Here is a 72,089-nt window from a genome sequence, read left to right on the forward strand (position 1 = left end):
CTGATAGTGAGCCTGATGGAAAAATCCTCTGGACCATGAGGTAGACCATCACTAGGGCTACCAGACCCCCTAAACATGTAGAGGATCAGGTGTAAGCCCAACCATGCAAGCCCAGCCTTGGAAACTCAGCCTGTATCGATTCTACAAGCACTGGGCGATGCACTGGGCTATGCAGACATCGCCCAGAGCCGATGCCCAGTGAAGGGAATTTGGCTGGAAGGATGGATAGACCTGGGGGATTTCACCCATAGACCCCCTGGACACTGTGGGAAGGTTGGAAATTACCAAAAAGCCCTTCCTCACATCTGTCCTTATATGGAAATGATTTGTAACCCTAGTGGGCTCCGCTGGTGATTGAATCACTGCTGTGCTTGGTCCTACAGCATAGACATGCTGTGGATAGCACTATAATTATGTTCTGACCTAGAAATAGGTACTGGCATTATAAATGACCAATTTGTCCCTGTGCCACAAACACTGGCCCATGCACTGGACCATGTACCTAAGGCCCGGTGTAAGGCTCAGTAACTCCAAAAGTGAACCAAATGAACCCTGAGTCAACCCAGCAAGATTAGGGTAACCCTAGGACTTCTAATGACAGGCTGATAACTTAACATGGCAACTTTTGATTTACATCTAGGACTTGATCCTGTGCTCGAGGACAACAACCAGACAACTGCTGGAACTGAATTTGTGACTGAGTACTTAGAGCCAAGTACTGGTGAGTGAATGATACTATCGTATGTGCAAATGTAATTATGATCTGATGCCAGCTATTAATAATTGAATCATGGATGCTGTGTTATCTACTTATAATTCAAGTTACTCAAATCACTACATAATAACTGTTGTTGATCAACACTGTGAATTCTATATGATGATTGTGATTGTTTGACTAGATGCCATACTCGGCTTCGAAATGAGGCCCGCGGTAGCCCGTAATATGGATACGATTGACACTGCTTGACTCATACGATGCCATATAGATATGGGGCTAGAGTTTCATCACTCGTGCCACGAACCCTTACCAGTAGGGGTTAAGGTGCTGGATACCTGTGGCAGCAATTATCAAGGAGTGAGAAAAAGAATAAAAGAACACCAGAATGGTGCATGAATGAAAGAACACTGGAATGGTACATATGGGCTATAATCTAGAAAAGGAAATGAGGGAAGAAATGGTTGTTTCCCCAGGTTAATCATAGAGGGCTGGTCGGGCCGACCTTGGTGAATGAATATGGGGGCTAACCAGTCTTCTCTGATAACTCAATGGGTGTATCGTGGGAAGGGGTTAGAAGCCCGCACCAGGGATACATGTATTGGGGATTGTAGTGGCACAAACCCGACTTAGTTGTAATGATAGGTGGCTAATAATAAAATCTGGACTTGCATATCATGTAGGATCATATAAATTGTGAATTGTGATTGCATGTGCATGCATGATTGATGTTATTTGCTCATGAGCTCAACGGGGCTCACACTCTGTTATGCAATGTTTTTTTCTTAGATGATCCTACAGGTGGATGCTGCTATGGCATGGCAGGCTATCTCGAGGAGGAGAGTTTTTATTGTTATGATGATGTTGGTGTTGACCTCGATGGAGGTCATACCAATCCTGCGTACGTTCTCGGTGGTCATTACGGATAAGGACCATTGAAGCTTGAATGTGATGTTTTGACTGGGGACTCTTTTTGGGTTTTCTGAAGTTATTCCCATCTGACTTGGTCGTTATAGTTTTTACTTTTCTTTCTTTTTGGGGTTGAGTATGCTCACCCTGTATATGTCTTTGTATGTAGTACTATACTTATCAGCTTTGCTTCTTTGTTTTCTTTGTGTGTGGGTTGATGGGAAATGTAAAACTTTTATATGTATATATTATCACTGTTTCCCCGTATCGCTATGTTTCCTTTTTGTTTATCACATTATAGTTATCTGTGACACTCTGATCTTGCTTTTGGTAAAGAGGTGATTGTGGTTCCATAATCGTAAGCACTGCTTCTAGATCCGTGGGATTTTGCGGATTGCTGTTGCGCAATTTGGGTCACCTACCCAATCCTCCTAGGGGTGGTTTGGGGTGTGATAGTAGGCATCCATGAAACTTAGCATCTCATGGCCGGCGGTTGCATCGATTAACAAGTCGATCCTGGGGAGTGGGTATTCATCCTTTGGGCATGCCTTATTCAAGTCGGTGTAGTCGACGCACATTCTCCACTTCCAATTAGGCTTGGGTACCATAACCACGTTTACGAGCTAGGTAGGGAACTTCTCTTCTCGAATGAACCCTACTCGACTCAACTTGTCAACCTTTTCCTTGATAGTTGCCTGACTGTCGAGGGTAAAATTCTGCCACTTCTGTTGGATGGGCTTCCTGGTTGGGTCTACATGTAGCCTGTGCTCTGCTATGGATCTGGGTATGCCTGGCATGTTGGCAGTCGACCATACAAAGACATCCATATTGGTTTGGAGGAGGTATCCCAGCCCTTCTTTCTGTTCATTGCTCAATAATGAGCCAACCTGTACAACCTTGGAGGGGTTATCTTTGCTGAGTGGCCATGGGACAAGGTCCTCCACCGGCCTTCCTCTCTTCTCAATCAGTTCATCTCTTTGATCACTGACTAGGTTCTCTATGCATAATGTCATTCCCCGGGTGTTGCCATTATTCTTCTTGATAAAGGTGGCATAACATTCTCTGGCCTTCTTTTGATCGCCTTGGACTTCACCCACTCCGTTGTCAGTGGGGAACTTTATCTTCAGGTGGAGTAGAGACATGACTCCTCTAAGGGCTATCAGAGATGGTCGTCCTAAGGCTGCTGAATGACACCACAGATCTGACGACCATGAAGTTCACCATGATGGTTACTTACTGAGGATGTTCTCCAAAGGTGACAGGTAGCTCTATAGTACCTCTGATGGAGGCCGTGACACTCGAGAACCTATGGAGGTAGGTGGGTTCTTGCTTGAGTTGGTCATCCCCGAACCCAAATTGACGGTAGGCTTCCAATGAGAGCACGTCCATGGACCCCTCTGTATCTATCAGCACCTTGTGCACTGGTCGGTTGGCAATCTCCACCTGCACTACTAAGGCGTCCTCATGTGGAAAGCTCACACCTTCCAAGTCTGCATCCGAGAAGGAGATTACCATCTCAGTCTTGCTATCTTTCTTGGCTTCTCTACTACTCCCACGAACCTGGCATGGGCTTTGGCCTTCCTGGTTGATTCTTGCCCTAGTCCTCCAAGTATGGTGAGGATGGGGGCTCCCTTGGTACCATTGGGTTCTGGTACGTCTCTCCTTTCTTCTGTGTGGTCTCTCTCCCTATCTTGATCTGTCCTCCTTTCTTCCCTTCTTGGTTCTTCTCTTTCTTGCTCACGACCTCGGTCTCCTTAGCCCGAACGGCTGTCATGCCTTCCTTTTATGTACTTGTTCAAACTCCTTGCCCTTATAAGCTGTTCTATCTCCCTCTTTAGTTGGTAGTAGTCTTCTGTATCATGCCCGTTCTCCTTGTGGAAGAGGTAGTACTTGTTAGGGTTTTGCTTCTCAGGTCCTGCTAGCATGGGTCGTGGCCAACAGAGTAGGTCACGGTCCTAGATCTGCATAAGGATCTGAGACCTAGTGGTGTTCAGTGGTGTGAACTCAGGGCTGCTTACTCTCTCACTTCTTTCTGGACGGCGGTCAGTTCTTCCTGATGGACGGTCGCCCTTATCCTATCGACGTTCAATCCTCGATCTCTTACTTACGGTCATCTGGCGTTGACCTCTTGTTGTCTTGTGGCTTGGCCTCGATCACCTTCTTCCTAGTCTGTAGTACCTCAACCATGTTGGTGAATTCGTTACACCGCTCTAGGAGCTCCTTCATGGTCTTGGCCTCATGACGTGCTAGGTCCTTGATCAAGTCAAGGTCCCTGATACCCCCAGCTAAGGTTGCATGCTGGGCCTGATCATCTAAGTCTCGGACCTCCAGGGATTCTTTAGTGACCCTGTTGACATACTCCCTGAGGGACTCCCTAGGGTTCTGTATCACATTCAGTAGATTGACCGTTGTCTTCTTCTATGTGAAACTGCTCCAGAAATGGGTCACAAACTGTTCACATAACTCTGTAAACAAACATATTGACCTTGGTAGTAGTCTGGAGAACCATAAAGTGGCTGCACCTTTGAGGGATGCAGGGAATGCTCTGCAGGAGACCACGTCCTATCCCCCATTTAGGGTCATCATCCCATTGAAGTAGTTGATATGGTCGTTGGGGTCTGTGGTACCATTGTAGAGTTCGAAGGTGGGTAACCTGAACCTGGATTGGAGTGAGGCTGACATGATCTCTTCCAAAAATGGATGCTGGCCGGGGATCGAGTGTGTCTCACCCTTGGTCTGCTTCTTTAGTCCTTCCAACTTCTTGTCCAAATCTCAGAGTCTCTTGTCTAGCTCTTCATCCCATGACTGTCCCTCACGTCTAGCTAGTCATTCACTGTAACCCCATTCTCGTCCTCTCCTTGAAGTCCCCTCCCATCTTGAATGTTGGCGGGATGGTGAAGGGTCACATCGCGATGAACCTTGATGTAAATGCAAGGGGCTTTCTTCGCGGTGGGTCCAGCTTTGCTCTGGTGTATGACTCCCTCCTGGTCGTCCTTGGAACACCGACCTCCTGATGGACCCTTCTGAGTTGGGTACCACAGACCGGTGTGATGGTGTTCTCCCCCAATTTGATCGTACTGGGAGGTCCGCTGTTCTTCTGGGAGGTTGGGATGGCTCCCCCCGCTGCTTGGTGTGCCTCTCTGACCTATCACCCCAGGAGGTGACCTCCTAGGGATCCGCTCCTATCAAGGATCCATCCTACGATGGTGGGACATTGCATTCTGCCTCAGGTAGTCGTGGAAGAGTTGTTGGTCATGGAGGATCTGTCACTGTAGGTCATTGATCTGACCCATAGTCGCTGGTGCGTTGCGATCAGGTACTGGCTCTACGGTGGCAGCTTCAATGGCTACTTCAGGGTTGAGGTTGACTACCCCAACTTGTTGCTTCTCAGGGACCTCCCTCTCCTGAGAGACATGATTAGTGGCTCTGTGACATGAGCTCTCTGGAGGAGGTGATCTGTTCCCCTCCCTCGGGGCTTTGTTGGTGGAGGGAATGGTCTTCTTGCCTCGTGGTGCCATGGAATGATTATGAGAACAAGCTAGTAGGTACGATGGCTAGCGTCGTTCCCACAGACGGTGCCAATCTATTGCGTCAGGAAATTATCAGCGGTCTATTCGAGTATCGTAACCTGTAAAAGGACCAGGGTGACAAAGGAGAACCGGTGTGGTTCCGGCCTAGGACTCTCCGATGCCTAAGTTAGATCTCCCTGAGCAAACAGATGAATGGTAGAATTCAAGATGGGTTTTTGGGGGTAGAGTACCTTCCCTTTTATAGTAGAGCATGGCAGTGTGGAGAGTCCCAGTTGATGTAGAGTGGTCTGCGTAGTTGACAGTCCCTGGGTAGCAGGGTTCCTCCTTGATTGGCTATCTTCCCATGAGATGTAGTGTCCCAGTTAGGTTGTCATTCTTAGCAGATAGATGTTGATACGTTGTCAGATATGGTGCTTAGTGTTTATGTCCATCTGGGACTGTATAGTTGATAGGCGGTGTTCTAGAGTCCTTGAGGCGGCATACATCCAGTTGACGACGATAGTGACAATGGTGTTGGTCTCCTATCAAGATCCACGTCCGCGCTTATATCCCCGTGTGTCTGAGGTCCACGGTCTGTGTGTGCATGGAAATCTGTGCCCAAGAGGTTGGCGCCCAAGGGAAGCATACCCCAAGGGGTTGGCACTCAAGGGAAGCATACCCCAAGGGGCTGGCGCCCAAGGGAAGCCATACCCCAAGGGGCTGATGCCCAAGGTAGGCCATACCCCAAGGGAAGCGTACCCCAAGGGGTTGGCACCCCAGGGAAGCTGTACCCCAAGGGGTTGGAGCCCAAGGGAAGCGTACCCCAAGGGGTGTGGGTGGTCCATGCCTGTGCTAGTTCCTCCTTTGGTTTTGTTATGGTCCACCTCCTAGGACCAGACATGTGGCAGCCTCCAATTGGTCTTCATGAATCTGGGTTTATTAGTATTAATATTATAAAATTTAAATTCAGCATAGCATTTATGTTACATCTACATACACGAAGACATTCCGCTCACCTTGGTCTGGTTCTACAAGTTCAGTTACTGTTTTAGTTCCGGCTAGAGTCTAGCAGTGCACCTCGAGCGCGGGATCAAATCCTAATGTATTAAATCAGAAATGTGTTATTTAATATTCAAAATTGTTTGTGGGTGTCCTAGTGTTGATCTAGGCTCACTGGTCTGACTCAGTGCTCAGTATGGTATCACAAGGAATTCTCTGGGTCTTACACTGGGCTTTAGGTCCATGTCCCGGTGCATCATCTAGAGAATGTGGTCTAGGGTCAGGTATGATATTTTACTAGTGTAATACATAGTACATGGTCCTAGCAGTCTCACAATTCAGTCCTTAGGTCAACAGTGTAGTTGTACCATCTATGGCAGGGTTGCTAGGCCCTATGGGGTCCACTTGGGTACCCAAGGTGTAAATATTTGTGGAAAAATGTGAGGAGGGGTATTTTGGTCATTTACCACCTCCTTACACTGTTCATGGTCTACTGGTGGAAGCCTCCGAGGTCTGGACAGCAATCGGCCCCTTTTCTATTCTCTGGGTGATTCACTGGGTGATGTGTGCATCGCCCAGTGCATCACCTAGAGCCTGTTTGGAATGTGAACAGGCTCCCAATCTTGAAATTTTCACCATAGGCAGTGCCCAATGGGTTGTTGTGGACCCCATGAGGAGTGATTTTTAGTGGTCCACATGGATCATGACCTAGGCCCACTGATTTATGTGTGAAATCTTAGGGCATAAAGCATACATTTTACAACATTGGACAGAGTTACTTTGGTGCTTTCTTGTGTTTTTCAGGTTTTGGGCTATTCTGGACTATCGGGAGCTGCATGTCCCAAGTTTCATGTAAAGTTGTCATTTCTCCTTCCATGGCTGTAAAGAGGACTAAATTTGGAGCAAGTTGGACGTGACGGAATGCAAGTACGCATTCGTCTAGCCCACCGTACAATTGATTATTCTTTTCAGCCCAAGAAAGGATAATGGGTCAGAAAGGAGCTGTAGTGCAAGCCCATAGTTAGTCTACCACTACCCAAGGACGTTTTTGACATTATAGAAGATATTTCTAAACAATGATGGCGATCTATTGCAAGTACAGGGCCGTTTCGGCAATTTTGCATTCTTGAAGAGAGAGAACGATTGCTACCCACATGGAGGGACCCACACTGTCATTAGATTCCATTAATCTTGAAGGCTCACAAGGTGTCCACGATTTTTATGGGCTGCATTTAATGCCCCATGATTTTTAGAGGACACATTGGGGATTTTGTTATTTGATTGAGTGGAATCCTAGTCATCACTATCCTAGTCATCGCTCTCTCTCTCTCCTCCAACTTTTCAAGGGCATTCCTAAAATTTCACTTGGGATAGATTTATTTTGAAAGATATTTTCTCATCTATGGAAGGTTGAAAAATCAAAGATGCTTTGATTTTATTGCTTGGAGAAGATATCTACAAAGAAAAGGAAGCACAAGTTAGAATTAGAAATTTACTTTTCTAGAAATAGAAGGTTTATGTAAACAATATTCTTTTCTCTCCTTCTTTCTATTTTTTTTCTTTTTTCTTGGGATTCAAGGCAATGTAAAGGAGGAAGGAGAAGAGAATATTCTCTTTTCTTAGGGAATATTTCTCCTACACACCCCTCTTCTCTCTTCTCCCCTTTCCCCTATAAATACCCCCTACCTCTCTTGTAAATTTTTCTCATTCACTTAGTGAAATTTCTTCTCTTCTTCTCCTTCTGATTTGTGATTTTTGGCTTTTCTAAGTTCTATTTTGCTTTTATGATTTTTAGTTAATGGTTATAATAGGTTTAGTTTATGCTTTAATTTCAATTTAAGTCTTCAATTGGGTTGTAATTTCTTAATTTTAGTTTAGGTTTTAAGCCTTCTAGTCTAAGTTCTTAAGTTGATGACAAGACTTGAAGATTTAGAAGAGGAGGCCATGGTAAGTTTATGCAAGTATTCAAGCTTTTCAATTACATTCATGCAAGCACATCTAGGTTTTACTATCTAAACTCTCAATCTCATTCTCCATCTCCTCTATCTCTCTCTATCTTCTTCTTCTTCTCCCTCTATTTCTTTTATTTTAATTTTATATGATTGTGGTTTGTGAATGCATTTTTATTCTCTTATTTCTTTTTATGTGGTTAGTATGTGTGGCTGCATTTTTATTCCTTTCAATTCGCTTTAGTTTGATAGGTTAGATGCTCATGTGTTAGGATGCCGACATAATCCCTTAATTTTATTAGATGCTTATGAGTTAGGATGCATTGATTTTCGTTAGTGTAATTAGTTTAATTTAACGCTTTAATTTGGTTCACTTTGCATTACTTTTAAGTTAGTTAAATAGAGTGGCGTATATCTCCTCGTGTTCGACCGGTAGCTACGATTGACCCGTACGCTTGCGGTTTTATTTTAACTCAAACAAGTTTTTGGCACTGTTGCCGGGGAGATTATTGTCCATTTTATTTATCTAATTTTTAAGTAGTTCAAAGTGTTTTAGTTTATTATTTTCTCTTCTTTTTCTGAAAAAAAAAATCAGTTTTTGAAAACCTCTTCTTGTTTCTCTTCTGTTTCAAATAGTGTGCGCCCAATCTAAAGTCCTTCATATGCTTCAACCCTCCATCTTTTGGTGTCCCTCATAGGATTAAGTTACCTATGACGCTACATCTTGACTTGGTTGGGTGGATTGGCATGTGACTTATCTTTGGAGGTGACCACTCTTGATAACAGGAAAAAGATATAGTGAGAGCATTGGAAACATAAACGTATAGTAGTCCTCCACTCTACATCAGAATACATTTGGAGTCGCCTGTAGGTGGCTACAGAAGACTATATGGGTTCCCTTGCTATCAACCTATATGGCATCCTTACAGCTTTGGAACCATTGCTTCGATTTTTTAGGGATAGATGCACTATCTACCTTGGGCTCCCTCTTATTTTTAGTATTTTTTTTTCCTTAAGTCTTTTATTTATTTTTTCTTTATTTTTTCAAAGGAGACCTCATATCTGTTTAGGTGGCTACGGTGTGGACTTGTGATTCATCTAATCGTCTTATTAGAATACCACCTCCTCCACTACCCTTAACCCCACCTTTGACCATGGTTGACCAACAACCCAAGACTCTTAAGGATAGATTCTACCCCACCAGGGCTGCACAGCCCTCATGCATTAGTTTGCCTATTGTTACAGGGAATAACTATGAATTCAAGACCAACTTCATCAGCATGCTACCCCATTTCCATGGGATGGCTAATGAGGATGCATATCTTTTCCTTAGGAAATTTAAGGAGGTCTGTGTTCTAATTAAGGTCCAGAATTTGACTGATGATGCAGTTAGGCTTAGGTTTACACCCTTTGCCCTGAAAGACCAGGCCAAGAAGTGGCTTTATGGACTGCCTACAAACTCCATTAATACATGAGATGAGTTCACCATTGTCTTTTTGAGAAAATTCTTCCCTCTTCACAAGACTAATAAGCTTAAGAGTGACATCCTCCAGTTCAGGCAAAAACCACATGAGTCCTTTTCTAAATTCATGGAAAGATTCAAGGACCTCCTCTTAGAATGCCCTCACCATGGTTTCAACTTGTGGCAACTATGCCAAATTATTTATGAGGGTATTGATTATCAGACCAAGCAACTTGTAGAGTCCATGTGTCCAATAGGCTTTACTTTTTTTCCCGAGGAGAATGATGCATGGACATTCTTAACCAACTTGGCTGATAAGACTAGGGAATGGGAATCTTCCCAAGAGGCTGAAAGGACCTCAAGGGGTATCTCATTGAGGGTATGCCAGCCAAGGAGGCCAAACTTGACAGTCTTATAAAATAGTTGGAGTCCATAGTTCTTAAAGAGTCTATACCAGTTAATCAGGTCAACCATGTGTCGGTATACAGTTGGTGCCAAACCCCTGGACACCTTTCTGAGGAATGCCCCAACACCTTGGTGGTCAATTCTAGTATTGAGAATGTAAGTGCTCTCTACCAAAATAACCCATATAGCAATACTTACAATCCAGGATGGAGAAATCATCCCAATTTCTCCTGGAATCAAGGGAACCAAGCAGGCCCATCCAACTTTAACCATCAAGGCCAGCCTGGTGTCCAAAGGCCCAACTTTGCATCACAAAACCAAGGGCTGTCTCCTAACCCTTTCCCCCCTCGTCTTCATCTAGGACCTTCTATTAATTCTGCTAGGCCTTCTCTCATTGCACCTTATCAGCAACCCCTAGGGTTTACCAATACAGGAGAGGCAACAAGATTGAATGAGATGGACAACAAGATAGCTCTTTTCATGACAAGCCATAATAACATGAAGAAACAACTCACCCAGCTTATCACAATCCTACATGAGAGGGAAACAGAGAAGTTACCTAGCCAACCTGAGCCAAATCCTAGGCATCAGGTTCATATTCAGAAAGGTACCCAAGCTCCTCTAACCAATGTTGCACAAGGCCAACAGCACCAAGGGCCCCCCGGACAGGTAAATGCTGTTTATGCTTTAAGGAGTGGTCGTGAGTATCAACAGGCTAGTACACCTCAGTCTTTACCATCTCATACTCCTGTTGACTCTCCCCCTTCTGAAGAGGCCATTGAAGTGCCTACTATTCCAGATTCGTCTGATGAACCTGAAGATATTCCAAATGATTTGGTTGAGGAAACCAAAGAGGATTTTGTTGAGAAAGTTAAAAAGCCCAACCCTGAAAGAATTTATACCCCACCTGCCCCTTTCCCAAATAGGTTGGTTAGCAAGAAATCTCCTTCTGTGGAAAAGATATTGGATGTGTTCAAACAGGTTCAGGTGAATATCCCCTTGTTGGATACCATTGCCCAGATCCCCGCTTATTCTAAAGTCCTCAAAGACTTATGCACCCAAAAGCGGACCACCAATGTGCCCAAAAAGGTATTCTTGGCTGCTAACATTAGTTCTCTCATCTCGCAGCCAGTAGTAGCCAAGCATAAGGATCCTGGCAACCCCACCATCTCTTGCACTATAGGCAATACTACTATTGATCATGCCTTGTTGGACCTTGGTGCAAGTGTGAATCTCTTACCCTTTCATGTCTACCAACAACTGGGATTGGGAGAACTGAAATCCACCAAAATCACTCTTCAGCTTACAGATCGATCGGTTAAAGTTCTTAAGGGGATGATTGAGGATGTCCTATTGAAGGTTGGGGAATTTATTTTTTCTATGGACTTTATTGTTATAGATACCCAACCTACTGCCAACTTCAAAGACCAAATCCATATCATCTTGGGTAGGCCATTCCTAGCCACCAGTAATGCTTTAATCAATTGCAAGAATGGTCTCATGAAATTATCTTTTGGAAATACTTCTGTTGACTTCAATGTGTTTAGGTTGGGCAAGCAGCCTGATATGGATGACGAGGTGCATATACTTAAGGATTTTCTGATGATATTGATACGTTCTTTGAGATTGATTTTGACTCAGGATTTCAAGAATATATGTAGGAATTGGAGGGTGTTGATGATACCCCCTTATCTGAGGTCTGGAGCATCCAACAACCTTTGGAGCCGCTTGGACCCCTATCCACTTCCATTCCCAAACCCTCTATTATTGAGCTCCCCACATTAGAGTTGAAGGCATTGCCCTCCAACCTCAAGTATGCCTTCTTAGGACATGATCATACTCTTCCTGTTATTATTGTTTCTGATTTGACTTTTATTCAGGAAGAAGAGTTGATTAAGCTTCTAAAGGACCATAAGGAAGCCATAGGTTAGACCATATCTGACATCAAAGGTATTAGCCCCTCCACTGTTCAACATCATATACAACTGATGGAGAGTTTCAAACCTTCTAGGGAACCCCAAAGGAGGGCTAATCCTGTGATGAAAGAGGCAATCAAGAAAGAGATCCTAAAATGCTTGGATCATGGCATCATTTATCCTATTTCTGATAGCCAATGGGTGAGTCCTGTGTAGGTTATGCCTAAGAAAGGAGGAGTCACTGTAGTTGAGAATGTCAATAATGAGTTGATTCCAACCCGTATCCAAACGGGATGGAGAGTGTGCATTGACTATAGGAAATTGAATGCAACAACTTGGAAGGACCACTTCCCCTTGTCTTTTATTGATCAGATGTTAGAGAGACTAGTTGACCATGAATATTATTGTTTTCTTGATGGTTATGCAGGCCATAACCAAATTTCTATTGCTCTAGAGGACCAACACAAGACCACTTTCACATGACCTTATGGAACCTTTATTTATCGGTGTATGCCTTTTGGGCTTTACAATGGCCCTGCTACATTCCAAAGGTGCATGATGAGTATCTTTTCTGATATGGTAGAGCACTTCCTAGAGGTGTTTATGGATGATTTTTCTATTCACGGCTCTACTTTTTCTAATTGCTTGCATCATCTCTCTTTGGTTCTTAAAAGATGCATAGAAAAGAACTTGGTCCTAAATTGGTAGAAGTGCCACTTCATGGTGAAGCAAGGCATAGTTCTTGGTCACATTGTGTCCAAAGAAGGGATCAAGGTTGATAGATCTGAGGTGGACCTTATTGCCAATTTACAATCACCCAAGAGTGTGAAGGACATTAGATCTTTTCTTGGCCATACAGGGATTTACAGGAGATTCATCAAGGACTTTAGCCAGATAGCTAGACCTCTCACTTCTCTTTTGGCAAAGGACTGCCCATTTGATTTCTCTTCTAAGTGTCATGATAGTTTTGAGCAATTGAAAATAGCATTGACCTCAGCCCCCATTATTCAAGCTCCAAATTGGACAGATTCATTTGAGCTTATGTGTGATGCCTCTGATTTTGCTATAGGGGCTGTTCTTGGGCGAAGAATCAACAAATTGCCCCATATGATTTATTATGCAAGTAGGACTCTTAATGATGCACAGCTTAATTATACCACCACTGAGAAAGAATTTTTAGCTGTTGTGTTTGCTTTAGAGAAGTTTAGGCCGTACTTGATTGGATCACACGTGATTGTTTATACTGACCATGCAACTATCAAATATCTTGTGCAGAAGAAAGATGCCAAGGCTCATCTCATTAGGTGGGTCCTTTTATTACAAGAATTTGATCTTGAAATTAAGGATAAGAAAGGGTGTGAAAATTTGATTATAGACCATCTATCCCGGCTGCCTAATTCCTTGACTGTTGATTCTCTAGTCAACGAGAATTTTTCTGATGAGTATCTAATGGCAGTGTCTAGTGAACCTTGGTTTGCTGACATTGTTAATTATCTGGTTACGGGTGTGACACCTGCACATTGGTCCACCCAAGATAAGAATTGTTTCTTTCCACAAGTTAAGTATTTCTTTTGGGATGATCCTTATCTTTTTAAGACCTGTCCGGATCAAGTAATCCAGAGATGTGTCCCTGATCATGAGCAACAATCTGTCTTATCTTTTTTCCATGATCAGGCTTGTGGAGGCCATTTTGGAACTAATAAGACTGCGGCCAAGGTTTTACAATGTGGATTATATTGGCCTGGTCTGTTTAAAGACGCTTTTACTTATTACAAGGCATGTTCTTCATGCCAATCCTTAGGGCGTCTTACTAAGAGAAATATGATGCCTCTCAACCCAATTCTGGTGGTTGAGGTGTTTGATGTATGGGGTATTGATTTCATGGGGCCTTTCCCTAACTCTTTTGATAACCTGTACATATTACTTGCTGTGGACTATGTGTCCAAATGGATTGAGGTAGTTGCTTGGAAGACCAATGACCACAAGGTGATTGTGAAATTTTTAAAGGAGAACATCTTCTCCCATTTTGGTACTCCTTGGGCTATCATTAGTGATTGGGGCAAGCATTTTTGTAATCGGCCTTTTGAGGCCCTCATGAGAAAGTATGGTGTCGTCCATAAGTTGGCCACACCCTACCATCCCCAGACCAGTGGCCAGGTTGAGGTTTCAAATAGGCAGATCAAGCAAATTCTTAAGAAAACCATCAACCTGAACCACAAAGATTGGTCTAACCGGTTGGTAGATGCGTTGTGGGCCCATAGGATAGCCTTCAAGACCGATCTTGGTCAATCTCCGTACCGTCTAGTGTATGGAAAGGCATGTCACTTACCTGTAGGGATTGAGCACAAGGCCTTTTAGGCTATCAAGAAGCTTAACTTTGACCTACCCACTGCAGGTGCCCATAGGAAACTCCAACTATCTGAGTTGGAAGAGCTTAGGAATGGGGCATATGAGAATGCCCGGATTTATAAGGAAAAAACCAAGGCTTTCCATGATAGGCACATTTTGAGAAAATCTTTTGAGTTAGGCCAGAAAGTTTTGTTGTACAATTCTCATTTGCACATCTTTCCAGGTAAGCTACGTTCTAGATGGGATGGCCCCTTATATTATTCAAAAAGTTTATCCTCATGGGGCTGTTGAAGTCCTCAATCCAAGTATAGGAGCTACTTTCAAGGTCAATGGCCAAAGATTGAAGCCGTACATAGAGATGCCTACTCCAGTTGAAGAAGAGGTCATGAATCTCCATCAGTCTCTTTACTTTGACCCCTGATACCCTGGTATGGATCCCCTCCCTTGTCCTTATTCTTTCTTTTCTGCATGCATTGAGGACACTGCATGAATTAAATGTGGGGCGGGGGTGTGTTGGACTTTAATTGTGAATTTTGTGAATTTTGATTGTGGCGATAGTTTTTGGTTATATGCATAAGTCTCTTCGATTTGCCAAGCGAGAGTGAGAGGGAATTAGGTGCCCTAGCATGCAAAATAATAAAAAAATCCCTTTTCAAGGATGGTAGTTGGTTTGTATCCAATGATGAGGATTGAGTTTGAAAATATGAGTGCTACTTCATGTGATGGTTAGATTCCTCTATGTGTTTATGGACCCCTTTGATCTTTTGGCTAGTAGTTGAGACCAATTTATTTATGGCAAGGCATGAAAGTGAAAGTAAATGAAAAAAAAAAAAAAAAAGACAGAAGCAGAAAGAAAAGTGGAATTCCTTGGGACTAGACAAGGCACTGTGCCTCATAAAGCAGGGTGACTTGATCGAAATTCCTTGGAAGGAAACTCAAAAAAAAAAAAAAAAAAAAAAAACTCTTTCATCAATGTCTCAATGTCTTATGGATACATGCAAAAAGCAAAGCTACCAAGTATTTGGGTGTCTGGTGTATGCTCCACCATATCATTCAGAGAACAGTAGTGGAGTAGAAAAAGAGTTTGTTGATGAGAAAGAAAAAAAAAAAAAAAAGGCTTTTGCCTTAATGCCTGGAAAAGAAAGTATGATAAAAAATACTCAATGCCTAAGTCTTTGGTTCCGTTGGTGCTATGAGTGGTTTTACTTGAAGGTGAGTAGTGCTCAGAAAATATGAGGAGATCCCTTGATCTTGATGCATGCTTGTTACTTGAATTGATGTGGGGTGATAAAATTCAAGTGTGGGGGAACCTTTGGCTCCTTTATCTTTAGTTGAGCATTCTTAGAGCTTATGTGCACTATCCTACTTATGCCATGAGTAAAATTTGCAGCATTTATTTACAATTGAATTTTGGGTGTATATTCACTGCAAACACCCACGAGACACAACTCGTCCACTAGGGGTAACCTAGGGGTTTAAAGGCTTGTTGCACATGCTAAGTGCAACCGTGATTCCTACGAAAGTAAGTTAGGATTTTCTACATTCTAGGTTAGTTTTTCTTTTGTTTACTTGAGGACAAGTAACGTTCAAGTGTGGGGGAATCTGATGATCACATTTATGTGTGAAATCTTAGGGCATAAAGCATACATTTGACCACATTGGACAGAGATACTTTGGTGCTTTCTTGTGTTTTTCAGGTTTTAGGCTATTCTGGACTATCGGGAGCTGCATGTCCCAAGTTTTATGTAAAGTTATCATTTTTCCTTCCATGGCTGTAAAGAGGACTAAATTTGGAGCAAGGTGGACGTGACAAAACACAAGTACGCATTCGTCTAGCCCACCGTACAATTGATTATTTTTTTCAGCCCAAGAAAGGATAATGGGTCAGAAAGGAGCTGTAGTGCAAGCCCATAGTCAGTCTACTACTGCCTAAAGACGTTTTTGACATTATAGAAGATATTTCTAAGCAATGGTGGAGATCTATTGCAAACAGGGCCGTTTTGGCTATTTTGCATTCTTAAAGAGAGAGAACGACTGCTACCCACATCGAGGGACCCATACTGCCACTAGATTCCATTAATCTTGAAGGCCATAAGGTGTCCACGATTTTTATGGGCTGCATTTAATGCCCCATGATTTTTAGAGGACACATTGGGGATTTTGTTATTTGGATTAGTGGAATCCTAGTCATCGCTCTCTCTCTCTCCTCCAACTTTTCAAGGGCATTCCTGGAATTTCACTTGGGATAGATTTATTTTGAAAGATATTTTCTCTTCTATGGAAGGTTGAAAAATCAAAGATGCTTTGATTTTATGGCTTGGAGAAGATATCTACAAAGAAAAGGAAGCACAAGTTAGAATTAGAAATTTACTTTTCCAGAAATAGAAGGTTTATGTAAACAATATTCTTTTCTCTCCTTCTTTCTATTTTTTTCCTTTTTGCTTGGGATTCAAGACAATGCGAAGGAGGAAGGAGAAGAGAATATTCTCTTTTCTTAGGGAATATTTCTCCTACACTTCCCTCTTCTCTCTTCTCCCCTTTCCCCTATAAATACCCCCTACATCTCTTGTAAATTTTGCTCATTCATTTAGTGAAATTTCTTCTCTTCTTCTCTTTCTAATTTGTGATTTTTGGCTTTTCTAAGTTCTATTTTGCTTTTATGATTTTTAGTTAATGGTTATAATAGGTTTAGTTTATGCTTTAATTTCAATTTAAGTCTTCAATTGGGTTATAATTTCTTAATTCTAGTTTAGGTTTTAAGCCTTCTAGTCTAAGTTCTTAAGTTGATGACAAGACTTGAAGATTTAAAAGAGGAGGCCATGGTAAGTTTATGCAAGTATTCAAGCTTTTCAATTATATTCATGCAAGCACATCCAGGTTTTATTATCTAAACTCTCAATCTCATTCTCCATCTCCTCTGTCTCTCTCTATCTTCTTCTTCTTCTCCCTCTATTTCTTTTATTTTAATTTTATATGGCTGTGATTTGTGGATGCATTTTTATTCCCTTATTTTCTTTTATGTGGTTAGTATGTGTGGCTGCATTTTTATTCCTTTCAATTCTCTTTAGTTTGATAGGTTAGATGCTCATGTGTTAGGACGCCGATTTAATCCCTTAATTTTGTTAGATGCTTATGAGTTAGGATGCATTGATTTTTGTTAGTTTAATTAGTTTAATTTAACACTTTAATTTGGTTCACTTTGCAGTACTTTTAAGTTAGTTAAATAGAGTGGCGTATATCTCCTCGTGTTTGACCCGTAGCTACGATTGACCCGTACGCTTGCGGTTTTATTTTAACTCAAACACCCACCATTTGGCAGCCAAGAGTTGTCCAGTCAACACAGAGATCAGTAGCCCAGCATAAAGCTACAGTTTGGGCTACATGCAAGGACATATTTACGTGCCAAATCATGGCAGTAGGCTGTCCCTACCAAGATCTAGGCAAGAACTAGCTTGCATGCACAGATCCAAGCCCAGACTGCCTGTTCTGGGTGCAACAGGGAGTACAATCTGACACAGAGACTGGTTTCAGTCTCAGGTAGGTAACAACAGTAAAAATCACTTCAATATGCTCAGATCTTTCATGCAATTGGTTTGTATGTCAGATCTGGAGCAGTACATGGCAGCCCCCAGGTATTCTGGGCTGTTCTTGACTAGAAATACATCCAAAACACAAAGATCTAAGGGAAAAGACAGAGAACTAGCAGTGGTAGCATGAAGGTCATGGTTTCTATACCTGAACCTGGTCTGTATAAACAGCTGGAGCTAAATCTGGAGGCAAGGTATGCTCTCCCCTTCTTCTCCTTCCATTCTTCTTCTTTTCCTTCTCTTTTTCTCTCTTTTCTCTCTTCTTTCCCTCCCCACGATTTGAATAGTGATAAGAGTTCTAATTTTGGCTGAGGTCTCTCTATTTATAGGCCTGCCCATAACTAGGGTCTGTTTGGCAGCCTGGCCCCACCCCAAGAATGCCTTTTTGCAACTGATTTTGGTCCATTCTGGCCACTCTAGTGGGCTGCACAGGGGTCCAAGGGTAATTTATGGTGCCCAAGACTCCCATCTGCCTCTAGAGGGTGTCCATGGTTTGTATGGGTGGTCCCCACACTTCTACTATTTAAAATATTCAATTGTACCACTCTGGGCGATTCACTGGGTGATGTGTGCATCGCCCAGTGCATCACCCAGAGAATACAGCATGGCTATAACTCACTGTACTTGCACAGGGGCTTGGCCTAGGATTTAGGCATTATGCCTACACCTCACCCAGGGTCAAATGCACCTCTTTCCAGGTGTGGGCCCCACATTTAGGAGGAGAGATTACCTGGAGTTTATGCAGTACATGATGCTATGGGCAGTGCTACTGCATGGGTCTACAATCCATCTTCTAATAACTAGAGTGATGCTCCACAATTTAGATGTCTTGCCAGGGGTTCCTATCCTTCATTCACAATTTCAGCCTGTTAGGGGCAGGTTTGACATTTCTCCCCACCTTACAAAAAGTTCATCCTCAAAATTTGCTTACCTTGTAGCTCAAAGAGTTGGGGATACTTTTCATGCATTTCCTCTTCGCGTTCCCACGATGCTTCCTCAATGGGACTATTTCCCCATCAAACCTTAACGAATGCGACCGTGCAGTTATGGAGGTTATGTTCTTTTCTGTCCAATATCTCCGTAGGTTGTTCTTTATAGGTCATATCCGCATCTAATTGTTCAAGTTCAGCTGAGAGTACATGTACCGGGTTATTGATGCACTTCCTTAGCATCGACACATGGAAAACATCATGGACGCCTTGCAAGGATAGCGGTAATGCCAGCCGGTATGCTACGGGTCCCACTTTGTTGAGGATTTCATAGGGACCAATGAATCTTGGGCTTAGCTTGCCCTTCTTGTTGAAACTTAACAATCCCTTCATTGGAAACACTCGGAGGAATACTTTTTCTCCGACTCTAAACTCAATATACTTCCTCTGATGATTAGCATAACTCTTCTATCTTGATTGGGCCGCTTTAATTTTCTCCCTAATGATAACCACCTTTTCACAGGTTGCTTGTATCATCTCAGGCCCAACAAGATACGTTCTCTAACTTTGTCCCAATACAACGTGGTCCGGCACTTTCGACCATAAAGAGCTTCATACAGTGCCATGCCAATGGTGGAGTGGTAGCTATTGTTGTATGCAAATTCCACCAAAGGTATGTGGGCATCCCAACTATCTTTCATTTCCAATATACAGGATCTGAGCATGTCCTCCAGAGTCTGGATTATTCTTTCGGACGTCCGTTAGTCTGAGGATGGAAAGCCGTACTAAGATTTAGTTGAGATCCCAGTGCCTTTTGTAGACTTCTCCAAAACCTTGAGGTAAATTGGGGATCCCTATCAGATACAATGCTGACAGGCATGCCATGCAAGTGGACTATATTCTTAATGTATAATTGGGCGAGCTTTTCCATCGAATAGTTTATAATAATGGGAATGAAGTGAGCCGCCTTCGTCAGTCCATCTACAATCACCCAGATTGCTTTCATCCCTTTCCTGGTGGTGGGTAAATTTGTCACAAAATCCATGGTAATTCTTTCCCACTTCCATTCGGTACAAGGAGTGGCTGCAATAATCCATATGGTTGGTGTCTCTCCGCCTTTATTTGTTGGCAAGTGAGACATTCGGATACATAAATAGCTATGGTTTGCTTCATCCCAATCTAGCAATAGTACCTCTTCAGATCCTTGTACATCTTTGTGGTTCTAGGGTGGATTGAATAGGGTGAGTTATGTGCCTCTTTAAGGATTCGGTCTTGTACCTCGTAATCATCAAGCACGCACAATCTATCTCTGAACTTCAATGCCCCGTCATTGGCTAGCAAAAAGTCTGGGTCCTTGTGGACACCATGCTGCACTTCCCAGATTATCTTGGCCAATTTGGGGTCGAGAGGCTGCTTTTCAATTATCTCCTCCCGGATCAATGGTTGTATATCCATAGCTACTAGCTGCATAGCCATTTCTTCGATCAAGAGCTCTAAGTCAAACCTCTAAGCTTCTTCTAAAAGTTGCTCGCTTACAACCAAGGAAGCGAGAGATGCGGTCTGTGATTTCCTACTTAACGCATCTGCCACTACACTAGCCTTGCCAGGGTAGTACTGGATCTCACAGTCATAGTCTTTCACCAATTCTAACCACTGCCCCTATCTCATGTTCAGTTCCTTTTAGGTGAAGAAATACTTCAGAATCTTATGATCGTTGAAGATCTCACTCTTTTCACCATAGAGGTAATGTTGCCATATCTTCAATGCGATGACTACCGCAGCCAACTCTAGGTCGTGAGTGGGGTAGTTCTTTTTGTGTTCCTTCAGTTGCCTTGAGGCATAAGTGCCCACTTTACCTTTCTACATTAAGATGCCACCCAATCCCATTTTGGATGAGTTAGTGTATACCACCATTCCTCCGGTGCCATCTGGAATAGTCAAAACTGGTGCCGTCACCAATCTGTTTCTCAATTACTGGAAACTTTTCTCGCAAGCATCGTTCCATTCAAACTTTGTGCCCTTCTTCGTCAACTTCTTCAAGGCTGCTGAGATGCGTGATAAATTCTTAATAAACCAGTGGTAATATCCAACCAAACCCAAGAAACTTCGGATCTCAGTGGCATTCTTCAGGGTCTCCCGCTCATGAACCACCTTCACTTTGTCTGGGTGTACCTTGATGCCGTCTTTGGTGACAATGTGCCCCAAGAATCCAATTTGGTGAAGCCAAAATTCACACTTGCTGAACTTGGCATAAAGCTGGTGTTCCTGCAACCGCTACAACACGAAGGTAAGGTTTCGAGCATGCTCCTCTTCACTCTTGGAGTACACAAGACTGTCATCGATAAACACGATGACAAACTTGTCCAGTACGTCATGGAACACTCTATTCACCATATCCATGAACGCTGCTGGGGAGTTGGTTAACCCAAACGATAAGACCAAAAATTCATAGTGTCTGTATCGAGTTCTAAATGCCGTTTTATGAATATCGCCACTCTTGATCTTCAACTATTGGTATCCGGACCTAAGATCGATCTTGGAGAAAACTCTTGCTCCCTGTAGTTGATCAAATAGGTTATCAATGCGTGGCAATGGGTATCGAGTCTTAATTGTCAGTTTATTTAGTTCACGATAGTCAATACATAAACGTCATCCTTCTTCTTCACGAATAGCACGGGTGCTCCCTAGGGAGATACGCTTGGTCATATAAAACCCTTCTTCAGTAAGTCTTATAGTTGGACCTACAATTCTTTCAACTCAATAGGTGCCATTCGATATGGTGCCTTGGATACCGGTGCTGCACCAGGGATTAGATCAATCGCGAACTCCATCTCGTGATCAGGCGGTAGCTGGGTCAGATCTTCTGGAAAAACATCAGGAAATTCTCTAACAATGTCAAGCTCCTCCAAAGGCTTTATCTTTGCTTCAGTGTCCATTACAGTGGCCAAAAAGCCTTGACATCCTTCATCCAGCAACTTTCGCGCCTGGAGGGCGGATAAGGTTATTCTTTTGGGCTTCCTCATTGGTTCACTTTGGTAGGTGAAAACTAACCCATTATTTAATTTGAATATTATCTTCTTCTCCGCACACATGACGTTTGCTCCATAGGTGGATAGCCAATCTATGCCTAGTATTGCGTCAAAGTCCTTCATATCGAACTTTACCAGACGTGCGGTCAGGTTCTTCCCACAAATTCTACCTGACAGAGGTCGTAGACTTCCTTCAGGCTCACGACACTACCAGTTGGTGTGCTAACTACTAAATTGTGCTCAATGTCCCTCGGTTGATCAGTCATCCTACTCGCAAAGGTAGTAGAAACGAAAGAGTGGGATGCGCCCGAGTCGAATATTACTCGTGCGGGAATGGTTGAGACATTCAGGGTACCTAGGGTTTGTATAAAATTTTGGTTTCACGTATCCATAGGTTATTCCCTACAATTTATTAGTGTTCAGTGGACTTACCTATCATTACATCAGGGTTTGCCTCCGCTTCTTCATTAATCAGTGTGAATACCTTCCCTCGCGTTCGATTGTCTTGTGGCTGAAAAGGTCTAGCATAGGACTAGTTTGGTGAGTAAGTGTTGTATCCGCGGTGCATGCATTCTCTAGCCATATGTCCCACTTTATTGCACGCGTAGCATTTGTTGGAGGGAACGGCCAGTAAAGCGGCTTGGCTTACCTGGCTTGTAGCTGGTCGGGCTAGCAAAGCAGCCATTGTCGCTTAACTCGCAGTTGGTTGAGTAGGCCGGTTATAAGTGGGGAAAAAAGGGTTCTGACCCACATCTGGCCTACGGTACGGAGTCGGATTGGGGCTCAAACTAGCTCCTCAGAAAACCTTATTCAGCCAACCAAAGTTCTGGTAGTTGTTTGACCACTTGCCTAATCCGAGTGATGTTGTAGCTTTCTCTTTTTCTTTCTCCTTCAATCTATCGTCCATAGTCTTTGCCTTATCAACCATCTGAGCGTAATCCTGAATATTCATAATTGACAGGATAGACCTGATCTCAAGTTTAAGTCCCTTCTCAGATTTCTTCGTCTTACTTACTTCCCCCTTCAAGTGTTCCGGAGCGAAATGGAATTGATCTTCGAACTATTGCTAGTAATCCAACACCAACTTGGTTCCTTGCACAAGTGTAGAGAACTTTTTTGTCCCTTAAGATCTCTGGGAAGTAGTTCTTGAAGAAAACCTCTTTGAATTGCTCCCAAGTAAGATTTGGAAGAGCGGCTTCAAGATTTGGCTTGGTGGCCTTCCACCAGGCTTCAGCCTCATTCTATAGCTAATATCCCGTGCATATTAGCTTTTACGCATCTGTATATTCAAGCACATCAAATGCCTTCTCTAAGGTACTAATCCACCGTTCCGGCTGCATTGCCTCCGAGTTTAACTTGGAAAACATAGGTGGCTGGAGTTTCTTGAACCTCTCCATCACCTTGGCTATAGAGTTTTCTGCTAGGTGTTGAGGCACAGGTGGTTGGAAAAGTATTGGCTAGTTGGGTGGTGGAGATGGTGCTGCACGCTCTTGCATCATAGCCACAAATTGTGTAGACATTTGGCCCAGCAGTTCCTATTGTTGCTACATGGTTCGCATCATAGTGGTCATGGAGGCATTCACCTCACCAGCTACTATACCTGGCTGAGGTGCCACAACAGTGGCTTGAGCAGCCATTGGTGTCCTCGGCGAAGCAGCCGACACTTTAAAATTTTGAGCTTCGGTTCCATCTGGTAGCTCAACTTCTGGGACAGTTCGAGGGCGTCTTCCTTGACGACCACCTCGGTTGGTTCTAGTGTTGAACATGGTTGCTTTTCTGGAAAAAAGCGACTCGTTCAATAATCCATCACTTCTTATCGAGGTTAACAAATAACTCCTATCTAACACATGTAGATTACCTATTCCACAGTTCCAGTGAAAATTATGTTGTCATCCCAGCAAGGTGTATTATTTGTTTAATATTCTGTTCTTATTATTTTTTCCATGATCGAGGAGTGTTTTATTGTGTGATATGTTATGCACGATGTTATCTCGAATTTAATTTAAATAACAATTTCTTAATTATATACCTGTATCTAGCAGGTAAATCTCTGCAACTTCCAACTGGTGATAATAGTCTGCACGTAAAGGTATGCTATGTCACTCCTAACTTCGTCAGCTAGGGTCAGGTAAATGGCTCAACCCATGGGTCTACTAGTATCTGCAAGAGCTAGGAAAACAACCAACTGGTTCTTAGCACAGGTCTGTATCTCTCGTATCCGAATCAGTCTCTTCCTCAGTTGCCTAATATACAGCATGTTGCTGGGGTCTTCAAGCCCGAACAATGCAATAAGGTCCTGCCATGAAGAAGTTCTAAGTATCAGGCCACTATGGTCACTTAATCACAAGAATTAAGTACAACACTATAGGGAAATTAAGTAGCATGAGCAGGAAAAATAGATAGGTCAGCTCGAGGTTGCACAAGGTGTCTCGGTACCTACAGGGTTCAAATTCCACTCGGCAGCCTATTAGATCCTATTCCTGGTTGAACTAGGTTATGGATGGGGTAGGATCTACGCTCCCTAAGACTACTCAATACAACATACCTATATACCTACGTTCAAGTTTGCACAGCATCAATCAACCATGGTTCATACACACATGAATATAGACACATAATATTTAATTTTAAAAGTACACACTATTATTATTTATATATATTTATATTCATTTAAATAAAAGAGAAAATCTTATTCCCCATGCATCTTACTTCTTACTTTAATAGTTTACCCTTACGTGATAACCTATTATTGCCTTATTTAGCCAATAATATGTATTATTATTTAATTATTTATATTATTATTATTTTTTTATTCAGTTAACTATTTAATTAATGTTTTTTTAAGGTTTGTTATGCTATTTTTTGGTGAATATTACAGATCCATAATCAGTTATGTTAAAACACCAGAAAAATCATTCTCTAGGCGATTCTCTGGGCGTTAGGCCACATCGCCCAGTGCATCGCCCAGAGAATTGAGCCCTAGCCTATTTCAGTCCAAGATAGGTCATTTTCATTTCATTTTCTCTCTACAGTCTTCCAAACACCCAGGGCAGAGCTCCAAGGGCTATTTCGGCATCTTCCTTGCCAAAACCACGTGTTTGCACGAGTCTCCCACACACCTACGCCAATCTAGGGTAAGTTTTACTCATTTCTTCTCTATTTTGGACTGCTACTCAAAGATTTCACTTCTTTGCTTTGAAATTTCAGAATCTTAGTGCCCTAATTTGTTTTTATTCTACCTTCTTGCAGCAGCATGTCTACAAGACATTTATTTTTTTTGGTAAAGCATGTCTACAAGACCTAGTACGACAAGGAAGACAGTGGCACGCAAGAGGCTATGGTCAAATCCTGATCCTTCCTCGTCCTCTACAATGCCATCAGCCTCACCAAGAGAGGAGTCTTCCTCAGAGGAGCCAAACTTTGACCGATTCTGGTTTTCTAGGTTTGAGCACTCTAGAGATTGGACCAAATTCAAGTCCAAGAGCATAGTAAATGGAAGGATGGTACAGGTGGATGACTTCCATCAATATGGCTTGTACACTAGGTTCAATGCCCTGGGCTGGGCATCTATGTTATCGCCCATAAAGCCATGCCACTCGAACCTGGTTCGGTATTTCTATTGCAACCTTGTGCCATCTAGGGCATGAGAATTTGGTTTGGAGAGTAATGTAAAGGGTATGGATACCAGGCTTACCACTGCCATCCTGGCAGAGATCCTAGGGCTACCTAACACAAGCGAGAGATGCTACTACAAGCCTAGGATAAACATTTCAAATATGTTTTCCTTGGAGACTAGGAGGATGGTCTTCAAGGCATTGACTAGTTCAGAGGGGGTCCCAAAGTCTGAGGCTGAATATAAGCCTAGTGCTAGGATTATCAGTAGATGCATTTCCTATAACATCTACCCAAAGGGCGGTAACTGGGGTAGTATCTCGATGCTTAGGGCTTACATCACCTACTGTCTATTGGGAGCTGGTAAGGGAGGTCCAATGATCAACCTTCCATATCTACTGATGCAAGCTATGCTTTACCATGCTCAGAACCCTTCTGATGGGAACCTACTTTAGGGGAAGTTCCTAATTTTAGTGTTTCGGTATTGTGATGTTCCCCTAGCCAGAGAGTGTATGAATAAGGATAGGTCTAGACCTATTAGTAAGACCTCGATCCTGAAGATGAAGGTGCAGGGGGAACCTGAGAGTTATCTAGAGGATGGAGATGAGATGGAGCAGGGACAGGGGCAGGAGCATGAGGTTGGCCTAGAGGAACAGGGTGATATAGAGGGGACTGGAGCATAGTTTACTGATTTGCCCTCTGATGAGCACATTTATGTGTGAAATTTTAGGGCATAAATTATACATTTTACCACATTGGACAGAGTTACTCAGTGCTTTCTTGTGCTTTTCAGGGTTTAGGTGAATTCTTGTGAAAATGAAGGAGATGATGCTAAGGAGATGTTTTTAAGCTTTTAGAAGTGTAAATGGATGCATAGCCCATCGAGTCAGCCTCGCAATGGTTCAAACGGTGCTTAATTCCGAGTTGAAACGAAGAAGTTATGGCCGTTTCGGTAACGAAACACGAAAATGGTCTGTAGGGGTTTATTTGCAATTATTGACAGTCGGCCGGAGACAAAGTGAAGCGAAAGTTCAGATTCTAGGAGCCTTAACACAATAATCAGAAGTTATATTTCCTGTACCCGAAAGATTTCATTTGGAGGGCTCTGGACAGTCCAACTTCAACTTGAGATATCTTGGGCTCCCGAACTCCAAATTGGACGAAATTTGGGTCTATTTTGGGTGATTTTTCGTAAGGAACACAATGGTGAGGCCTATATAAGTACCCCATGCTCCACGTTTTCTGAAGGACAGAATGGGTATTTTATTTATTCTTGAAGGAATCCTAGTCATCACCCTTACTCTCTCTCTCCTCCAACTTCTCAAGGGCACTTCTGGAATTCTATTTGGGATAGATTTATTTTGAAAGATATTCTCTCACCTATGGAAAGTTGAAAAATCAAAGATGCTTTGATTTTATTGCTTGGAGAAGATATCTACAAAGAAAATGAAGCACTTGTTAGAATTGGAAGTTTACTTTTTTAGAAATAGAAGGTCAATGTAAACAATCTTCTCTTCTTCTTCTTTCTATTTTTTTTCTTTTTTCTTAGGATTTAAGGCATTGTAAAAGAGGAAGGAGAAGAGAATATTCTCTTTTCTTAGGGAATATTTCTCCTACACTTCCCCCTTCTCTCTTCTCCTCTCTTCCCCTATAAATACCCCTTGCCCTTTGGGTTGTAAGGAGTTAGTTTTTTAGTTCAGTTTTTTAGTTAGTTTCTAGTTCAATTTTAATTCAGTTTTTTAGTGTAATTTTTACTTCATTCACTTAGTGAAATTTTCTCTTCTTTTCCTATTTTTGGCTTAAGTTCTTAGTTTTGATTTCATAAGTCTAGTTTAATGGTTGTAATAGTTATAGTTTAAAGCTTCCTAGTCTAAGTTCCTATGTTGATGACAAGACATGGAGATTTAGAAGAGGAAGCCATGGTGAGTTTATTTAAGTATTTAAGCACATCAAGGTATCTCATTCTCTAGACCCTTAATCTCATTCTCCCTCTCCTCTATCTCTCTCTATCTTCTTCTTCTTCTCCCTCTATTTCTTTTATTTTTTTTTATATGGTTGTGGTTTGTGGATGCACTTTTATTCCCTTATTCCATTTTATATGGTTATTATGTGTGGTTGTTTTTTTTTATTCCTTTCAATTTGCGTTAGTCTGATAGGTTAGATGCTCATGTGTTAGGACGCCAATTTAATCCCTTAATTTTGTTAGATGCTTATGAGTTAGGATGCATTAATTTTTATTAATTTAATTAGTTTAATTTAACACTTTAATTTGGTTCACTTTGCATTACTTTTAAGTTAGTTAAATAGAGTGGCGTATATCTCCTCGTGTTCGACCCGTAGCTACGATTGACCCGTACGCTTGCGGTATTATTTTAATTCAAACACCCTCTTATGTGTCGACTGGTGCTACTAGCTCGCAGGTGTCGGAGTCCAATGGATGGTCTGATATGATGGCACAGTTTCAGGGCCTCCGCACCCAGCTTACAAAGATGTCTACAAGGATGGATCAGGACTTCACGTTCCTGGAGGGGAGAGTAGGTTCCGTGGAGCAGCGCTTGGATTTTTGGGACTTATCGCATCGATTCCCGATAGACTCTGCTGACACCGAGCCACATACCTCCTCAGGAGTAGCTTTCCCGGCTCATGTTCTTATTTTTAGCCTGACATGACTTGTAGTTCTGACTTTCCCCCTTTTTTTAGCTTCAGGAGTAGGTTTTTTGTTTTATTTTTTGTCAACTGATGTATTTGGAAGTAGTACTTCCAGTTGAACTTTATGTAGTGGCTTCAGCCACAGTTAACTTTTTAGTAATGTATATATGTGTTCTGTCTTTTATTTACAGTCACCCCCTGTAGCTTTTACTTATTGCATGCATTATTATGTTGCAAATTTATTATTCCTTTTCTGCCGCCTGTGAATGTAGAAAGAGCTTCACGCTCTGATACCAAGCTCTGTCACACCCTAAACCACCCCCTAGGAGGATTAGGTAGGTGACCCAAATTGCATAACGGCAATCCGCCAAATCCCATGGATCTAGAAGCAGTTAATCCATTCACAGACACACATCCATCGTAATACAACAAGTACAACTCAGAGTGCTGCAGATAACTATATTTACATTAAAAGATAAAGGAAGCGTAGCAGTACAGGAAATGATGTTATATACATAAATAGGTCTGATCATTCCCTCTCTCACTCCCACAAATAGAACAGAAAAAACTAATAAATACATCTACTGAAACAAAAGGAAAATATATACAAGGCGAAGTAACTCAAGCCCCAAAAAGAAAGAAGAAAACTAAAAGTAGTAACGAGGATAGACTCCTGTCAAAGATAAAAGGACTCCCCAAGACAAAATGCATCAGCATCCACGTCAACACCCTTCATGGGTCATCTTTAGTAACCACTGAGAATACTTGCATCAATGGTACGACCTCCCATGGGGTCCATACCAATATCATCATAACCATCATGTCTCTCCTCCGAGTAATAAGCCTCCCCGCCATAGTGACATCAACCTATAGAATCATCTAATAGAAAAACATATATAACGAAGTGTGAGCCCCACTGAGCCCGTGAATGAAACTTATCATCATGCATGCATATACAACCACAATCATATGGATCCTACATGAAGTGCAGTCCAGTTATGTATTAGCCAGCTAACATCACAACTAAGGCAGGTTAGTGCTACTATAATCCCCAATACATGTATCGCTGGTGCGGGCTTTTAACCCCTTCCTGCTATACATCTATTGAGTTGTCGAAGAGGACCAGTCAGCTCCCGCATTCGTTCACCAAGGTCAGCCCAACCAGCCCTTTGTGATTAACCTGAGAGGCATCCATCCCTTTTTCTCTTTTCTTTTCTTTTCTGGCTTATAGCTCGGCATATAAACCATAATCACCATTCCGGTACAAACATATTTCTTTTCTTTTCTCATATATATGGTCACTCCCACAGGCATCCAACACCTTAACCCCTGTTGACAAGGATGCGTAGCATGGGTGATGAAACTCTAACCCCATGTCTACATGGCATCATATGAGTCAGGCGGTGTCAACTGTATCCCATTCTATGGGCATAGAGAATTCAACCACAATTTCCAGCAGTCAACACAGTATTGTATTGAATTTTAAGATTTATGAGTTAAATATGTATCAAAGTATTAATATTATAAAATTTAAATTCAACATAGAATTTATGTTACATCTACATACACGATGACATTCCACTCACCTTGGTCTGGTTCTACAAGTTCAATTGTTGTTTCAGTTCTGGCTGGAGTCTGGCAGTGCACCTCGAGCGCGGGATCAAATCCTAACGTATTAAATCATAAATGTGTTATTTAATATTCAAAACTATTTTTGGATGTCCTAGTGTTGATCTAGGCTCACTGGTCTGACTCAGTGCTCAGTATGGTATCACTTAGAATTCTCTGGGTCTTGCACTGGGCTTTAGGTCCATGTCCTGGTGCATCATCCGGAGAATGTGGTCTAGGCTCAGGTATGGTATTTTAGTAGTATAATACATAGTATATGGTCCTGGCAGTCTCACAATGCAGTCTTTAGGTCAATAGTGTAGCTGGACAATATCTGGCAGGGTTGCTAGGCCCTGTGGGGCCCACTTGGGTACCCAACGTGTAAATATTTGTGGACAAATGTGAGGAGTGGTATTTTGGTCATTTACCACCTCCTTACACTATTTATGGTCCACTGGTGGAAGCCCCCAAGGTCTGGACAGCAATCAGCCCCTTTTCTATTCTCTGGATGATTCACTGGGTGATGTGTGTATCGCCCAGTGCATCACCCAAAGCCTGTTTGGAACATGAACAGGCTCCAAATCTTGAAATTTTCACCATAGGTAGTGCCTAGGTCGACCCATCTTACATGTAGGGTTGTTGTGGACCCATGAAGAGTGGTTTTCAGTGGTCCACATGGATCATGACCTGGGCCCACCATTTGGCAGGCAGGAGCTGTCCAGTCAGCACTGAGATCAGTAGCCCAACATAAAGCCACAGTTTGGGCTACATGCAAGGGCAGATTTACGTGCCAAGTCAAGGCAGTAGGCTGCCCCAACCAAGATCTAGGCAAGAACTAGCTTGCATGCACAGATCCAAGCCCAGACTGCCTGTTCTAGGTGCAACAGGGCAGTACAGTCTGGCACAGAGACTAGTTTCAGTCTCAGGTAGGTAACAACAGAAAAAATCACTTCAATATGCTCAGATCTTTCATGTAATTGGTTCACATGTCAAATCTGGAGCAGTACATGGAAGCCCCTAGGTATTCTGGGATGTTCTTGACCAGAAATACATCCAAAACACAGAGATCTAAGGGAAAAGACAGAGAACCAGCAGTGGCAGCATGAAGGTCATGGTTTCTATACCTAAACCTGGTCTATATAAATAGATGGAGCTGAATCTGGAGGCAAGGTATGCTCTCCCCCTTCTTCTCCTTCTTCTTCTCCTTCCTTTCTTCTTCTTTTCCTTCTCTTTCTCTCTCTTTTTCTCTCTTCTTTCCCTCCCCACGATTTGAACAATGATAAGAGTTAATTTTGGCTGACATCTCTCTATTTATGGGCCTGCCCATAACTAGGGTCTGTTTGGCAGCCTGGCCCCACCCCAAGAATGCATTTTTGTAACTGATTCTGGGCCATTCTAGCCACTCTGGTGGGGTCCACCAGGGTTCAAAGGTAATTTATTGTGCCCAAGACTCCCATCTACCGCTGGAGGGTGTCCATGGTCTGTATGGGTGGTCCCCACACTTTTGCTATTTAAAATATTCAATTTTACTACTCTGGGCGATTCACTGGGTGATGTGTGCATCGCCCAATGCATCACCCAGAGAATACAGTAAGGCTGTAACTCACTGTGCTTGCACAGGGGCTTGGCCTAGGGTTTAGGCATTATGCCTACACCTCACCCAGGGTCAAATGCACCTCTTTCCAAGTGTGGGCCCCACATTTATGAGGAAGAGAGAGATTACTTGGAGTTTATGCAGTACATGATTCTGTGGGCAGTGCAACTGCATGGGTCTGCAATCCATCTTCTGACAGGTATGTAGGAGAACATCCTCGAGGGTTCTCCATTAAATTCAATCACTGGAGTAATGCTCCACAGTGTGTTTGGATGTCTTGCCAGGGGTTCCTATCCTTCATTCACAATTCTCAGCCTGTTAAGGGTAGGTTTGACACTATTGCACAAGTGTCTTCTTTAGATCCGGACTTCTTCAAGGGCTTTAATTACAAAGTGGTGGATTTCATTGTTCATGGTCAATGGAGTCTTCCTCTGGTGGTGTCAGCCTTTTTGCTAAGCATTTTTTGACTTGATTAGACAACTCCGCCTCCCTCTCGAGCCGTTGGATGATAGATGTTTTTGGATTCAAAATGCTGCTAGTGAGTTCTCAGTTAATTTTTCCTGGGAGGTGATTCGATCTAAAAATCCTAAACCTCCTTGGTACTCTGTCATTTGGAATAAATTGCTTCTCCCCCAGCTTTCAGTTTTTGGTTGGTGAATCCACCATAGAAAGCTCCCCTCTGACGAACTAGTGAAGAAATTTGGAATCCCATTACCATCTAGGTGTGGTCTTTGCCTCCATGCTGAGGAGTCTTTATACCATATTTTTTATGAGTGCCCTTTTTCCCAATTGCTATGGTCCTCCTTTTCAAATGTGTTCAGCTTGGCTGGCAGCAACATGATTCGTTTTTAGAATTGAGTGCTTGGTGGAAGAGTAAATCAGTAGCGTCTTCTTTGATAGATGTTTGGATGTGTGGTCTCTCTCAAATTTCTTATTTTATTTGGTTAGAGAGAAACAAGAGACGTTTTGAAGGTAGGAACTTCAATGAAGCTCAGGTTTGGGGCTTACATCTCAGAGAATTGGTGAGAATCCCTCCATCTATTCGGTACAGGAATATTACTGTCTAAGATCTCCTATTGGGCAGGCGCCTCAATATTTCTTTGTTACCCCGAGGTCCCTCCCAAGTTTTGGATCTTCTAGTCTGGGCCGTCTCTAGGTTGGGTCAAATTAAATATTAATGGTTGCTCTTTGGGGAATCCGGGTAGATCAGGCGCAGGGAGTGTTTTTCGAAATCCAAAGGCTCAGATCATCTTCTCTTTCAGGGAATTTTTGGGAGTAGATATTAATTTTGCTGCTGAATTTCATGCTCTAATCTTAGGTCTGGAATTCGTGAAATCTCTTAGCGTTTCTAGGCTTTGGGTTGAGTGTGACTCGGTAGCAGTTTTATGTTGGTCTCTTAAAAATTGGTGCCCTGGTATCTTTGGCTGAGATGGCTTGCTCTCGGTGCTTTCTTGGACTCGATAGTGTGGAAAATCTCCCACTATTTCTGTGAGGCTAACCCTATAGCTGACTTCTTAGCTAAATCTATAGCATCTCTGCAAATTTCATCTGTGATAGTGTCGCTGTCTCCCCTTGTTCAAGAGGAACTTGTCGTGGATGCTCAGAGCAGAGATAGATTCAGATTGTTTCACCCTTAATTTTGTGCATGTCTCTCTTTGTTTGCCTTGTTGATGGCAATGCCACAAGTGGGGATTTTTGTTTTTTGTGAGGTGTTTCTTGTCAGGGTGTTTCATTTTCCCTGATCTTTATGTATCTTTTTTCTTCTTGTCTTAATATTCATGATCCTTTAGCAAAAAACTATGTAAATATTTCCTTGGGATAACTATAATGTTGGGGTTACTCAGGTTAATACTGAAATGCCATGTATATAAGGTTACCACTTGATCCTTAAAGGACTCCTTTGTATATATTTTGAGTTCTTATAATCTTTTGCTGCATTTTTTCTCTATTGGTGTGTGCTTGGTAATTGTGCTGCATCGAGATTCTGGCTAGGTTGGGTGCATGATTGCATCAGTTCATGCCATGCCTGGGCAATCCAAGGTGGGATGTGACAACTTGGTATCAGAGCATTCGTGTTCTCCGCTCTTACTGGCACTTTAAATACCAATATGGCAGCGTTCTTGGTTCATAGATCCAAAGGTGAACCTATATCTAGGACAAAAATAAATTACTGAACTAAAAACCATCATAGGTAATAGAGATTGATTAGTAAACTGCCTAGTGGCAGTGAGAAGCTGTGATGATGAGAAATAAAATACAATAAAACTTAAACAAACATAGAACTTTACTGTTAGAAAGTCATGTTCATACTTATAACCCGATAAATTTAGATACAAAATTCATCAGTAAACTACTGGATATAATAAGTAGAATTATAAAACATAATAGGATAGAAACTTTATCAAGACCTTAAAAAAAAAACTTAAGATAAAATTCAACAGTACACATTGTTGATTTCATAGTTCTTTCAAAAAAAAAAAAACAGGGAAAACATGTGGCTGGCACGCCAGGCTGCCTCTACTGTGGTGAAGGTGGTGGTGGATGTTGTTGGAAGTAGGGAGTCCATTCCCTCATCAGATTCTCCAGGGTTGCCACCCGTCTGTCAAGGCCTTTGTTTTGGTCTGTTCCCTGTCTCATCAATCTCCTCCATTGGATATTTCTAACATGGCTGCCAACTGCCTTGTGTTGGATTCGATCCTATGTTCCTTCACATGGGTTCCAATGGTGTATTCATTGTCATCATGCCAATAATTGAGATTACAATAGAAGTGTCTGACTAATCTTGGATCGCATGGTTCATTGAGCTCTAGCATAGGACCCCATCCTAGATTCTCAAGCCTCTCTAGGATTCTAAACTGCTCCAAGTCTTGTGTTACCACTCTGTACTCCAACTCGATTGGTTTACCCCCATAGTAAGCTTTGAACCGATATTCTTCTTCCATGCTAGTAAACCAATAGTTTTCATTTGGAAGGAAGAGAGCCTCATTCACATCAGCCATTCTTATAACCTACAATAAGGAAAAGTAACAAGGAAATTAAATTCAGCAAAAATAAGTGAAAAGAATCGATAATAGTTCATTTAGAATTTGTAAGAAAGAAAAATTGATTAAAAGCACCATATAGAGTGTAAAGAGAATGCAGAACTAGAAACTCAACAAAAAAAGGAAGTAATATGAACTCATTAAAACCCATATATGACCATAAAAGGTAAAATCTAGTAATATAGGTAAGCCTAAGACCATGAGTAGACCAATAATGAGGGATAATAATGAATAAAGAACCATATGTATTACTAGTATAAGTTGGACAGCATAGACTAAGCATATACCCAATGATAAAAAACAAAATCTAACTCACTTTCGTAGGAATCACGGTTGCACTTAGCATGTGCAACAAGCCTTTAAACCCCTAGGCTACCCCTAGTGGACGAGTTTTGTCTCGTGAGTATTTGCAGGGAATATACACACAAAATTCATTATGTAAGTTTAAATTTTGATTATGGGTAAGAAGCACACACCAAACCCGAAACTAAGATGCCCTACTTAAGATCAAGAAGACAAAGGTACCCCCACACTTGAGCTCTTTATTATCCAGTATTGATTCTAGCAACAAGTACACATCCTAATTAGGGAATCTCCCCATATCTTCCAAACACCACCTTACTTAAGGTAAGACCACTCATGACATCAAGGACACCAAGGACTTTAGGCTTCAGAGCATTTTTGACCATACAATTGTACCAAGGCAATGACATTTCTATTTTTTGTTTTTCTCTTTTTTAATAATGAACTCCATTTGTTACTCCACTACTGTTTCTCAAATGCCATACAGGGTCACTACACAAGACACCCGAGCTACTTGGTAGCTTTGTTTCTTACATATATCCACAAGGATAGTGATGCTAGAGTTCTTTTTCAGAGGTTTCACCCCAAGGAGTGTCAATCAAGTCACCTCGGTTCTTGAGGCGGAATGCCCTGTCTTGCTCCTAGGAATTCAACTCTTACTTTTATTTATTTCTCTTCTTTTCTTTTCTTTTCTTGTTTTTTTCTTTTTTTTTTTTCTTTTTTTTTTTTTATTACGTGATTCTCAGATCCGTGCAATGTTCTGGCTTTTTAAGCTTTCTAGAAGGCTCATGTAACGAGTTTTAAGCCAACCACTCCCAATCTAGATGGCTTTAGGGGATTGAGTGTGAAACACTCCTCGGGCTTACTCACTCGAACCAAAAAGGCTACAAGCCTGAACTGGATTCAAGAATACTAGTAAGAATAACCTAACTGGTTACTCCAACTGTTTTACGAGAGACTCCGGGCTTGTGGCCTAGATGCCCCGGTTATTAAGTTGAAGCAACAGAACTAAACTCTCATGATGATTTTTTTTTTTTTTTAATGTCATGCCAAAACTAAACTTGGTCTCAGGTCCTAACCAAAAACTCAAAGAAACATAAGACAGCCAAGTGGTCTGTCCCTTCGACAAGATGGGGCTCTTATTGTCTGAGTCAAAACCCACCTTAGGATACATACTAGCTACTGTTCTCTCGACAGGGTTTTCATTACTTCAAATTAGGGTTCCTAAGTCTCTTTCTCCCGCATTTCACATCAAAGTAACACAGAGACATGTAAAACTTACCAAAAGCCAAAAAATAAAAATCTGCCAATCGGTCTCACATCCCCCCACACTTAAAGTATGCAGTGTCCTCAGTGCATGCAGAAGAATAAAAACAGGGATAAGGGAAGGGGTGTACCAGAAATCAGCAATATATGGCAAAACAGTGCATCCAACAATCAGTAGAAGCTACCTAAAAAAAAAAACAAAAACAAACAAACACAAAAACAAAAGTACTAAAGAAAGAAAAAAATAGTGGGTTGCCTCCCACAGAGCGCTAAGTTTAACATCTTCAGCCAGATGACAGGGTGACTCCCGGAGGGTCAAGGATTAATTCATACCAAGGAGCCGGTTTAGAAGAAGGTTGGGGAGATGTAACCAAAGGGGGAAGCAGCTCAAACCTAACTGTCCAAGGTGGCTGTTCTAAAGAGGGTGAGGAATCTAGCAAAGTATGCACTTCTTTAGTGTACGCCTCAGACTCATCTCCATAGTGCTGCAAAGGGTCATCAATAAGCATGTGTGAAGTGTGATCAGCCACAACTTTAGCTAATAAATCCAATGCAAAACACTCTTCTTCTCTGAGGGAACCTAAGGATGCATTGAAGATGTTGACCCTAAGCTTCTTATTCCCAAAAGAGATGTCCATGGCACCAGATCTACAATTTATGCAAGCATTCGCAGTAGCTAATAAGGGGCGCCCTAAAATGATAGGGGGAAGCTTGGTTGTGGTGGCTGTATCCATATCCAGGACAAAGAAGTCCACAGGAAAGTACAATTCTTCCACCTTCACTAAAACATCTTCTAACAACCCACGAGGTGTTTTAATTGAACGATCAGCCAACTGAAGGATGACCTCTGTGGGTTTCAAATCTCCTAAACCAAATCTGTCATAGACTGAACTAGGCAAAATATTCACACTAGCCCCTAAATCAAGTAGTGCCCTACTTATGGAGAGATCTCCAATGGTGCAAGAAATAACAGGCGTACCTGGGTTCTTAAGCTTAAGGGGTAGGTGGCTGGAAATTACTGAACTAACCTGTTCAGTCAAATGGACTGTCTTAGGGATATGAGTTCTCAACTTACGCTTTTGGGTGCAGAGGTCTTTAAAAAACTTAGCATAAGCAAGAACTTGCTTGATAGCATCCAAGAGGGGGAGATTGATGCGAACTTGTTGGAACAAGTCGATCATCTCTTGCATCTTTTCACCCTGTTTATCCTGAAGGGAGTAAGATGGTGTCTAAAGTGCTTGGGGAAAATGGACCTTTGGAATGTAAGAATCAGGTGATGGTCCCTCCACAATAGGAATGTGCAGCCCTTTCCTTGGGAACTGATGATTGGGTTTCACAGGTGGTGTTTCAATAATGGAATCATATGTGTCTACATCACCACCGGATTTCACTCGGGTTGACTCAGCCTCTCCTTGGCTTTGAGATCTAGTAGGCAACGTTTCATTAGTGGCTAAGGGTGTATCAGGTTTTTCCACCCTTTTGCCACTCCTTAGGACTGTGACCGACTGGACTTGCTCTTTCCCTCGACCCATTTGACTATTTAGGTTACCTATTGGCTGATTTGGCAATTGACCAGCCTCCCTCCTACTTATAGCATCGGCTAACTGACCCAATTAGTTTTCTAGCTTATTAATGGACTGAGTATGTGAGTGAAGCAGTTGTATGTTCTGCTCGAGTCCACTTAATGCTTTTAGCACTTTTTCCTCAAAGGATTCATTCTGTTGGGGTTGAGGATATGGTGGCTGTCCACCCATATAGGCATTGGTTTGAACATTAAATGGTGGCCTATATGGTGGGTTTAGAGGATTTTTAGGTACTGAGTTTTTCCATGAAAAGTTTGGATGGTTTGCCATCCCGGGTTATAAGTATTAGAAAAGGGATCATTACCCGGTGTAGGAAAACTTTGAGCTGTTTGCACCTATTCCTGAACAAACTCAGGGTATTGTGCAGTCGAAGGGTAGTTCGTCACATAGTGACTAGGGCTAGCACATAGGGCACAAGCTTCAGTCTGATTGGGTGGAGAGAAACTCATTGGGAAAGGGGACATAGGATGCTGCCCTATAGACATCAAATAGTCCAATTTCTTGGACAACATATCAACCTTAGCAGTCATCTCTATAGTTGGATTGATCTCATAGAGACCACCCTTCTTTGGTTGCCCTATGTGTGGAATCTCAGTCCGAGAGGCCGAAGCATGTTGTTGGGAATTCTCACTAAGGGTTTCAAAAAGATCCCATGCTTCCGTCTCATTCTTGTGCATAAATGTTCCACCACAAGAGGAGTCCACCACCTGCCTATCGGTCATGGAGGCCATCATAAAAGCCCTAGACTAACTGTCATTTTGGGATAGCATGGTGGGGGCACTTCCTAAGTAATTCCTTAAGTCTCTCCCACGCTTCATGAAATTGTTCGCCCTTTAATTGGGAGAAACTAATAATGACTCTTCTAAGGCTATTAGTCCAGCCAATGGGGAAGAATTTTTTCAAAAATTCCTGCTGCATCCCCACCCATGTAGAAATCCTAATCGAATCTAGGGAATGAAGCCAGTGTTTGGCTTTGTCCTTTAAGGAGAATGGGAATAGGAGTAACTTTAGGGCATCTTCAGACAGGTTTTGGATTTTGACTGTAGAACACACCTCTAAGAACTCATCAAGATGCTTGTAAGGCTCCTCATTAGCAAGTCCATAATAGGATGATAACATCTGTATGATGTTGGACTTGATCTCATATTGACAATGGCAGGCAACTGAATACAAGATGCAGGGGTATAGACAGTTGGAGTGAAGTGCTCACTCAACGGCCTTCCTGGCTGATTTCCGTCACCCATATTATTATTATTATCCTTATCCCTAGGTCTAGCCATAGATCGCTCTATTTCTAGGTCAATGGCAGTTAGGTTGGGGTGCAAAGAACGTCGACCATGCATAAACCACAACACAGGTTGAACGTTAATTAAGCAAAAATTAAAACTAGTAATTTAAAATGTGATAACTAATAAAAATAATTAATAAAAATAAAAATCAGAACTAAAAAGTAAAAAAAAATAACTAATTTAAAACTAACGAAAATACTTACCTAGTGTTGGCAGTTGCGTAATTCCACGTGCCGTCCCCGATGAACGGTTACACATATGAGCTTAAGGGGCTGGGAGAATTAAAATTAAACCTAAACACACAATCTAATGTTGAAAAAAAAATTATTACATAAAATAACCCTAATTACATAAAGTCTAGGAATTAGAAGTAAACCAAACGGACAGCTTGTCCTACCCAATCTACTCGGCTTCCTGCACAAACAAAGAGAATGTTAGGTATACTCAAATTAACCTAATAAAGAGATAAAAAATAAAATAAAAATTCTGGAATTATAAAATTAAACTAAAACAAAGTAACACAAAACAACTCAATCAATCTTAGCAACAGTGCTTCAGTTCCCCGGCAACGATGCCAAAATTTGATTGTGTCATTAACCGGTTAAAAATAAAACCCTAAATTAATCTAGCAAGTAGCAAGCAAGGGGTCGATCTATGAGGAACAGGAAGTCTAAATTACTAAGATGATAAGATGAAAGTAATGATAATTAAATTGCAATAAAATCTGATTTTTAAACTAACAACAAAAGAAACAAATCTAAGTTAACAAGGATATGCAAATACAGGAGAAGACTATCTTTAGGGTTTGAATCCCCAATGGGTTGCTATTCAATTCGGTTGCATGCTTCGGTTTATTATAACCACAGGCCTAATAATACCACAGAATGTAGGGTTCCTCCTAGGTATGGATTATCTTGACAAGTACTATCGTCCTTCGCTTACAGGGCTTGGCACACTTGGTTCGTTTAGTTATAATCCATCATTGGTACAACCACATAAGAACAAAATACCATTACTTGAATGAAAAATAATGAATCACAGAAACAGAATTTTCCAACTAAATACATCAATTAAAAACATCCAAACAGGGATGGGATCTCAACATCAAGCAATCAATAATGCAAACCTGAATTTTTAATAGTAAACACCATTAGTTCATCTACACCTAAAGACAAAGGAAACTTAGCCAATCATGATGCGAAGAGACAAATAACCGCAATGGTGATGACGATCTATGGAGAAGAAGCTGGAACAGTGATCCTCCTCCCCTTGCTGAACCCAAGATCCAAAAAGAAAATAAAAAATACAAAAGAAGAAAGAGGGAGAAAATAGAGAAGAAGAGAAGAGGCACGGCTATCTATGGAATAGAATGGGAATTGGAATCCAAATCTGTTCGTGGATTTTAATAGGTATTGGTGTTTAAAAAAAAGAAAAAGATAGCATGAAAAGATAGAGAGAATGAGGGAGAGAGAAAAACCATGAAGAATTTGGATAAAAAAGATATAAGAGGAGAGAGAGAGAGAAAGATGGAATAGAATTAGAAAAGGTGGGACCCGTGAGGGATTTGAGAGAGAGAGAATTGAAGTTGGAGAGACAGATAAAACCGTAGTAGATGAGGAGAGAGAGTTTAATCCAAATTATCAATTTTGATCAAAATTCTCTTTTTGAGAGTATCTCTCATTCCTATCCCCGGGTGGTCCCAACCCGAGAATTAAAGTTGCTCCAATTCATATATCGGACGGTATGAGCCCAATATCGAATATCTTCTGAAATTTTTCTAATTTTCTGAAATTATGATTATGCCCTTGGATCTTCAGTGAAACTTCATCGCATGAATGGACTCCAAAACCAATGCATGCTTTTAATGCAACATGTCCATCTTGCTCAGAATTTAGCTCTCTTCGTAACCATGGAAAGAAATCGGTCCACTTTACGTGTAAATTAGAAGATATGATGCCTGATTGTCCAGAATCGCATAAAATACCTCTGTACCCTGAAAAAGATAGAAAATACCCAAGGTAGCTTCATTCTAAGCAGATAAAATGCATAATTAAATGGAATAATTTCATACATAAATGTGCTCATCAGCTGACATTGTTAATTGTCTGGTTACGGGTGACACCTTCACATTGGTCCACCCAAGATAAGAATCGTTTCTTTTCATAGGTAAAGTATTTCTTTTGGGATGATCCTTATCTTTTTAAGACTTGTCCGGATCAAGTAATTCGGAGATGTGTTCCTAATCATGAATACCAATCTGTCTTATCTTTTTACCATGATCAGGCTTGTAGAGGCCACTTTGGGCCTAATAAGACAGTGGCCAAGGTTTTGCAGTGTGGATTTTATTGGCCTACTCTTTTTAGAGACGCTTTTACTTATTGCAAGGCATGTCCCTCATGCCAATCTTTAGGACGTCTCACCAGGAGGAATATGATGCCCCTCAACCCAATTCTGGTGGTTGAGGTGTTTTATGTATGGGGTATAGATTTCATGGGGCCTTTCCCTAATTCTTTTGGTAATCTATATATATTACTTGTTGTGGATTATGTGTCCAAATGGATTGAGGCAGTTGCTTGTAAGACCAATAACCACAAGGTAGTTGTGAAATTTCTGAAAGAAAACATCTTCTCCCGTTTTGGTACTCCCCATGCTATCATTAGAGATCGGGGCAAGCATTTTTGTAACCGTCCCTTTGAGGCCCTTATGAGAAAATATGGTGTCATTCATAAGTTGACCACATCCTACCATCCCTAGACTAGTGGCCAGGTTGAAGTTTTAAATCGGCAGATAAAGCACATTTTTGAGAAAACCATCAACCCGAACTGCAAAGATTGGTCTAATCGGTTAGTAGATGCATTATGGGCCCATAGGATAGCCTTTAAGACCGATCTTGGTCAATCTCTGTACCGTCTGATGTATGGAAAGGCATGTCACTTACCTGTTGAGCTTAAGCATAAAGCCTTTTGGGCTATTAAAAATCTTAACTTTGATCTATCCACTGCAGTTGCCCATAGGAAACTCCAACTATCTAAGTTGGAAGAGCTTAGGAATGAGGCATATGAGAATGCCCGGATTTACAAGATAAAAAACAAGGCTTTCCATGACAGGCATATTTTGAGAAAATCTTTTGAGGTAGGTCAGAAAGTTTTGTTGTACAATTCTCGTTTGCACATCTTTCCAGGTAAGTTGCGCTCTAGATGGGATGGCCCCTATATTGTTCAGACTATTTATCTTCATTGGACTATTGAAGTCCTCAATCCAAGTACAGGTGCTACATTTAAGGTAAATGGCCAGCGTCTGAAGCCATATATTGAGATGCCTACTTCAGTTGAGGAAGAGGTCATGGATCTCCATGAGCCTCTTTACCTTGAAGATTGATTTCCTGGTAAGCCCCCTCATCTCATCCCTGGTCCTTATTCTTTCTTTTCTGCATGCATTGAGGACATTGCATGAATTAAGTGTGTGTGAGGGGGGTGTGTTGGACTTAATTGGTGAATTTTGATTGTAGTGGTAATTTGATTTTGTGCTTACGTTTCTGAGTGCAAAGCAAGAGAGAGAGAGAATTAGGTGCCCTAGCATGCGAAATAATAAAGAAATCTCTTTTCAAGGACGGTAATTGGTTTACATCCGGTGAGAAGGATTGAATTGGAAAATATGAGCATTATTTCATTTGATGGCTAGATTACACTATGTGTTTTATGGACATTTTGATCTTTTGGCTAGTAATTGAGACTAATTTGTTTGTGGCAAGGCAAGGCATGAAAGTGAAAGTTAAAAAAAAAAAAAAAAAAAAAAAGAAACAAGAAAGGAAAGTGGAATTCCTTGGGACTAGACAATGCACTGTTGCCTCAGGAAGCAGGGTGATTTGTTCGAAATTCCTTGGAAGGAAACTCGAAAAAAAACTCTTACATCAATGTCTCAAAGTCTTTATAGATATATGCAAAAAGCGAAACTACTAAGTATTTGGGTGTCTGGTGTATGCTCCACCATGTCATTCAGGGAACAGTAGTGGAGTAGAAATAGAGTTTACTGTTGGGAAAGAAAAGTGTTTTTTTTTTTTGCCCTAATGCCTGAAAAGAAAGTATGGTAAAAAATACTCAAAGCCTAAGTCTTTGGTTCCATCAATGCTATGAGTGGTTTACCTAAAGGTGAGTGGTGTTCAGAAAATATGAGGAGATCCCTTAATCTTGATGCATGCTTGTTACTTAAATTGATGTGGGGTGATAAAATTCAAGTGTGGAGGAACCTTTGGCTCCTTAGTTGAGCAGTTTTGGGGATTGTGTGTACTTTTATACTTATGCCATGATTAAAACTTGCAGCATTCTTTCTTTTTATTGAATTTTGGGTGTACATTCACTGCAAACACCCACGAGACACAACTCGTCCACTAGGGGTAACGTAAGGGTTAAAAGGCTTGTTGCACATGCCAAGTGCAATCGTGATTCCTACGAAAATGAGTTAGGATTTTTTGCATTCTAGATTATTTTTTTTTTGTTTTTGCTTACTTGAGGACAAGTAACATTCAAGTGTGGGGGAATCTAATGAGCACATTTATGTGTGAAATCTTAGGATATATGAACATGCATTTTTATACTTGGAACGGAGCTACTCGAGATTTTTGTTTATGTTTTCAGATTTTAGATGAATTCTTGTGAAAATAGAGCAAATGATGCTAAGGAGCCATTTTTAAGCTGTTTAGTGGTGTTTGGCAGTAGCTGGAAGTGCACAGGAGTCGAGAAAATCAAGTTTGGATTGAGCATTGAAAGAATAATGCCAATTAGTCAAATTTGAACTTGATTAAAGTGGACTCCTTGGCATAATTTTAAGGTGTTAATAGTATGGATGCGTAGCCCATCAAGTCAGCTTCGCAACGGTTCAAACGGGACTTGATTTATAGTTGAGACGAAGAAGTTATAGCCATTTCCGTAACGACGCACGAAAATGGCATGTAGGGGTTTGTTTGTAATTATTGACAATCGACTGGGGACAAAGTGAAGCAACAGTTCGGATTCGAGGGATTTTAGCACAATTATCAGAAGTTATTTTTTCTGTTAGCCGAAAGATTCCATTTGGAAGGCTCTGAAGCAGTCCAACTTCAACTTGAGATGTCTTGGGCTCCCGAACTCCAAATTGGACGAAATTTGGCTCTATTTTGGGTGATTTTTCGTAAGGAATGCAATAGTGAGGCCTATATAAGCATCCCATGCTCCACTTTTTTTTGAATGACAGATTGGGCATTTTATTAACTCTTAAAGGGAATCCTAGTCATCACTCTCTCTCTCCTCCAGTTTTTCAAGGGCACTTTTGGAATTGTACTATGGATAGATTTCTTTTGAAAATTATTCTATCATCCATGGAAGGTTGAAAAGTCAAAGATGCCTTGATCTCATTGCTTGGAGAAGACTCCTACAAAGAAAAGGAAGCACAAGATTAGAATTAGAAGGTTACTTTTTAAAAAAATAGAAGGTTTATGTTGCTAGGATTCTTATCTCTCTTAGTTTCTATTTTTTTTTTTTTTTTTGGGATTCAAGTAATGTAAAGGAGGAAGGAGAAGAAAATATTCTCTTCTCTTAGGGAGTATTTCTCCTACTACTTCTCCCTTCTCTCCCCTATAAATACCCCATGGTTCTCTCTTATAAACAAGTTCAATTCAATAGTGAAATTTCTTCTTTTCTTCTTCTAGTTTTTGGCTTTCTAAGTTTTAGTTTGATTTTATGCTTTCAATTCCATGGTTGTAATGCTTTTGATTCATGCTTTAATTTTATGTCTTCAATATAGTTGTAATAATTCTAGTTTAGTTTTTAAGCTTTCTAGTATAGGCTTCTAAATCTAGTGAGAAGAGTTAGAGACTTGGAAGAGGAAACAATGCAAGGATTAATCAAGTGTTCAAGCTTTATCAAATTACATTAATGCAAGGCCTAGTTAATTCATGCAATTCAATTTTGGTAGAAGGGAGTATCAATTTCTTATTTTTATTTTTATGTTCTTCTTCTCCTTAACCTCTTAATTCTTCTAGTTTCTAATTTCTTCTTCTTATTCTCTACATCTTTCTTCTTCTATTATTTTTATTTTATTAATATTCTCATCCCCTCCATTCCATCCATTGTAGTAGGATTTTCATTCTTCACTTTTTATTTTATTTCTCATTCTCTACCTCTCTAACTCAATCATGCTTTTAGGGTTTTTATTTTTTATTCACTATTATCATTATGCATTATGGTAGGATTTTAATTTAATTATTTTTATTTTAATTTCAGTTTTGGTAGTGCCATTTCAAGTGTGAGAAGAAGCAATTTCAATCCAGTTCAAGCCTTGTCGGGTTTACATCTCTAATCTCTTAGTCTCATTCTCCCTCTCTAATCTCTTTCTTTTGTTTTTTTTTATGTGGTTGTGGTTTGTGGCTGTAATTTATTCCTTCCAATCCACGTTAGTTTGATAGGTTAGATGCTTGCGTTAGTTTGATAGGTTAGATGCTTATGTGTTAGGACGTCAATTTAATTCCTTAGATGCATAATGTCGATAGATGCTAGTGAGTTAGGATGCGTTAATTTTTGTTAGTTTAATTAGTTTAATTTAACACTTTAATTTGGTTCACTTTGCATTACTTTAAAGTGAGTAAAATAGGGTGGCGTATATCTCATTGAGTTCGACCCATAGCTACGATCGATCTGTATGCTTGCGGTTAATTATTTCTTGCAAACAGGTATAACATTCCCCCAACCTTATAAAAATTCCGTCCTCAAAATTTTACACGTCCAAGGTCTCAATGGGTAAGGGCTATTAAATAACAACACCTCTAATCACCCATTTCATGGACCAAGTCAAGGGTCAGATCAGGATGAGGCAGTACCTACATGGTACAATAGGTGAGGTTCTACAATTTCCTTTCCTATATCGGGTCGCATTACCACAGGAGGTGAGGTTCATAGTAACCCTGGGCTCCATTGGGTCAAGAGCTGATGATTACAATACCCCAAGGAAATAGGGCCTCAAATACTAAGTTAAGCCACAAGGAATAGAAAGTTCCTTAGATCTTCTAGATCGGGTTGGTATTACATTCTATTATCTTTGAGTTACAGGATCTGACCTTGTATAGTCCCCAATTCATAAGGTTCATATTTGAATGCCTTCACTTCGGGCTATCTCATTACCTAAACCAACTTTAGAATGATTTGGAATATTGATGGAATCTCCTATTGTTCACTCCCAGTACAGAGGGAATGCATTTGGTGACCCATTACCCCATTCATATCTATTGTTGGAGAAGGCTTTGTTACATCCTTTAGTTCAAACCTTCACAACCCTATTAACCTACTACTCAATCATCCCACAGGGGAAAGTCCATATTAGTCCTCTTTCGAGAACCAAACAATCTTTAACTAGTTCCGGTCTAAGTCAATTCCTTTAAGTAGGTGCTAATAATTAACCTACCCGATCATTATCAAATTTATTGTCCATTAGACCACTATTAACTTAACCAAGGTCGAGGGTTCAATCTAGTTAACATAGTATGGTCAAGGCAAAGTCAAATTGTAGTGTAGGGGAGTTGGTTTAGCCACACATTAGGGTTTAAGGGATATATTTATTTTATTTTGTTTTCAATTCACACATATACATAGTATAAGTTTAATAATTACATCCATATCCCTAAGGTTGTATCTGTCACCTAGGTAAATTCACAAGGGTAGACAAGTCTTAGGTATGGTATATTAGGTCATTTTGAAAGTCTAAACATGACCTAAGACTCCATTTGTAAGCCTAACAAGGTTTGGATGGACCAAGTAAAATTCCACATAGAACTGTCAGTAACCTGTGAGGTGTCATGAATGACCTTCACTCATACATGGTCTCTATTGATCACTCAAACTACGTCATTCGACACTAGCCTATTAATTCTCTTTTTCCTCTTGTCTAGCTACGAGTCAGATCCTATTTATCCCACCAAAGGTTTCTACACTGTATAGGTTTGGTCCTACTAATTACTCTCGGTTCAATAGTTTACGGGGATTAAGGATTTTCATCCTCAAAGGTAACTTTCATCCTCTCACATAAGAGGGGAGCCACAGTGTATACTAAAGCCTATCATCTCTTACCGGCTTAGCCAGTTGGGTGCAGGCCCTAACCTTCCAACTTCAAGGCATTAAACGAGATTTGAGTAGTCTTCATGAATGGGCCAAACAACATGGGTGTTAAAACTAGGGTGTAGGCATATAATCATCACATATAGGTGTGGCCAAAAGGTCTTAAAATTCTGGGCTCAAAATCCTAAAAGAAATTGGACGGACTCACGGATGAAATCAGTCATGAGTCCATTCGTAGCTCCTCCATAAGGTAGGCAGAGCGGACTAACGGACGGATGTGGAACGTGAATCCGTTCGTTCGTCTATTCTCAGAAGACTAAATTTTGTAAAAATACTGAGGCGATTAGATCTTCAAATGGACTCATGAGAGTGGATCCATTCGTTGTTCTGTGCAGCTTTAAGAATGAAATTTCACAATTTTGGGCTAAGCGGATTCACAAGCGGAATCACGATAAGTGGATCCATTCGTGCGTCTATCCCCAGAATTTTAATAAAACAGAGCCACAAGTTTTAAAACTCAGTTTGGCTCCAAACTAGAGGGACACAACTGTAGGAGAAAACTTCTCCAAGGAACTTCCGTTCAAGCATCCTTGCCCCATTTTGGGTGGTTTTTGGCAATCTCAAGCCCTAAAATCCATCTCTCACTTCTCAAGGTATGGTTCTCTTCCCATTTCTCCTTTCCTTTCTCTCTTCCTTTCCATTTGTAGGGTTTGTGATGATGTCTCTTCATCTTCCTTTCCTTTTTCTTGGATTAGGGATAAACATCTCAAGTTTGTGGTTGTGTTTTGATTCAAGTTGCATTTTCCTAGCCATGTACTCATTAAAACCATGCCAAAATCGATAGAGGCTAGGGTTTTTGGGTTGAATCAAGCCTTAATCGATCAATGGCACTATGTTAGTGGTTTCTTATATGAATATTGTATCTTTTATTGAATCTTAAAGTCTTCACAAGAATTTTAGAGATTGCTTGCCATGTTTGCCTTGCCTAGTTGGATTACTTGGATTATTTCTACGTTTTGGTTGGGACACAATCCTCAAATTCTCAATTCTTTGGGAAAAACTCTTCAAAGGCCTGTTAAATTCATTATATGCCCTAAAATTTCATAGAAAATTATTCCCTTGATATTTCCTCAAGCATATTCTCTTATTCCAGTGGTTATTTGTACAATCCTTGGAATTTATCCCCTTTTTCTCGATAATAAGTAATTCCTTATCTCTTGTTAGGGTCTTTCATTCAATAACTTGCTTGTTTGGTATTGATTTGGGTGTAAAGTAGTCAAAAGCATATGTTGTTCATATTGATCTCATCCCTTCACATCCATGCCCTAGGGATTTCATATGGATTTTATATATGTATTGATCTTATCTTTTCCTTCATTTTAATCATATCTCCAATGGTATCCATGTCCTATTTTCTCATTCTGTAATATTTTCATCCAACAATTTTCATATCACATAAGCATTTGCCTCTATAATCTTATTTGCCATTCATATCTCATTTATTTCAATTTAACGCACTATTGTTGTCTTCTTGGGTGGTGTCTTGTGTGTAGGAAAATAGCCATGACTCCCAAAAGAAAGAGAGAACTGACCATAGTGACAGCAGTTCCTACAGCATATAATGTGGGGAGGTTCATCTTGGCAAAGACCGAGGGGATCTTTCGGGAACACCTCCACCACAGGAAAATCTTATTGGAGAGGGATATAGTGGTGGAAGAACTACTGGCTTACAAGGTGGGCGCCAAGTTCAACAAGCTAAAATGGAGCAGCATGTTGACTCACCCGAACTTCTACTATCCCACACTGGTCAAAGAATTCTATTCCAATCTGGTGTTAGTCAAAGAGGACGATGATGGCTTTAAGTTGACTTCTTTTGTGAAGGGGGTCACCATTGCTTTTAATGAGGTGGAGTTGGGGATTCTTCTGGATGTTTCTACAGAGGGAGACAAGGTCAATCATCCCCCAGGTAGTGATCCTAACAGGTGTTTGTCCCCAGCAGACAATCAAAAGTTGTTCAAGACACTCACCAACAACAAGTATGGTGAAAATTGAAGATCTTTCCCAGTTTCCTCCTTCTCAGCGGGTTCTCGCATTCATAGCCAAGACCAATTTGGTTCCTTCCAAGGCACACAACACTCAACCTCCTTTGATGTCAGTAGCATTAGCATACTTCCTATACACTGGCCGGCATATTTGTCTGCCACATGTGATCATCCAACATATGGCTCATGCGGTGATAAACCCTACCCGTAAGAACACTTTGCCATATGGCAGACTGCTTACCCGGGTCTTTCTGTACTTTGGGATTGACCTCGACCATGAGCCCAAGGAAACAAGCTCTGAGGGGCCTTTTGGGTTCAATGCAATACAGAGGATGGGATTTTACTATGATTATGACAGTTCTGGGGAGCAGGTTAGATATGGGGAGGGTGGAGGACCCAGAGATATTGATGATGATGATGATGATGATGACATTGAGTTTATGGGATTTGGTCCATTTGCTGCAGGGACTTCTGGTGCTCTAGGGGGAGGTGGAAGTGACATTCTACTAGCCATTAGACGATTGAACCTGAGGATGTTGGAGGGCTTCAATGATGTCAAGAAACAATTCTCCGCTTAGGGTCGGCGTCTTGAGGGCATAGATAGAGAGAGAGGAGTGAGTGACATCAACACCTTCCTCGGCCGTGGTGGTGGCGATGGCGCAAAGGATTAGCCCACCTTTCTCTCCCTTCCAAAAAATTTGAAATTGCTTGATCAGACTTTTCTTTCTTTTCTTTTGATGGATGTTTGTCGAAACTTTTTCCTTTTAACTTTCCTTTACTCTCTTATTTTTCTCCTTTCCTTTTTTTTTTATCAGCTAGTTTGGGAACTTTGGAAATGATGGATGTATGGAACTATATTTTGGAGTTGGGAGGGTCACAACCACTCCCAAACAGGAATTTGGAACATTATGGTGGTTAAACTGGTACCTTTTTGATTGGGCAGAACAGAATCATATGTTTTGAGTTTGGGATAGATGAAATTATGGGTGTTGAGTTGAGAAGGACATAATTGCCTTCAAGGAAGAATTTGGAACAATCTGGAAGTTGAATTTAGTTTCATATATATATTTGTTTATATGTTTACTTATTTCCCTCTTTTGGGTCATTGTTGATAATTATGGGTTGGTTGTGTTTGATTTATCATTGATTATTATGAATTATTGTATGTGATTACCCAACTATTTCTTACTCAGGACCCAGCAAAACATTAACATGGTTATCACTTAACAGCCTATGTTTCAAGTCCTAAATGCCATATTTGCCTATTATCTTCTAGGTTCTTATTTCACCACAATCAGTCTTCTCCTATGTTTATACATACTGATTTATGTTCTTGAGATTTTTAATTTAGAACCTAATTGTGGAGAGTAAATCAAGAGGTTACGCCAGACTGTGGTCATTGCAGAGCATTATTGCTCTGATATCACTCTGTCATGCCCCCAACCCGATGAATGATATTTTACCGTAAAGGGGGTGACTGGGACAACACGTGTCATTCCAATACCTACCAGGATCATAGATACAGTGTCCAAAGCCACACTATCATCAAGTTATGATAACAATAAGGAACATACCCAAATGGAATAAATCGTTCCAATTATAGAGTTAGTGAAAGCGAAATTTAATTAAATCATGTGAATTATAGAGCATCGGTCCTCTAATGATAACACATAGTACAATTTAAATGTTTATAACCATTCAATTCTCTCCTTATAATTAAACATAAAGTGTATACATGTATGGAATGAATACAGAAATTAAATAATAAATCACGACACTAGGGCACCATTCTTGGGTGTACATCGACATCCAAGTCACAGCCACCGGCTCCACTTGATTCGCATCCAACAGTGCTTATCAAGAGATTACCTACATATCAACTAAAAGGGGTTGTACAACGGGATTAGCTACACTAACTAGCGAGAGAGAAAAGGGGAATGCACATACACACAAACACGTAATTTCAAGCAATTATAATGCATGCTAATGTTGGATTCATTTTCTACCTAACACACAAATTCTATAAGTCAAGTATATGCTATTGTGATAATTTGGGAGACACTGAGGGTCACTTAACTTATCGCCCTAGGGAAACCTCAATTATCACACGAGAGCCTATGCTGGTTGAAGCCATCAGACGACCCAGTGGCAGACCCCGATAGCCATCACTAGCCCTGACCTGGCCTCTCCCACCTCCACAGGCAACAGGTGCTTAGACTATCCAACACATAAACCCTTGTTGGCAAGGGTCGTAGCATAAGTGAGCAAAAATCTTAGCCACAGATATACTATATGCAAGTCCTATCATCCCGAGAGGTATTCCGGGTGCATCAATGTCCCATTCCACCTAGTACCCGGGTACCAGCACGGCACGACCCATACAGATCAGGATGGTAATTAACAATTTTTATAATTAAAATTGGGGTTTTGGCATCGGTACACCCGGCACCGTAACCCGATACAATTATGAGAATAATATCACATTTATAGCAGTCACAATTGAGATAAACAATGCATTGCACACAATGCTTATATTTTATATAATAGAATGATCAAGGTTGCTTAATATGTATATATTCAAGCCCAACAAGGTCACCCAAAACCCACTCATCAAACTCGGGTGTCACCTGGCATGGTTGACATGAATCTCACCGGTGCACCAGCTATCCATCGAGTTGGGTAGCCTAAAAATACAAAAGAAATCATCAAATGATGTATAGAGGGGTCCCATGTTATGCCCCCAAAGTTAAAACTAAGTTTCAACCAAGACAGTACGAGCGAACTTTTGGACAGAAGCAACAGGGTGAGTCCATCCTTGACTCCATTCAGGCTAAAAGGTCAAAATACGAGGAGTGGATCCACGGACGGAACTTCTTGCTTAGATCCGTTCCTACATCCGTTCGATTTCTGAGACACACCCGAGAGCAAGCTGATCCATGGACGGATGTGCCATCCTACTCCGTCCATGCATCCGTTCGACTTCTAAAACATTCTTGAGAGGGAACGGACCCACGGGTGGAGGCAACAGAGTAAATCCGTCCCTACATCAGTTTAGGTCAAGTCACTGGGATTACACTGGACAGATTGATGGACGGGACCATGATGGTGAATCTGTTCGTTCGTCCATCGAAAATCTTTTCCAAGATTTCACAGGGTTTTTCCTCCAGCTTGAAGCCTAGAGTTCACCTTGCACTCAAGGTCATGGAGGGGGTGTCTTAGATCTCTCTAGGGTAACTAGAACCTAGGCTTACCTCATGGATCCAAGATCTCATAAGGATTTAGCTCCATTTGGTCTAAAGGTAGGGTTTCATGGTTTAAAACCAAGGGTTCAGCAGCAATGGCTACAATGCAGCCCATAAAGGTCTTTAATAGGGTTTAGTCTTTACCATTTGAGCTCCAACTAAGAGTCGAGCTTCATCTTGAGTCCTAAATGGAACCTTAGGTTAGCTCAAGCTCAAGGAATCTACTTCAATCAAGAATGAGAAATGGAAAGAGGGGTGTACCAAGGGTTTAGGTCATACCTTGGTGAGAGGAGCTTCAATTCCAGCCCTAGCCAGCCTTAAAGAACCCTCTCCTTTTCCTTCTCCCCTTTCTTTCCATCTCTCCTTTTTCTTCTTTTGTTCAAGCCTTGTCCAGCTAGCAAGAGGAAGAGATGTGGAACAGCCAACCATCTTGGCATGGTCTCCATCTTCTTCCCTTCCCCTCTCATTCCACTCCTACTTCCACTTCTTCTTCCTTGTCTCTTCTCCTCCATGGTTTGCTTGGGAGGGGGAGAGATAAGGGGACATAAGGCTTATCTTATCTTTTAAAGACCAAAGGGGCCTTAGGTCTTGTTTGTTTAGGTGTCCCTAAAACACACAATAGTCCTTTGGGTTTAATTAGGCCTTAGGACTTGTTTGTCTAGGTCATAACCCATTAGGTCTATTTAGTTAGGACATGTTTGGGTTAGCCCTAAGTCTTATAAGACCTATTAGTCCTTAAGGCTTGTTTGGTTTAAGCTAGGATATAAAACTCATTATTTATTTAAATTAAGTCTAGTAGGCCCACTTTCATGGCCCAAATTTCCATTAGAAGGTAGGGGTGAGGGTTCATCTGGTCTGGGGATTTAATTATGGTGTTTGGGACACGGGGATGTGGGTCCCACAGGAAAATAAATCAAAAGGATAAGTAACAGCACGGGTGGATCCATGAGCGAAATCAGTCATGTGAGTTCATTCGTGACTCTATTGCTGCTGTCGGGGCCCAAACTTTGAGAAATTTCTGGGGCTTTGACCCATACTTCTAGGACTTCAAGGGGACACTTATGATAGTAATTTAAGTTCAAGGCCATAGAAGTTGACCATTGCCATCATGGCATTACCGGTTGGTATGGTCTAATTTGCCTTGGGGTATTTGGGTGTATTTCGGGTACGGGTGTAACGGCTACCACTAGAGCAACACCTCATTGGCACCTACAACAAGCTTAGTGATCAGAAGATGGGGCCATTTGAGATCCTTGAGCGTATCAACCCAAACGCATACCATCTAAATCTGCCATCACACATTAAGACCTCCAATGTCTTTAATGTCAATCACCTGACACCATACTTGGGAGACTCTTCTGATGATGTCGGATGCATGAATTTGAGGATGAATTCTTTTAATCCCAGAGGGGATAATACAGCCATGCATCAAGAACTTATTCAGTGCCAAGTGGATCATCCAAAGGTCTTGAGGAAGTCAGCTAGAATTGAAGCAAGAAGGAATAGAGCAGCTCTCCTTCATCAGCCTAGTTGTCCATGCCCAGATTGGGAGGTCCTATTTTTGAAAGGCAGCTCAACACCCTACCCTCATGCCTGGTATGGAAAGAAGATGGGAAGAGCAAATCAACCCAAATCTCTGGATATCCGATTCCCTGAACAGCTCCACCTTTCCCCCTTCTTTCCTAAACTAATTTTAGTAAACCCCCTTCTCTTTATTGGCATATTAGTCATGTTAGAATAAACTTTTATAAAGTGTAGGCACGCATGGCAGAGGGGGAGATGAAGTAAATAAAGATTACTCTATAGAGTATTTCCAAAGCTCCAATATAGTCTCTGATTTGCAAGTTGATTCCTTGTCTTTATTCAACTCCATGTTGTGTTAGTGAATGCGAAATCGACTCTCTTGATCTTAACTTCCATCAAGGTTGCACCAATAGGTTTTCACCCAACACGGTTCTCAACTAGGGATAGGAATGGACAACCTGTTCATATGGTCATTTTGAGGACAAATGGCCATAGCGGGGGATCACCATGCGTCCTCCACCTCATCCCTCTTTTTAGGGGGAAGGAGAGAGAGGTGAATGGTATGTAGGGAGTCGCCACCTAAAGGAGGGTCTAGGACCCATGATGTAAATGTAATGACTCTCATGATATGCCCTTTTGGGGATAAATGGTCTGTTGGTCTAGGTACGGGTCAAGTTACAGTCCAGAGAAGGTATTAGGTACCCCAGTCTGCTGGGACTTTTTGATCTTTCTATTGCTAGGCAAGGTAAGGTCATAACATGCTTTGGGGAAAAATATAGTATAAGTAAAGCAAATAAAATGCAAAGGGAAGGTAAGAAAACATACCTAGACGTTTGGCTGCATGGTAAGGGTTAGTATACAGGAATGTAAAAAATAATGAAGGACTCAATCCCTAAATGACCTAGGTATGATTGACTCTAATCTAAGCATGATGATGTGATAAATGCATGAGAGCACGTTAAACATGTAAGTCGATAACATGAATGCTAGCATAAGGGAGTCTTATACTAGGGGGATGGGGATCATGAAAAGATGCATCCATGAAGAGAGAAGATCACAACATAAAAGAATTGAAAAGCAAGAAGTATATCTGATCACCATCTAGAGAGATGGGATCACTTTCCTCCGAAGATACAAAATAAAGTAAAAGCGAAAATAATGTAGATTAAATAAGATTTAGAGATGAAGAAGAACCTACCTAGTTGGAAGAAGATTGAAACAAAAGTGTGGAGGTTTTCCTTTTGTGACTCAGGAGTTTTGTGTATGGAGCAAGTATTACCGCTTGTGGTGCTTCTCTCATCTCCTTGTAAGCGACATTTTGTTGTCTAGGCACCAAGATCACCGGACTGATGTCTCCAAGCCTTGATCTTGAAGTCTTATGTTAGATTGTAGCACTCAAGAAGTGGGAGAGACAAGCTAAGGTCAAGTGGGAGGCCAAAGTCTAAGGACTCAAAGTAAGAGAGTGGGGGGTTGGAATTGGGCCAAGCAAGCACCAAGGAATGTAGAAATGAACTAGGGACCCTCCTCAACATGAGAGGAGTGTATTTATAGATATAGAGGGGTGTGTGCACTCCCAAATTTGTGTAGGGATGCCTGACTTGATCCGGATATCCAAATGAGGTGTCTTTGCATCGACGATAGATGTTTGGTCAAGGTTGGGGACAATGCTCATAGCAAGTGTTTAGATGCCTTAGGAGAGGTTTTTGGGGCTTAAGAAAGCCAAGATTGAGATCCAAGTTGCTAAATTCAAGCTTGGTAGTGAAATGAATCGTGATCAGATTAAAAAATGACAAGTTTTAGCTTCTCAGATTTGCACAGATTTGACAGTGAACTGGGGTCGAATCGATAATATCGAAGGGGGTAAGGTCGACATCAAGTGTCTGTCGATGAAAAACACTCGACATTAAGGGGAAGTACTAAGATGTCAAAGTTTAATTTATGAATGTCGAAGCAAGTTAGACAATAGGGATGTTTTGCCCGACAATCAAAGAGCATGACTCGATGTTGATGGAAGGTGGGGTCGATGTTGACTCAGGGTCTTTGAGTATCGACCTAGGTTTTAGTGTCGATAGGGATGGAAGGGCTATTTGAGCCAGGGTCTATGCTGGGCCAGGCTGGTTCTAAGGGGTCTGGGTTAAGGCTATCCTTTCTAGGGGTTCTTAGAGGGCTTGGAGGCTCTAGTTCAAGCTTTGAAAAGGAGCTTCGACGATCGATAAATGGATTCGGGCAGTGCATAGTGACGCTACATCCATAGATACATCGGCTCTAGGCCTTAAAGGGTGTTCATCATCGTTACAGGAAACCTGCAAGGGGAAAAGACAAAATGAGGTGTCTTCAGAATGCCCCTCTTTGACTAAGATTGTACAATAGTTGTAGGTCAAAGAAGTGATTTTGCAAACACTTCGTTTCATCAGATTTGAGCAAAAACTCACTAGTGCCTTGCTCAGGGACATTGGAGTGTGGGAGGTAGAGGCATACGTGTGTAGGTGGCTCCATCGGTTGAACTAGTAGTAATGTTCGGGGGGCCAATAGTACGGGCTGCGCTGGCTGGAGTGATGACACTAGCCGATAGTATGGGTTCTTCTATCAGGTTTGTAAACAGTATCTGTCATGGTTTTGACGTACTAGGAATATATTGCCATTGATAGGGAAAGGGTGCATGTGAGGATCGCCAATAGTGCGAATGCTCTTGGGAGTAATTCACCGTTGATAGGCCGAGGTATAGGGGTTGTTTCGTGATTTACCACAGGTGGCTATATAGCTCTGGCCATGGTGAGGGTAGTCTAGAAATTTTACCCTTACAAAGTCGTGTGAGATACGTTGATTGCAAGTGTGGGCCATGTGTAGGATGCATATTGGCATGCTAGCGGTGCCAAGTCACCATGGGGGTCAACCCACTTGTTCAACATTTGAATATGGAGACTTGTTCAACTCGATAGTGTGTCAATGTCGAGATGTACTTGGTTCGATGTCGATTCTGGGCAAAAAAAAAGTTATTATGAATACGAAAGATCTTTTTCCATCTTCATTTCTAACTCTTACCATTTCAGATTTTAGGTTCTCCAAAAGAATTTTGCACCATTTTAGGTTGTGTGACCCCATTTGTGGATCAAACCTCACATCCTTGGGCTTGGATTGATCACACTCTCTTTCTCTTCATTTCTATTCGAGTGGAATCTTAGGAGAGGTCCTCTTTTGTGAGTTTCTTGTTCTTCTTGTGTTCTTTGTGTCAATCACCTCCATGTCCAGTCGAAATAGGGGCAAGAGGGCCATGTTATATAGTGAAATGCCAGTTCCCAAGCGGTTACGGAGCCAAGGCATCTTATTGTGAGAAGGGGTTGACTCCGCCCATCGCCCGGAGATCGAACCAGATGAAGATGTGTTGAGCGACTATGGGGAGACATCGAGGGCTCCATGGTATGAGGACCACCTCCTCAGGGATACGTCCACACCCATTTATAGCAATGCGTGGAAGCCACCTAGAGTAAGCTTTCAATTTTAGGCCTTGTAGCTTTGCTTGCTTGGATTTGATGTTTTTTTTTTTTACCCCGAATATTATCTGGGACCCGGGCTGGCCCCTAGGATTTTATTAAATAAAAAAATTCAAAGCAAAGTACATGGGGGGGGGACGTAGCGCGCCTTACCCCAAACCCAAGGACAATCCTTTCCAAAACCTCAGCACGAAACCCCTTACCCTTACAACTGGACCGGGGGAGCTGAACTCCCTACAACCGAAACACAGGAAGCCCTGCCTTATCCTCTCTAACAATACTGGAGAGGTTAGACGGGAGCTGCCCATGCGAAATAAAGATACTATTAACCTATGTGGCACAAGCCCAATTAGCTAAAAAATCCGCTGCCCGATTACTCTCCCTATAAGAGAAAGTGACATTAGCCTGTAAAGTCTCTACCAACTAATTGTAAAACCTCATCAAACCAGTACCAGCACTTCCACACCTCACACTTTTTCGCAGCAATGTACTGAACAATAGTTTTGGAATCTGAATTTACCAGGCAGCCTGGAAGTCCTAGTCTTTCACAATGGCGCAATCCATCTAACAACACCCTCAGCTCTGCTTTTGTATTGGAGCAGTGGCCATAAAATTTTGAGAAAGCCATAATCAGGTTACCTTCATGGCCGCGAATAATTCCCCCTCCACCACTAAGGCCCAGGTTGCCTTTACTGGCACCATCCACGTTTACCTTCATACCATTGAAACGGGAGCACCAGTACACTGGCGGGGCAGTCTAGGCTTTGGCAAGGGGGAACTTATCTTCAGCACTTGGATCACCAACACCTCCCTCAAACTCGTGACTGCAGTTGGAAAAGTAGGTAAAGGAATCTCCTGCACCCACTTGAGAATTCTAGCGATAATCATGTTTGCAGATCGCCCTCCCTTTCCATGCCTCCTATTATTCCTCTCCCTCCATAATTCCCAAATAATAAAACAAGGGATAACCCCAATCACATACCTAAAAGCATTCGGAAAAGAGCCGAAAGACTGCCAAAAGCACACTCTTGTCCTTGCATCTTGGGTGTGAATGACCTGTATATCAAGCAGGTTAGCAAAAAACTGCCACACTTTAATTGCCACCATCCCACACACGAGCACATGGGTTGTCGTTTCTTGGTTTGGGTGTTGGCAACAGACACACTTCGAAGCTAAAGGGATCCCTGTCTGCATCACTGAGTCGTCTGTAGCTATACTGCCACACAGGACCTACGATGTAAAAAACCCGATCTTGGTGGGGACCGTCCCATTCCAGATCCAGCGTGCGTACTGCACAGCCGTGTTCCTCCTCCTAACTGAATGCCAGGCTGACTTAAGGGTGAACCACCCATCACTTGTCGGGGACCATACCAATCGATCTTCCCTAGAGGAGAGTTGAACATTGCCATTAGTTACCCTTTCTTGAACCCCCGCATTGTCTATTCTGTCTATGATCTCCCCCTTCCATCTTCCCATCTCCTGCATAGCATCCTTCACTCGTAGCTCCGTGTCTATATGTATTGCACCATCCACATAATCAATCAAAGGGCCCTCCCCACTCCAGTTATCAAGCCAGAAAGAAACATTTCCTTGCCCCATAAGCCAAAGGGATTTTTCGATCAACAGATCCCATAGAGCCAAGGCTACCTTCCAGGTTTTTATGCTTGTAGTTGGTTGTTGAACTAAAGTGATGTGTTCCCCCTTCATGAATTTCACCTTGAAAAATTTGCTCCATAGAAACGACTCTGATAGCGCTCTCCATAGCCCTTTCAGTCGTATGGCCACAAAAATCTCATTAAGCGGCCTAATCCCCAGACCCCCCTCCTGCACAGGTCGACATACTTTCTGCCAGCTGACCCAATGCCTTTTATTTCCAAACTCTGACTCCCCCCAGAGAAAATTGGCACACATAGCATTAAATGTATCCATAATGGTTCAAGGAATATCTAGAGGAGAGCACATATTTTAAAAGAGTCACACGCCCCCCTGTCGAGAGCATCTTACCCTTCCAACCTGCAATTCTCTTTCTAACCTTGGCCAGGAACTCTTCAAAATACAACACTCTGATCCTTCCTGTAAAAAGGGGCACCCCCAAGTAGGTAAGAGGTAGCATCTTCCCATCAAAGCCAGTAGCCTCTTTCACCCTCTTGCAAAGCCTAGGAGGGGCCTTGTGGCCTACAACAACACAGCTCTTATGGCGGTTCACTAGCTGGCCGGAGCACGCTTCATACTTGGAGATGCAGCCCAAGATCTGCCGGATGGAGGACCTGTTTTCTTTCAAAAAAATAATAGTGTCATCAGTAAAAAGACTATGAGTAATACCTGTGCACCCTTGGGGGAGGTAGAAGAAACCTTCCTTGCCTACTACAAAAAGATTAGTAAGTCCTCTACTGAGAACCTCTTCTACCAGAACTGTTAAGCCGTGCCCCCTGACTGGCTGGAATCTGACTGAAGTGTAAGAACCCCTAGCCAGGTCACCAGGATCACTATGGAGCATCACTCCACTCAATGAGATCAATGAGAATGCTTTGAACAGGTTTCCCTATATACCTGTTAGAAGATGGATAGCAGACCCCTACACTTGCACAGTTCACAGACTGACGTATGACTTGGATCCCAGGTAATATCTCTCCTCCCTAAAGTGGTGGGACCCACCTCTAAAAAATCGTGTAAAAACCCATGGTGGGCATGTGGGGACAATACCCTAACCCAGGGTCAAACCCCTGTGCAATCCCCCTTTGAATTCATGTTGCTGGAATTCACTGGGCCATGGCACTGAGCGATGTGGCAACGTCCAGAGACATCGCCCAGTGGCTATTTTTGCACATTTTTAATTATTAAAAATGTGGGGACCACCCCACTTGGCCATGGTCACTCTCTAGTGATAGATGGGACTCTGAGGGACCACCTCATATCCCTGATTCACTGTGGACCCCACCAGTGTACCAAGAACTGAACAGAATCAGTTAAAAAATGGATATTTAAAAGAGGCTTAAGAAGGCAAACAGGCCTCTGTAGAGGCTAAGCTTATAAATAGGAGGCCTTGGGTTCATTTTAAAGCCCTTGGCAAATCTGAATCCGAAAGAGAGAAGAAAGGAAAGAAGAGAGAGAAAAGAGAGGAAGGGAAGGAAGAAGGAAGTAAGAAGGAAGGAAGGAGACCAGCTGCAGCCATTCCAGCTTGCGACCAAAGCTCCCTCTACCATTTTTAGGTATAAAATATGCCCTCAAGCCTGCTGCCTCCATCTCTTCTTTGTTTTTGTGATGTTTTGGTTCCTGGGCAGCCCAAACAAGCTAGGGTTTGCCCAGTCTTGGTCCAGACCAGCCATGCAGACCTAGTGCATGGTGAATCTAAGATTTTTATTAAAAAATAAAATTCTGATATGCTGCTGCCTTGGCCAAAATCTGGCTGTGCATGGTTGCACTGCCCAGATCCCCTTCTGGTTGATGGATTGAAGCCCAGACTGCAAGCCAGGGCTACAGAGACCAAACCCTAGGTGGTTGCAGCCCTGAAACCCTATTGAACATGCATATACAGCCTTGCATGTGGCTGAACCCAAGATTTCAGGTTTGATAAAACCCTATGCACTATTCATCTGGGTTTCTTGGGCAGCCACAGTCAGCCTGACTGGAACCCTGATGATGAAATCGATTGGACCATGATATAGACCATTGCAAGGGCTACCCAGATCCGCAAACATACAGAGGATCAAGTGTGGGCCTAGCCCTACAGGTCCAACCTTGGAAACTCAGCCCAAGGTCGATTCTATAGGCACTGGGCGATGCACTGGGCTATGCAGCAAGGCCCAGTGATGGAATCTTTCAGAAATGAAGGGGTAAATCTATGATTTTTTGATGGCCTTGATCCCTGGACACTGTGGGATGTGGGAAATGACAAAAATTCCCTTCCCCCACATCTGTCCATAAATGAAAAATATTTTGGAACCCTAAGTGGGCCTCGCATGTGTCTGTGCACTGTTGTATTTGATCTTACAACACTGACCTAAGGTGGACAGCAGTGTAAGTGAATTACAGACTATAGTGGGAACATGTTCTGACCTAGAGGCAGGTACGGGCACTAAAAATGACCAAATTGCCCCTGTGCCCTAGCACTGGCCCATACACCGAAACATGACCTAAGGCCCGATGTAAGGCTCAGTGATTTCAAGAATGAACCAATTGAACTCCAGGTCAACCCAGTAATATTAGGGTAACCCTAGGACTTTTAATGACAGACTGATAACTCAACATGATAACTTGTGATTTACATCTTGGACCTGATCCCGTGCTGGAGGACAACAATCAGACAACTGCTGGAACTGAATTTGTGACTAAGTACCTAGAGCCAAGTACCGGTGAGTGAATAATACTATCATATGTGTAAATGTAATTATGATCTGATGCCGGCTATTAATAATTGAATCATGAATGCTGTGTTATTTACTTACAATTTAAGTTACTCAAATCACTGCATAATGTCTGTTGTTGATCAACACTATGAATTCTATATGATGATTGTGATTGCTAGATTAGATGCCGTACTCGACTTAGAAATGGGGCCTGTGGTAGCCCGTATTATGGGGTACGGTTGACACCGCTGGACTCATACGATGCCATATAGATATGGGGCTAGAGTTTCATCACCCGTGCCATGAACCCTTGCCAACGGGGTTAAGGTGTTGGATGTCTGTGGGGACAATTATCAGGGAGTGAAAAAAAAAAAGAATAAAAGAACACCGGAATGGTGTATGAGGGAAGAAACGGTTGTCCCCCTGGATAATCACAGAGGGCTGGTCGGGCCGACCTTGGTGAACGAATGCGGGGGCTGACCAGTCTTCTCTAAAAACTCAATGGGTGTATCGCGGGAAGGGGTTAGAAGCCCGCACTAGGGATACATGTATTGGGGATTGTAGTGGCAAGACCAGACTTAGTTGTATTGTTAGGTGGCTAATAATAAAATCTGGACTTGCATATCATGTAGATCATGTGAACTATGGATTGTGATTGCATATGCATGCATGATGGATGTTATTTGCTCACGAGCTCGGTGGGGCTCACACTCTATTATATGTTGCTCTCTTCTTAGATGATCCTGCAGGTGGATGCCACTGTGGCATGGCGGGCTATTTCAAGGAGGAGAGTTTTGGTGGTTATGACGATGTTGGTGTGGACCCCGACGGAGGTCATACTGATCCTGCGTACATTCTCGGTGGTCATTGCGGACGAAGACCATTGAAGCGTGCATGTGATGTTTTGACTGGGGACTCCTTTTGGCTTTTTCGGAGTTATCCCCGTTCTAACTTGGTTGTGTAATTTTTATTTTCTTTTTCTTTTGGGTCTGAGAATGCTCGCCCTGTATATATTTTCGTATGTACTTATCAACTTTTATTTCTTTGTTGTGGGTTGTGTGTGCCCGGGAGATGTATCAAACAAGACTTTATATGTATATATTATCACCATTTCCCGTATCGCTATGCTTCCATTTACTTTTGAATTGCAGATGTCCTGCATTACTCTGATCTTACTTATTATTAAGATGTGGATATGGTTCCATGATCGTAAGCACTGCTTCTAGATTTGTGGGATTTGGCAGATTGTCGTCGTGCAATTTGGGTCACCTACCCAATCTTCCTAGGGGGTGGTTTGGGGTGTGACAAAGCTTGGTATTAGAGTGTGAGGCTCTTCGTATGATTATGGGTTGCAGACTAGGACTAATAAGCTTTAAACAATAAAACATGTAAGAATTAAAAATCATGGGGGAGGTAGATGTAATTAAGTAAAAATGCAAGAATTTCATTAACTCAGTAATAGTTACAAAAGTTTGATTGCATAACTGCAATTCAACAAGTACATAAACTGAAAACAAAGAAAGAAAAAGTACATAAGCATAAGAAAATAACAGAAGACAAAACCATGTAGCACGAAAGTCCGGTACTATAGGAACTACTCTGTAGGAGGCAAGTCGCTCGACGGAGGCTGAGTCCGGTGAGAGTCAACTCTGTAGAATCTATCCCAGAAATCCAATCTCTGCTCGACAGCACCCACTCTACTGCCCAAGGAAGTGAAGCCCTGGTCCACCCTGGATCCCAGGTCTGACATTTGTGTACCGAGGCTCTGAAGCTGTGCCATCACCTGAGCCCAATCTGGAGGCCCTGAAACCTGTGAACTGGTGGCACCGGTCATCTCGTAAGCAGGTAAGTCCGTAAACTGTGTGTTTAAACCCTTGAGATCATCTAGACCTAACCCCTGCTCCTCTGTGTGCATGCCCTGAGTGTCTACTCCAATGTCGCCCTAGCCCTCTCCAATCTGATCCTCATCATGTGCATCACCACCCTGCCCCTCGTCCTGCTGCATATCCTTAGCTATCACCTGCTCCTCGTCCACTACTAGATCTTCACCAGGCACTTTCATCTTCAAAATAGAAGTCTTGTCTATAGGCCTGGATTAGACCCTGTCAATGTACTCCCCCTCCAACGGACCCCAAAGTATCGAAAGACCAATGTAAGGAACTTCCCATAAGCAAGGTTACCATCGGCTGGATTCCGCGCGTGGTAAAGCATCACCTGGAGTAATAAATATGGGAGGTTGATGACTAGACCTCCCTGACCAGCACCCAACAGGCAGTAAGTGATATACGCCCGCATCATAGAAATGCTGCCCTTGTTTCCACCCTTAGGGTAAATGTTGTAGGTTACGCATCTACTGATCACCCTAGCACTAGGCTTGTAGGCAGTCTCAGATGTGGGAGTATTCCATGAATCGGTCAAGGTAGTGAAAATTGTCCTCCTAGTCTCGACAGAGAACATCTCGGATATGTCCATGCGGGGTTGGTAATAAGCCCTATCACTTGTGTCAGGTAAACCCAAGATCTCCGACAATAGGGTAGTGGTCAGCCTGATATCCACTCCCTTCACCTTACTCTCCACCCCGAACTCCTGGGCACTAGAAGGCCCCAGGTTACAGTAAAAGTACCGAACCAAGTTGGGATAAGAAGGCTCGGTAGGAGATAACATCGATGCCCAACCTAGGGCATTAAACTTGGCAAGAGGTCATATTGGTGGAAGTCCTCTACTCGTACCACCCGGCCATTCACTATCTTTACGAAAATAAAGTTTTTCCACTCCTTAGTGTACTCATACTTGGAGAAAAGATGGTGGTTGAAATCTGGTTCCTCTAAAGATGAATCCTCCCTAGGAGATGGAGGAGGAATCTCTGAGTAGGAAGAATCTTCAGACTCAACTTGTAGCCTCTTCTGGGCTACTGATTTGTGTGTAGTACGCCTGCTAGTGGACATTCTCTACAAAAGAGAAAGGAACCCCATGGTTAGGACTAGCAATTTGGTGAAAATCAAAACCAAAACAAGAGGGAAGTGAATAGAGATATGTAAAAGACAAGTTTGACCTAGAAAGCTTACCAGAGAGCGTATGTGATCGCAAATAGCCCGAGGGATCGATGAGAAATAGTGTGGAAGTGGTCCCCTTACCCTTAAAGAACTTTTCCCTAAGGTTTGGAGAAGTTTGGAATAGAATAGGGAACAAATGGGGCCCTCTCGGACTTAAAAAGCCTGAGCCCGATTCTCTGGGCGATGGCACTGGGCGATGTGGCAACACCCAGAGACATTGCCCAGTGATGGAATATTACAGGAAAATCAATATTTTCACATGCAAACCCTATTTTTGGGCATAATAACTTCATAAGACCTTAAAGTAAGGACTTTAAAAAAAAATTTTAATTTATTATTATTATTAAATAACAAAAATATTAAAATATATTACATAATAAGAAATTGACAACTTAAGGACTTAGGTTTCATAAGCTCAAGAAGGTAAATTTCACAAATAGGGACTAAGGGAAAAGAACCTATATGGCTAGGTTTTAGACAAGTGTGTGTTATATATTAATGTGCATAATTATATACAATATATATATATATATATATATATATATATATATATATATATATATATATATATAAATATAATATATGATATGTATTATAAGTATACATTATGCTTGTCTACTGTAATGTATGAACCGATTGAATTGTTGTGATGCAAACTGAACACAGCTACATAGGGATGTTGTGTTACGTGCACAGTATGTGTGGGAAGCATAGATCTTAACCAAACTTAGGTTTAGAATACCCGAGAACAGGACCTAATAGCATCTCTTAGCCAATCGAAGACGTAGATGCTAAGGTACCTCGAGCCAACCCAAGGATTTGTTATAATGGTGTTATGGTTATTTAAGTTTCCAATAGTCGTGTACTTAATTCTTTCAATTAAGTATGTCCTAATGCTTAGAACCATGTTATGTGACAGGACCAGTGAGTCGACTGAGGCTGGTGACACCAGCATCATGCTTTATATTAGACATTTACGAGAGAGAGTGAGACAGATACGGTTAGTGTTCCCCTGGACTGAGAATCTACTGGCCTTTTACTTGGCTATTGCAGCCATTAGTGGACCCAAGGACCGAGAGCATTTTCTGAGTCTAGCTGGAGAGGTAATAGCTGACATAGAATTTCTACTGGCACTAGAGTTCGAGACCGGGAAGAAGCTGGAGATGTTTGCCTGCTAGATCAGGTAATTAATTAAAAGTCTTTATTTAAAAATCTAAAAATTTTTATTTATTTTTTCATTAGTGCCATGCATAACATACTGACTCATAAAACACATAAGAAAGAGAAACATAAGATATTCAATAAGACACAACACCTAACAAACCAAGATAATGAATCTAATAATCCACCTTACTAGTATGACTCATGATACTCGTTGGAACTATGGACTGGGTTAGTATCTGTTAGCTAGGGAACAACTGTTGATCCGTATAGATGAATTAGCATATTGAACTCGCTCCTCTTTTCAGAGAAGCAACAATGGTCAACACTAGAAGTTCTCGTGGAGGTCGTAAGGGTAAACAACCTAGAATTGTACCAGAGGTTGAACTGCCCAACGGAACTGAGGCTCAAAACTCTGAGGCATCGGCTGCTTCATCAGGAGCACCAGTAGCTGCACAAGCTACTACAGCAGCACCTCAGCCAAGTGTGGCAGCCGGCGACATGACTGCGTTCATGACGACGATGATGCGAACCATGCAACAACAACAGGAGTTGCTTGGTCAGATGTCTACACAGTTTGCAACTATGATGCACGAACGCGCTGCACCACCACCACCACCTAATCGACCCGTACTGTTTCCACCACCTAGCACTTAGCGGAAAATTCTACCGCCAAGGTTATGGAAAGGTTCAAGAAACTCCAACCACCTACATTTTCTAAAATAACACCAAAGGCAATGCAGCCGGAACGATGGATTAGTGCCCTAGAAAAGGCATTTGAAGTACTCGAGTACACGAATGCGCAAAAGATTATTTGTGCGGGTTATCAGTTGCAGAATGAAGCCGAAGCTTGGTGGAAGGCAACGTGGCCTAATTTGGAAGCTACTCACCCGAACCCCACATGGGAACAGTTTAAAGAGGTTTTCTTCAAGAACTACTTTCCCGAAAGTTTCAAGGATAGAAAGGAAGCAGAATTCATCACACTGGTGCAAGGGAACAAGTCGGTACTAGATTACCAACATCAGTTCGAAGATCTATTCTACTTTGCTCCAGAGCACTTGAAAGGGAAAGTTAATAAGGCCAAGTAATTTGAGAAGGGACTCAAAACTGAGATTGGATCAGTTTTGTCAATCATGGATATTCGGGATTATGCTCAAATGGTTGATAAGGCGAAGACAATGGAGGATAGATTCAAGGAAAAAGAAAAAGAAAAGACTGTGACGTCGCGTAGTTTGAACAAAAGGTCAAATAATTTCTAAACCTCTGGTTGGCCAAATAAGGTTTATCGGGGAACAAGTTCAAGCCCTACTCCAACTCTGTATCGTAGGTCGAGCATAGGTCAGAATTCTTTTTGCCCTACATTTACTCGATCTGCTCAACCTACTACGAGTCAAGCGACGATATTAGTTTTGCCAGCCCAACCAGTAGCAAGTCAAGCAAGCAAGGCCTCAACATCTGGAGCTCCACCTTTCAAATGCTACCTGTGTAACAAGGAAGGACATATGTCTAGAGATTGCAAATTGGGTGGATATGGCAACAATTCATTTAATCAGCCCTACGCTAGATCATTTCAACCACGTGACAATTGGATGCAAGGAAAGGTGTATGCCCTGACCAACGAAGAAGCTGAGGCAAACCCCGATGTAATGACAGGTAAGTGGTCGAACACTATAAATTATAGAGAATAATTGGTTTACTTCATGTAACCTAAATTACCTAAGCACCCTAGGTACCCTGAATGTCTCAACCATACCCGTGCGAGTATTATTTGACTCGGGCGCAACCCACTCTTTCGTCTCCTTAACCTTTGCAAGTAAGATGACAGAACAACCAAGAGATATTGGGCATCAGTTAGTATTCAGCAAGCTGACAGGGACTGTCATGAGTTTGAAAGAGGTCTACGACCCCTGTCAGGTTGAAATCTGTGGGAAGAGACTAACCGTACGACTGATAAAAATGGATATAAATGATTTTGACGTGATACTAGGCATGGATTGGTTATCTGCCTATGGTGCAAACGTCATGTGTGCGGAGAAAAAGATAAAGTTTAAACTAGAAGATGGGTCAGACTTCACCTATCAAAGTGAATCAAGGAGGAAATCCAGAAGGATAACATTATCCGCACTTCAGGTGCAGAAGTTACTTGATGATGGATGCCAAGGCTTTTTGGCCACTGTGATAGACACGGAGGCGAAGATAAAATCCTTGGAGGAACTTCACATTGTCAGAGAATTTCCTGAAGTATTTTCAGAAGATCTGACTCAGTTGCCGCCGGATCATGATATAGAGTTCGCGATTGATCTAATTCCTGGTGCAGCACCGGTATCTAAGGCACCATACAGGATGGCGCCAGTCAAATTGAAAGAGTTGCAGACACAACTTCAAGATCTACTGAAGAAGGGATTTATTTGACCCAGTGTGTCACCCTGGGGAGCACCTGTGCTATTCGTAAAGAAGAAAGATGGAAGCATGCGGCTGGGTATCGACTACCGCGAGTTGAATAAGCTAACAATCTAGAATTGATATCCATTATCGCGTATTGATGACCTTTTTGATCAGCTATAAGGAGCAAGAGTTTTCTCCAAGATTGATCTTAGTTTAGGATACCATCAACTGAAGATCAAGAGCGGTGACATCCATAAAACGGCATTCTGAACTCGATACAAACATTATTAATTTTTAGTATTGTCGTTCGGACTAACCAACTCCCCGATAACGTTCATGGATATGATGAATAGAGTATTCCATGCATGCTAGATAAGTTCGTCATAGTGTTTATTGACGACATCCTGGTGTACTCTAAGAATGAGGAGGAGCACGCGCGACACCTTACTTTCGTGTTGCAGCGATTGCGTGAACACCAGCTCTATGCCAAATTTAGTAAGTGTGAATTTTGGCTCAACCAAATTGGTTTCCTGGGGCATATTGTCACCAGAGATGGCATTAAGGTAGACCCCGACAAGGTGAAAGCGGTACTTCAATGGGAAACTCTGAAGAATGCCACAGAGATCCGAAGTTTCTTGCGATTGGCTGGTTATTACCGCCGATTCATTAAGATTTTCTTGCGTGTCTCGGTGCCTATGACAAAACTCACGAGGAAGGGTACTAAGTTTGAATGGAATGAGACATGCGAGAAGAGTTTCCAAGAACTGAAGAACCGATTGGTATCAACTCCGATTTTGACCATTCCAGACGGAGCTAGAGGAATGGTAGTATATACGGATGCATCTAGAACAGGCCTAGGTGGCATCCTGATGCAGAGAGGTAAAGTAGTCGCTTACGCCTCCAGGCAGTTAAAGGAACACGAGAAGAATTACCCTACTCATGATTTAGAGTTAGCAGCGGTAGTCTTCGCATTGAAAATTTGGCAATACTACCTATACGGTGAAAAGAGTGAAATCTTCAGTGATCACAAAAGCCTGAAGTATTTCTTCACCCAAAAGGAACTGAACATGAGACAGAGGTAGTGGCTGGAATTGGTAAAGGATTATGACTGTGAAATCCAGTACCACCCTGGTAAAGCCAATGTTATGGCAGATGCATTAAGCAAAAATCTCAGACTGCATCCCTTGCATCCTTAGCCGTGAGTGAGCAGTTAATAGAGGAAGCACAAAAATTTAATCTGGAGCTTGTGATCGAAGAAGCGGCTATGCAATTAGCAGCAATGGATCTACAGCTGTCGATACGAGAAGAAATAATTGCGAAGCAACCATTGGATCCCAAGCTGGCCAAAATAATTTGGGAAATTCAACAAGGTGTCCACAAGGACCCGGACTTTACACTGGGCTAAGATGGAGCATTGAAGTTTCGTGATAGATTGTGCGTGCCTGAGGACTTTGACGTCCAAGACCGAATTCTCAAAGAGGCACATAGCTCACCCTATACTATCCACCTGGGAAGTACAAAGATGTACAAGGACTTGAAGAAATATTATTGGTGGATTGGAATGAAGCAGACCATTGTAATCTACGTGTCCAAGTGCCTTACCTGTCAACAAATAAAAGCGAAAAGACGCCGACCGTGTGGACTCTTGCAACCACTTCCCATACCTAAGTGGAAGTGGGAAAGAATCACTATGGATTTCGTGACAAATCTGCCTAACACCAGGAAGGGCATGAATGTAATTTGGATGATTGTAGATGGACTGACAAAGGCAGCTCACTTCATATCGATTAAAATAAGTTATCCGATGGAGAAGCTTGCCCAAATCTACATTGACAACATAGTTCGCTTACATGGCATGCCTATTAATATTGTGTTTGACAGAGATCCTCGATTTACTTTAAGGTTTTGGAGAAGTTTACAAAAGGCATTGGGATCTCAATTAAATCTTAGTACAGCTTTCCATCCACAGACGGATGGACAATCAGAAAGAACCATTTAGACTCTGGAGGACATGCTCTGAGCCTGTATTTTGGAAATGAATGACAATTGGGATGCTCACATACCACTGGTGGAATTTGCATACAATAACAATTACCACTCCACCATTGGCATGGCACCGTTCGAAGCACTCTATGGCAGGAAGTATCGAACTTCCCTTTATTGGGATGAAGTTGGTGAGCGGAAATATCTTGGACCCAAAATGATTCAAGCAACCTATGACAAGGTGGATGTTATAAGAGAGAAGATCAAGGTAGCTCAGTCGAGACTGAAGAGTTATGCGGACAACCGAAGGAAGGATATTGAATTTGAGATCGGAGAAAAAGTATTTCTTCAAGTGTCTCCAACTAAAGGACTACTGCGCTTCAACAAGAAAGGCAAGTTGAGCCCAAGATTTATTGGTCCATATGAAATTCTAAATAGAGTGGGACCTGTAGCATTCAAACTGGCTCTACCACCATCTTTATCAGGCATCCATGATGTTTTTCATGTGTCAATGCTACGAAAGTACCTAAACAATCTAACGCATGTATTATCAGCTGAGCCTGAACAGTTGGACGTGGATATGACCTATGAAGAGCACCCCACAGAGATATTGGACAGAAAGTAGCATAACCTCTGAAACCGCACTGTCGCTTTCGTGAAGGTTCGATGGGAAAATAACCCAGTGGAAGAAGCTTCGTGGGAATGTGAGGAAGAAATGAAGGAGAAGTATCCTCAACTCTTTGGATTACTTGGTAAGCAAATTTTGAGGATGAAATTTTTGTAAGGTGGGGAGAAATGTCAAGCCCTACCCTTTGACTGGCTGGAATCTAACTGAAGTGCAGGAACCCCTGGCTAGGTCACTAGGATCACTGTGGAGCATCACTCCACTCAATGAGATCAATGAGAATGCTTTGAACAGGTTTCCCTATATACCTGTTAGAAGATGGATAGCAGACCCCTGCACTTGCACAGCTCACAGACTGATGTATGACTTGGATCCCAGGTAATATCTCTCCTCCCTAAAGTGGTGGGACCCACCTCTAAAAAATCATGTAAGAACCCATGGTGGGCATGAGTGGACAATACCCTAACCCGGGGTCAAACCCCTGTGCAATCCCCCTTTGAATTCATGTTGCTGGAATTCACTGGGCGATGTGGCAGTGCCCAGAGACATCGCCCAGTGGCTGTTTTTGTACATTTTTAATTATTAAAAATGTGGGGACCCCCCCACTTGGCAATAGACACTCTCCAGTGATAGAGGGGACTCTGAGGGACCACCTCATATCCTTGATTCACTGTGGACCCCACCAATGTACCCAGAACTAAACTGAATCAGTTCAAAAATGGATTTTTAAAAGAGGCTTAAGAAGGCAAACAGGCCTCAGTAGAGGCTAAGCTTATAAATAGGAGGCCTTGGGTTCATTTCAAAGCCTTTGGCAAATCTGAATCCGAAAGAGAGAAGATAGAAAAGAAGAGAGAGAAAAGAGAGGAAGGGAAGGAAGAAGGAAGGAAGGGGGAAGGAAGGAGACCAGCTGCAGCCATTCCAGCCTACAACCAAACCTCCCTTAGCCCTTTTCAGGTATAAAATATGCCCTCAAGCCTGCTGCCTCCATCTCTTCTCTGTTTTTGTGATGTTTTGGTTCCTCGGCAGCCCAAACAAGCTAGGGTTTGCCTAGTCTTGGTCCAGAGCAGCCATGCAGACCTAGTGCATGGTGAATTTGAGATTTTTATTAAAAAAGAAAATTCTGATATGCTGCTGCTTTGGCCAAAATCTGGCTGTGCATGGTTGCACTACCCAGATCCCCTTCTGGTTGATGGATTGAAGCCTAGACTGCAAGCCGGGGCTGCAGAGACCAAACCCTAGGTGGTTACAGCCCTAAAACCCTATTGAACGAGCATATACAGCCTTGCATATGGCTGAACCTAAGATTTCAGGTTTGATAAAACCCTATGTACTATTCATCTGGGTTTCTTGGGTAGCCACAGTCAGCCTGATTGGAACCCTGATGATGAAATCGATTGGACCATGACATAGACCATTGCAAGGGCTACCTAGATCCCCAAACATGTAGAGGATC

At 41.9% G+C, this 72,089-nt stretch overlaps 1 long non-coding RNA gene and 1 other non-coding gene across 2 annotated transcripts; one reads left to right on the forward strand and one right to left on the reverse strand.

Moving 5' to 3' along the window:
• Window positions 1-24,663: 24,663 nt before the first annotated feature.
• Window positions 24,664-40,670, reverse strand: LOC122666959. Its single transcript, XR_006333734.1, has 3 exons — window positions 40,545-40,670; window positions 31,391-31,399; window positions 24,664-24,675 (listed from the first exon to the last, which is right to left on the reverse strand). It is a non-coding gene; the product is annotated as an uncharacterized LOC122666959 (long non-coding RNA).
• Window positions 38,178-38,284, forward strand: LOC122670187. The gene has a single exon (XR_006334162.1). It is a non-coding gene; the product is annotated as a small nucleolar RNA R71 (small nucleolar RNA).
• Window positions 40,671-72,089: the final 31,419 nt, after the last annotated feature.

This window comes from Telopea speciosissima, chromosome 7, assembly GCF_018873765.1.
Source record: "Telopea speciosissima isolate NSW1024214 ecotype Mountain lineage chromosome 7, Tspe_v1, whole genome shotgun sequence".
In the NCBI taxonomy this organism is placed as follows: Eukaryota; Viridiplantae; Streptophyta; class Magnoliopsida; order Proteales; family Proteaceae; genus Telopea; species Telopea speciosissima.